Here is a 72,089-nt window from a genome sequence, read left to right on the forward strand (position 1 = left end):
ACGGTTTCATACTGGCCTGTAACACATCCCTAAATATATGCTGGCTCTTCCGAGTGGCGGAGTACTGTGGGAGATGCTGGCCGCACTCTAGATGTTTGATGTTGGACCTAGAAAATGCGTTCAACACGTTAGAATTGGAATACCTATATGCCGTTCACTCCAGGTTTGGAATGGGTGCCTATTTCATTGGCCTAATTAAATTACTTTACGTTCTCCCCACAGCCAGCGTAAAAACAGGGCCTTACATGTCGGACCCAATATCTATTGATCGCACAACCAGAAAAGGATGCCCGCTGTCCCCATTGCTATTCTCCCTAGCCATGGAGCCATTGGTGGAAGCGCTCTGCAGAGGTGAGGACTGGGGAATCCCACTGGGTGATAGCATGCATGCAGTCTCTTTATATGCAGATGATCTATTACTCTATCTGCGAGACATATAAGTTCCTTGTGATAACATAGCGAAAGTACTATCAGACTTTACATCACACTCAGGTCTACGAGTAAATTGGGCTTAGTCATACTTATACCCGTTTGTAGAGACCACTGATAACCCAACATTGGTGGTACACAACACGGACGTACACTGGCAACCATCTATGTTTAGATACTTTGGGGTCAGAGTTTATCACCAGCCAGATGACCTACTGGAAGGTAATCTAATGCGCGATATCACCACAATAAAATCGCAAATGTCCTTCTGGTGCACCCTCCCCCTGACCGTAATGGGTCGAATAGCTCTCCTTAAAATGGTAGTGCTCCCATGTCTCTTATACTATTTCAACAACGTGCCAATTTATGTCAGGCCTCCAATCTTTGGCTTGCTTGAGCATGCCATGCAAGACTTTATTTGGCAGGGAAAGCGCTGCAGAGTTGCGTTATCTAAGCTGTATGTACAAATGGACCGGGGGCTGACGGTGCCCAATATGGAGCATTATTACTTCGCAGCACAGCTCCAATGGGTGGCTAAATGGGCTGGATGAGTGCACCTGACAGACACGGCCATACCACTACCAGGTAACATACAATCGTCCATTATCAACTTGTTCCACCCAGGACAGACTCAATTGCTACTTGGAGTGGCCTACAGGTGTTTCCGCCAGCGTCTACCCATTACGCGACACACTATTTCATATGCACCCTCTTTACCCATTTAATGCACTTCGAAGGAACACAATCGTCACTAAGGGGATCTGGCCGCCTGGGAAGCAGCAGGAGTACAGACAACAGGAGACTTATACCGCGACGGCCAACTGGTGCCCTTCGACACACTGGCTGATGTAGATGGCCTGCCAAGGGGCCACTTCCTACTGTACAATTCACTAATCTTAGGAATGTGAGTGCTGTGCGGAGACATAACACATGAAGCCAAAACACATCTCACCATCCAATACCTCCACGAACTAGGAGCAGGAAGACATCTTACAAAATAGTTCGCAGGCTCACTGAGGACGCACGCAACACAACCACTGACATCTCTTTGACAACATTAGGACACTGATCTACAAAGACCATGAACAGATCAGGAATGGGCCGCCATATAAGAGGGACCTTCGCGAATCCCTAGAAATGCTAGATTCCGCCTTATACAGTACTATACAGTACAGAGGGTGTACCTGATACCAGCCAAAATTCAAAAATACTTCGGGCACTCAGACTTTTGCTGCCGCAGATGTAATCATGCAGACGCAGACCTGCTGCACATGCTGTGGACTTGCAGGGCCCTCACAACCTACTGGGAGGTGGTCACTGACTGCCTGTCAAAGTGCACTGAATGTGAAGGGATCGTGTCCTGGGTGGTGTGTCTCCTGGGCATCTACCATAGATCCAAAAAGCATAAAACAACGTCTAGGTTAATAGATTTAGGGTTAATCACGGCTAAGCACTTGATCACCAAATGCTGGAAAAGCTCAGAACCCCTCACAAGACAGCCTGGTTTCACTCACTCACTACCTGGGCGCAGGCGCAGTGTGTTGCTCTCCATCTGGCAACCATCTATGGGTATTCTATTGGGTGAATACGAATACCATGGGGATTCGTAAGCACCCAATGGCTGATGCATGGGACTCAACCCTCCTAGACTTCTGAACTTGTGGCAGGAAATAGCAGAGCTTCAGGCATCTCTTATAACCGATATGGGCACACCAGCCAACATCAATCAAGAAGCGCACATGTGAGTCAGCACATATCCTATAACAGAACGCAGAACCTTAGCATTACTCACGCATGCCCAATAGACATAACACAAGACTTAAGAAGATAGGGCATGCAACCGATCAGACCACTAATATGCACTATAAGTGTTGGGAGGCAATTGAATAACAAATGTTGGGCGAAAGTTAAAAGTGTTCTCCTCCCGACCCCATATCCTACCTTCCTGACCTTTAAGATCCACCTACACCCTGACCACACAATATACGGCACATGCAAGTGCGCCATTAACAACATCCACAGGGAGTGACAAACATGCTGAATATGTGATGCATTGATACTTGTTGTGCTACACCCGTCAAGTGGCCAAATGATGCAAATACCACCTGTGTTGTTTCCTCTTCTTCCTTTTTTTACAGTCTAATTGGGTGCACAACTGAGATCGAAATATGTAATTTGTCAAAGTAATAATATGCATGTTGCTTCTTTCCCTTCCACTGTTAAAGCTAAAATTAATTAAACAAATTTAAACAAAAAGTCATGTCAGCAATGTGCGGACCTGGATGCTGTTCTTTTTCAATTGCCTTGTTCGCTTGATTCATATCCAGGCAGATGCGTACAGCTCCTTCACTGTCCTTTATGTGTTCTACCACTATGGGAAAAATTCACGGCTTTGGACAAGTAAATGCGCAATGATATCAATGTTTGAGTAAGGATTCACATTCTTTTTCAACAGCTTTCTGTAAATGAACTGCAATTCACCTGAGTATTTGAGCAATGAGATGGACATCCTCAATAATGTGCAATTGAACCTTCATAGGCTTGAGTTTTCCCAACCCATGAAACAACAAAGGGCTGTTTCATGCTTACTATTGCTTACTATTTTGTGATAAGCTGTTGCATCGTAGTTCATTGATATCAGTCCCATATCAGCAACGGTGCTGAAGCTGGGCAAACAGACATTTGATACCGTATTTTGAACTACATGAATGGGTGCCTGCATTGTATCATTAAAGTCACGGTTTCGTTTGTGCACGCCTCTCTGCAAGCACGCGTTATTACATATGAGAGCACTAAAACCACATATTTCTGCTGGGTAGAAGGGGGGGGGAGTAATGAACCCGCCTGTTACTGTCTGTCGGAAGTTCCTTGCACTTCACAGCAGCCCACTCGCACAGCCCACTCGCACAAGCATTTACAATGCAACGGTTTCGCCTTTGCAAAAGTTAGAGCTATTGGCATTGTAAATGACAAAATTTTTATTTATGTGTTGGTTTTGAAAACAGATAAATAAATCATTTACATTGCCAATAGCTTAATCTCTCGCAAATGTGAGACCTATTGTACCCTACTGGACGAGCTCAGCAGACAGCAATTACTACCACACACACCCCCAGAGCCACAGACACCCAGAGCCACACACACACAGCCAACCACACACACCCAGAGACACACACACACACACACCCAGCGCTAAACACACACACACACACCCAAAGCCACACACACACCCACACACCCAGAGCCACACACACACACGCACACCCAGAGCCACACACACACACCCACCCAGAGCCACACACACACACACACACAGAGCCACACACACATACACACACCCAGAGCCACACACACACACACACACACAGAGCCACACACACACACACACACACACAGAGCCACACACACACACACACACCCAGAGCCACACACACACACACCCAGAGCCACACACACTCAAAGCCACGCACACCCACCCAGAGCCACGCACACCCACCCAGAGCCACACACACACCCACCCAGAGCCACACACACACCCAGGAGAGCAAGCACAGCTAGGGGGCAGGGAAGCAAGCACAGCGAGGGGGCAGGGAAGCAGCGCAGCCAGGGGGCAGGGAAGCAAGCGCAGCCAGGGGGCAGGGAAGCAAGCACAGCGAGGGGGCAGGGAAGCAAGCACAGCGAGGGGGCAGGGAAGCAAGCACAGCCAGGGAAGCAAGCACAGCCAGGGGGCAGGGAAGCAAGCACAGCCAGAGGGCAGGGAAGCAAGCACAGCCAGGGGGCAGGGAAGCAAGCATAGCCAGGGGGCAGGGAAGCAAGCACAGGCAGGATGCAGGGGAGCAAGCACAGCCAGGGGCAGGGGAACCAGGGGGCGGGGGAGCAAGCATAGCCAGGGGGCGGGGAAGCAAGCACAGCCAGGGGCAGGGAAGCAAGCACGGGCAGGGAAGCAAGCACAGCCAGGGAAGCAAGCACAACAAGGGGGCAGGGAAGCAAGCACAGCCAGGGGGCAGGGAAGCACGTACAGCCAGGGGGCAGGGAAGCAAGCACGGGCAGGGAAGCAAGCACAGCCAAGGGGCAGGGAAGCACGCACAGCCAGGGGACAGGAAAGCAAGCACACTAGTCACTAGTAGGTTTCAAAAGAGATCATGGGCTGCACAATTTTGAGATCAAGTATTTGTGCAACAGCTGGCCAGAGATTCCTACTGGAATACTGGGAGAGGTCATGAACCCTCTGCCTACTCAGAAATGCAGATAAGGAGCAAGATTGAACTTTCAAGCAGGATGAAACAGAAAGCATGATGATCAACGCATAACGAGTGCTGCTGCCACAGCCAGAGTTAAAAAACCGTAAAGAATGTCGCTACGACGCTTGGACAGAAAACTGACACCTTCTGCAAGTCTGCAACTTTGGATCAACTGGCCTGCAGTGCCAGGGTCTCTCGTGAGCAAAAAGCATACCGGGCTCCTGGTATTTAATATTTAAATCGAGCACCGGGCAGAGAAGAGCTGCGGCAGAGGGAATGGGGAGGAGGGAGGCGAAGCGAGAGCGGGACGGAGAAGAGATGTAGAAGAGCTGTGGGGAGGAGAGCTGCGGGCAGAGGGAAGGGGGACCACGCACGACAACAAACCAAGACCACAGGACACCCTTTGGAGCGCTTGCTGGTGGGGCTTGTAAAAACGCATCTGAGGTGTCTCGTGGTTTGCGCCGAGGTGGCATTATTCGCCTTCCCTTTTCTCTGTCTTTGCAGGTGCAGGTTTAGAGAGCACGTACGCTCACTATATTATTGATGCACTTAAGTGGAGTGTTGCAAAGCATGTAATTACCGCGTAGGCTTATGGCCCTCAAGTAGACGCGGAGAGAGGGGCCGCATATCCGTGATAAATAATAATAATAATAATATAGCATTTTATAAAGCGCGAACAGCTACCTCGCTAGGAGGTGTCCCGGCGCTAGGAGAACACAATTGACCTGGAGGCAAGAAGTAAGAGAGTTAGCGAGGTTGAGTGAAGAGCCAAGTCTTCAGCAGCTTCTTGAAGCAAGGTTCGGACGGGGCCTGCTGGATTGCTTGTGGTAAAGTGTTCCATAGAGAGGTTACATTTGCCGAAAAAGTTTGACCGCCTAGTTCGACCGCCACCGATGTGAAGGACGTTTGGGGATGATTACAGAGCCGGCGGTCTCCTTCCATTCTCGGCCCTTTGTGTTTAGCTGGTTGTCATGGCAAGTAATTGGATAGAATTTAAGCCACTTTCTCACAGGCAGGGAATTCATAATTTTACCCTTCACCTAATTTTGAGCATACTTTGAAAGAATCCTAAAGTTCCCGAAGGAACGGCGCAGCTTTAATAATTAGGTAACCGGGCTGCCTCCCCTTGAAGCTCAGCTCTGCCCTGCGTTGGCCCACAGTCCTTAATTGTCGTCCGTCCCTTCCAGGCTCCCAGCGCGTCATCCCTTGCAGGCCTGGGCCTTGCAACCTGTGTCTGCTGGAAAGGTTACATTTATCGTAACGTGTTGTTCGTAAAGCCCACTCAAATGGTCCTATTGTGAAAGTAGCGGATTCATCCGTTTTTTAAATGTAATCCCTGTCACCCTCCTTAAGTGTGGCACGCTTAGACGTGAGTCACAGGACCTCTCTTAAATAAATAACCTGGTGCCAACCAGAACGGCTGAAATGCCGGTCCCCGGTAGCTTGTTTCCTTACCAGTATAAGAATTGGTTGGAAGTTTGGTCTGCCCTGTTCCCATGATGCACTGGGCCAGGGTCAGACTAATTTGCATATAGCCAAGTTCTGAGCTGGGATGGTGCAGTGAGCTAAAAAACGGTGATGGATCAAGCCCTGATCTTTGGACTGGGTAAGAGTGGTCTGCTTAATTCAGACACTCTGTTCATCACCACCCCCTTTTCTGAATCATTTTTGTCCACCATAAGCGTGGAAGGGTATACTCAGATGTGAGTCCCTAGCTCATTGCACCATCAGGATTCAAGCAAGCCGGGCCGAAGACGGCTGAAATGCCAGAAACCGGTCCCCGGTAGCTTATTTCCTTACCAGTATAAGAATTGGCTTGGTAGTTTGGTCTGCCCTGTTCCCATGATGCACTGGGCCAGGGTCAGACTAATTTGCATATAGCCAAGTTCTGAGCTGGGATGGTGCAGTGAGCTAAAAAACGGTGATGGATCAAGCCCTGATCTTTGGACTGGGTAAGAGTGGTCTGCTTAATTCAGACACTCTGTTCATCACCACCCCCTTTTCTGAATCATTTTTGTCCACCATAAGCGTGGAAGGGTATACTCAGATGTGAGTCCCTAGCTCATTGCACCATCAGGATTCAAGCAAGCCGGGCCGAAGACGGCTGAAATGCCAGAAACCGGTCCCCGGTAGCTTGTTTCCTTACCAGTATAAGAATTGGCTTGGTAGTTTGGTCTGCCCTGTTCCCATGATGCACTGGGCCAGGGTCAGACTAATTTGCATATAGCCAAGTTCTTAGCTGGGATGGTGCAGTGAGCTAAAAAACAGTGATGGATCAAGCCCTGATCTTTGGAACGGGTAAGAGTGGTCTGCTTAATTCAGACACTCTGTTCATCACCACCCCCTTTTCTGAATCATTTTTGTCCACCATAAGCGTGGAAGGGTATACTCAGATGTGAGTCCCTAGCTCATTGCACCATCAGGATTCAAGCAAGCCGGGCCGAAGACGGCTGAAATGCCAGAAACCGGTCCCCGGTAGCTTGTTTCCTTACCAGTATAAGAATTGGCTTGGAAGTTTGGTCTGCCCTGTTCCCATGATGCACTGGGCCAGGGTCAGACTAATTTGCATATAGCCAAGTTCTGAGCTGGGATGGTGCAGTGAGCTAAAAAACGGTGATGGATCAAGCCCTGATCTTTGGACTGGATAAGAGTGGTCTGCTTAATTCAGACACTCTGTTCATCACCACCCCCTTTTCTGAATCATTTTTGTCCACCATAAGCGTGGAAGGGTATACTCAGATGTGAGTCCCTAGCTCATTGCACCATCAGGATTCAAGCAAGCCGGGCACAAGACGGCTGAAATGCCAGAAACCGGTCCCCGGTAGCTTGTTTCCTTACCAGTATAAGAATTGGCTTGGTAGTTTGGTCTGCCCTGTTCCCATGATGCACTGGGCCAGGGTCAGACTAATTTGCATATAGCCAAGTTCTGAGCTGGGATGGTGCAGTGAGCTAAAAAACGGTGATGGATCAAGCCCTGATCTTTGGACTAGGTAAGAGTGGTCTGCTTAATTCAGACACTCTGTTCATCACCACCCCCTTTTCTGAATCATTTTTGTCCACCATAAGCGTGGAAGGGTATACTCAGATGTGAGTCCCTAGCTCATCGCACCATCAGGATTCAAGCAAGCCGGGCCGAAGACGGCTGAAATGCCAGAAACCGGTCCCCGGTAGCTTATTTCCTTACCAGTATAAGAATTGGCTTGGTAGTTTGGTCTGCCCTGTTCCCATGATGCACTGGGCCAGGGTCAGACTAATTTGCATATAGCCAAGTTCTTAGCTGGGATGGTGCAGTGAGCTAAAAAACAGTGATGGATCAAGCCCTGATCTTTGGAACGGGTAAGAGTGGTCTGCTTAATTCAGACACTCTGTTCATCACCACCCCCTTTTCTGAATCATTTTTGTCCACCATAAGCGTGGAAGGGTATACTCAGATGTGAGTCCCTAGCTCATTGCACCATCAGGATTCAAGCAAGCCGGGCCGAAGACGGCTGAAATGCCAGAAACCGGTCCCCGGTAGCTTGTTTCCTTACCAGTATAAGAATTGGCTTGGAAGTTTGGTCTGCCCTGTTCCCATGATGCACTGGGCCAGGGTCAGACTAATTTGCATATAGCCAAGTTCTGAGCTGGGATGGTGCAGTGAGCTAAAAAACGGTGATGGATCAAGCCCTGATCTTTGGACTGGATAAGAGTGGTCTGCTTAATTCAGACACTCTGTTCATCACCACCCCCTTTTCTGAATCATTTTTGTCCACCATAAGCGTGGAAGGGTATACTCAGATGTGAGTCCCTAGCTCATTGCACCATCAGGATTCAAGCAAGCCGGGCACAAGACGGCTGAAATGCCAGAAACCGGTCCCCGGTAGCTTGTTTCCTTACCAGTATAAGAATTGGCTTGGTAGTTTGGTCTGCCCTGTTCCCATGATGCACTGGGCCAGGGTCAGACTAATTTGCATATAGCCAAGTTCTGAGCTGGGATGGTGCAGTGAGCTAAAAAACGGTGATGGATCAAGCCCTGATCTTTGGACTAGGTAAGAGTGGTCTGCTTAATTCAGACACTCTGTTCATCACCACCCCCTTTTCTGAATCATTTTTGTCCACCATAAGCGTGGAAGGGTATACTCAGATGTGAGTCCCTAGCTCATTGCACCATCAGGATTCAAGCAAGCCGGGCCGAAGACGGCTGAAATGCCAGAAACCGGTCCCCGGTAGCTTGTTTCCTTACCAGTATAAGAATTGGCTTGGTAGTTTGGTCTGCCCTGTTCCCATAATGCACTGGGCCAGGGTTAGACTAATTTGCATATAGCCAAGTTCTGAGCTGGGATGGTGCAGTGAGCTAAAAAACGGTGATGGATCAAGCCCTGATCTTTGGACTGGGTAAGCAGACACTCTGTTCATCACCACCCCCTTTTCTGAATCATTTTTGTCCACCATAAGCGTGGAAGGGTATACTCAGATGTGAGTCCCTAGCTCATTGCACCATCAGGATTCAAGCAAGCCGGGCCGAAGACGGCTGAAATGCCAGAAACCGGTCCCCGGTAGCTTGTTTCCTTACCAGTATAAGAATTGGCTTGGTAGTTTGGTCTGCCCTGTTCCCATAATGCACTGGGCCAGGGTCAGACTAATTTGCATATAGCCAAGTTCTGAGCTGGGATGGTGCAGTGAGCTTAAAAACGGTGATGGATCAAGCCCTGATCTTTGGACTGGGTAAGAGTGGTCTGCTTAATTCAGACACTTTGTTCATCACCACCCCCTTTTCTGAATCATTTTTGTCCACCATAACCGTAGAAGGGTATACTCAGATGTGAGTCCCTAGCTCATTGCACCATCAGGATTCAAGCAAGCCGGGCCGAAGACGGCTGAAATGCCAGAAACCGGTCCCCGGTAGCTTGTTTCCTTACCAGTATAAGAATTGGCTTGGTAGTTTGGTCTGCCCTGTTCCCATGATGCACTGGGCTAGGGTCAGACTAATTTGCATATAGCCAAGTTCTGAGCTGGGATGGTGCAGTGAGCTAAAAAACGGCGATGGATCAAGCCCTGATCTTTGGACTGGGTAAGAGTGGTCTGCTTAATTCAGACACTCTGTTCATCACCACCCCCTTTTCTGAATCATTTTTGTCCACCATAAGCGTGGAAGGGTATACTCAGATGTGAGTCCCTAGCTCATCGCACCATCAGGATTCAAGCAAGCCGGGCCGAAGACGGCTGAAATGCCAGAAACCGGTCCCCGGTAGCTTGTTTCCTTACCAGTATAAGAATTGGCTTGGTAGTTTGGTCTGCCCTGTTCCCATGATGCACTGGGCCAGGGTCAGACTAATTTGCATATAGCCAAGTTCTGAGCTGGGATGGTGCAGTGAGCTAAAAAACGGTGATGGATCAAGCCCTGATCTTTGGACTGGGTAAGAGTGGTCTGCTTAATTCGGACACTCTGTTCATCACCACCCCCTTTTCTGAATCATATGGCTGGTCACAGGCATCGTGCCACGACCCCCTGCCGCCAGCACTACATGTGCCTGCAGGGCAGAAACTTGGCCGGACTTAGATCATCCTTCGCTCGTGCACACAGCTGCCCTGGGAAGCAATCCTGTGCCTAGGGCCGCAAGGTCTGAAAACGCACTGCCATTGTGGATGAACATGTGGGTCCAGCTGATGGCCTTTCCGCAGCCCTGGGTTGAACCCCGCCACCCATCCCTCCCCCAGTACTCAATTCAGGCACAGCATCCGGCTCCATATGGCAGCCCTCAATGCTTGCTCATCCCTCCCCCCACCACTGTCTGCCCACACGCCACTGCAGCACCGAAATCACCATAAGCACAGGTGTGCACAATTTTGTAATTTTGTACATAAGATAATTTGGCGCCCATCCAGCCTACACAAAATTCAGCATATTTAGTCATTCAGAGTGATGTACCACGCCAATAGTACAGCGGGAGGGGGGCGGGAACGGGCACACGGACAGCGGGAGGGGGGGAACGGGCACACGGACAGCGGGAGGGGGCGGGTTAACGGGCACACGGATAGAGGGAGGGGGCGGAACGAGCACACGGACAGCGGGAGGGGGCGGAACGGGCACACGGACAGCGGGAAGGGGGGCGGGAACGGGATAAAAAAAAGTAGTACAAAATGCCGCTTACCTGCTAGCAAATCAAGGAAAGTGAAATCGCGCAGCCCATCCTTGCAAAGTACACGTTGAAAATGACCAAAACATGCCGAGACAAAAAAAAAATCATCCGCCCACCGCCGCATGACGTTCTAAAAGGGGCGGGATGAGTAAAAATCTACGGAACGCCCACGAATCTGCTCCGACAATTACGGACAGATCTCTCTTCCAATGGCTAGCCTCCAATTATGTAGCTAGCCAATGGGAGAGAGAGGCGGGACAAAGCCCCATACTGGTAAACATAAGATTTCGCCTGCACGAACACTGCTGCACATTGGACGCCAGGCGAAACCTAAAAAGGGACAGGAAAAGGAAAGTGCAGTGTTGTGTTATATTCTCACTGTTCCTAGGACGCCTAGTTATCAACCTTTTTTTCTTTTCATTCACAAACCAGGGGAAAGCACTTACCCTGGTGATTTTATTTATGGATTCTCTGGGATAAAAGACACAGGTGTACTGATAAAAGTGAAATTAACATGCTAATAGGGCTTGATTCTTACAGCAACCTTCTGTTTTTTCCTGGGGCAGCTGGCAGCAGAATCTACCTTGAGGAACATGTGGGGAATAGAAACAGACAGCCATATTAACTCCTGCGTCCCCACCTGGAAGACCACCCCATTCAGTTGTACCATACTTCTTGAGGAATAACTATCCATGCCCATATTTGCGTGTACATCCTTTCAATAAAAGCCAAAATTGATAAATACAAAAAGCCTCCTATACCGTATTATCACCCATTTCTCCTACATGTGGTGTCAGAAGTGGGAATGGGGAAAATGGAGGCTTTAGTATCCTGCATGGAGGAAGGACATCAGTGTGTAGAAAAAGTAATGGAAAAGTTTCTCTCTGCGTCCACTGATGATAGAGAGGCATTCCAGAAGGTTATGACCAACCAAGCTGAACAGATTGACAAAGTGACGCAGTCACAAGGTGCCACCATTTGTAAACTGGCCGATGTGTTGGTCCAGAAATGGGGCCAGAGCGCTCTGCTTTCCATAGTTCTACAAAAATATGGGTGGGGGAGACCCCGATTTCTTATTTAATAACTTTGAATGCTTGGCCCGGGCGGATGCCTAGCCCAAGAATTGATGGGAACAATATCTGGGGCCCCTGCTTACGGGTGATCTGAAAACCACCCGTCATGGAGCTAATCCCCCAGGATATAGCTCATATGTGGATATTAAAAAGAGCATTCTAGAGCGGTTAAGGGTGGACGATGACACCTACAGAGTTCAGTTGAGACAAATCAAGGAGGGAATCCATAAAACCCCTAGAGCCCTGTATTACATGATCAAAGAAATGTCAGACGGATAGCTTAAACTAGAGAATGCTACCAAGGAAGAGATCCTTGAAAAAATATACCTGGAACAGTTTTTGGCAACCTTCCATCCAACAGTACAGAAATGGGTGATGCAGCACAGCCAAGTATTCCTCGAAAATTCAGTAGAATTCGCCAGTGCCTGAAATCATGCTCAAGAGCTTAGAGGGGGCTGAGAAGACGGAGGTTGGCAGGGTAGATGTTCTGGTCTTGAGAGATTCCGGAAGCCCTTGGAACCCCAGAAACCAGAGGTTGTTCCCCTTCTTCCAGGACATGTTTCGAGACCCGTGCTACCCGGTCCACAGTGTTTCACTTGCAGTCTAACAGACCACATAGCCCGTTATTGTCCCCAAAAGGGGGAACCAATGGACGTCGGAAAGGCTAGAACCCTATACTATTCCAACACGGGAACTCGTCCATCCTATTATTATTATTATTATTATTATTGCATTTATTGAGCGCACAGCTACCCGGAGGTTTCCCGGCGCTTGCCTTGGGAACCCGTCCTGGCTTTTCCCTGTGAGATAGCCCCTACAGGGCATCCCCAAGGTGAAAGCCAGGCATCCCTCCGCAGGGGGGCCGTTGTGGAGATTAAGCAAGCTTAATGCCCAGAGTTGCAGAGTGAGAACCCATGATTAGAGCAGGCACCGAAGCGAGAATTATCGAGTCCGTGGACATTTGAGCTCAAGACCCTGCCGCGTCGGGAATTGAACCCTGGTCCCGGGTCTGACCTCAGCTTCCGGGTCTGCCTGCTCTACACCATGAGCCACACTTCTCCACTTCTCCTATCATTGCCTTATGAAAGTCAATGGGGAGCCTATCCCTGATTTGTTGTACACGGGTTGCCAGCAAAGTGTAAGAAGGCCTCATCTCATCCCCAGAGACCCACCTGAACAAACAGGAGTGGTGAACATTCAGTGTGTTCACGTTGATTGTAAAATGTATCCAGTAGTCAAAGTCAACATACAAGATAATGGAGACCCATTGGCCTCTATAGATGGGGTTGGTTACATTACTGCCTGAAACCCTTATTTTTGGAACTGACGACCCTGAGTTAGAACCCTGGTTAAGGGAACTTGGAGAGAATGGGACTCTTAAAGGGAAAGTGCTTCTTTTTCACAGATGGAGGATGATGAGTAACCCCTTTCCAAACCCAGGAAGAGTAGGAGGCAAAAGAGAACAGAGAGACATGCAAGACAGAGGTCTTGCTGGATTATATCTGGGGATCAGACAGGAATTTCTGAGAAGCACAGAGGGAAGAACCTCTTTTTCGGGAAGCATTGGAGTATGGCTAATGAAAAGGAGGATCTCTAAGCAGGAGGTCCTCAGTTCATCATGCTTAAAGGCCTATTGTACCAGAAAGGGGGGAAAATGCAACCCAGATAGTTACTCATACCTGCCCTGTTCAGAGACAAGTTCCTGTTTTTGGCCCACAGCCATTTATTAAGCGGTCCTTTAGGACCTAAGAAAACAGAGAAGGCTATTATTTAAAAGTTTTACTGGCCCCGTATTTACAGTCAGGTCAGGAAGTATTGTCAAGAATGCCTGGTCTGTCTGAAACGCAGCCGATATCACCCTATGAGAGCTCTCTTCATTCCCCTACCCATGATTGCTGAACCCTTTTTAGGGATAGCTATGTATATCTTAGGGCCCTTACTTCCCCTCCGCAGTGGATACCGATACGTCCTAGTGATGGTGGACTACACTACCCAGTATCCCGAGGCGATCGCTCCTCGCCATCCCAACACTGCTTGGATAGCGAAAGCCATGACAGAGCGCTCCCCAGGTGGGTTTTCCCGAAGAGATATTAACAGACAAGGAACCCCCTTTACTTCCAAACTTATAAAACAGGTATGTGACCATTTTTGCATGCGCAAACAGGTTTGCGAACTCGTATTCTCATGCAAAAACAGCATGGGGAATGTACAAACCCTATTTTGCAAGTTGCAATTTTTTGCGACTCGCAAAATAGGGTTTTGCAAACTCGCTATTAGGAAGGTGAGTTCCCTTCCTAATAGCGGGCGTAAACCTATGTAAGAATGTTTTGCGTCCGCAATTGCGTGCGCAAAACACTCACAAATTATAACCCTCTTCGAGAGGGTGGTAATGCACTCGCAAAAGGGAAGAGGTCCCAAAGGGACCCCTTCCCCTTTGCAAATACAGGGGAAAATATTTTTCAAGGGCAGGCATGTCGGAACTCGCATGTTGGTGAGTGGTAAAATATATGGATGTAAGTAATAGATGATCATGTTTTAAAAACAATTGGGACTGAGGATTTTATCCGGTTTCTGTTTCCATTGTATGCAGGTTGAATGGTCAGATGCCTTGGTCCTGAAGAGACCCTTTAGATCATATGGTTTCGAAACGTTAACACACCCCTCTAAGTTTTCAGATAAAATGATATCAGTAGGGACTCTAGATTGTCTTATCACACTCTAATATTTATACTAATGAACAAAGGCCAAAACCAGGAGAATTGTATAGTGCGTTATTGTATATGTGTTGTAAATATTTGCTCATGTTTGAACACTGCTTCATCTGCTCTTTGTTCACTTACTCACATATTACTGCACATGAATTGTTAATATATATTAGTGACAGAAAACCACTAGCAGTCCAGTGTTATTTCTTCCTTCATTTTGTTTCACCATTTGTTGAATGTAGAAGAAATTTGATGTGACAGTAGCTGTTGGATTCCTCAAAATCATTAAGAGCTCTCCAGGGTTTGAATAAGTCCCATGGGACAGATTTGTATGCTTTATATATTGACCCTGGTCCCTGTGAGCATATGGGGTGTCCTTGTCTTGTGTTATCCTCCTGTTCACCATCATCAACTTCCAAAGGGCAGAACGCTCATGTCAAAACCATCTAAAATAGAACTATAATTTATGGGAGACTATACTAGTCTTTGAGGGCCACACACAAAAGACAACCCCAACACATCACAGCTTCCTCCAACAAATGACACACAAATAGGAAAGTAAATATAAAGAAAAATGCATGACCAAACATTTGTATAATCAAAGAATAATTCTGATTTGTGCTTGTGTACAGCACTGTCTAACATACTGCATGAAACTATCTAAATGAGCATGATCAATTTCGACTTGAGGACTGTGGTGAATGCACTAGATTCTAAGAATTTTTAACACACCTATTCTTCCAATCTTATGTGCCTTGACATCACTCTTCCAAACTAGCCTTTCTTTGGTTGATCACGTCTACTCACACAAAATCCTACCTACATTGTACTTTCACCCAAAGCATCAGGGAAAATCACCCTAACCAACTCATTTGTTTCTGCAGTATGAAACACATGTGCTTATTCATTTTCCAACCATTCAAAATTCCCCATCTTAAAATTTCCAAAGCCTGTACTCTTCCTCGCCTCCTTATATTTAGTCAAGCGAGAGATGATTTATACCCTGGTGTCACTCAGCAATACGAATGGAACATCACCTTTTGACCGTGAAAGGTCCTGCATGCCTACGTTCACCCTTCTTAAACCCGTCACTTGCCTTAATCCTGACCCACTCTACTCAGCCTTTAACACAACTTCCTTCAGTCCTTGTTCGGCTTCATACCAGGATTTATGCGCTGCTTGTGCTTGGTGTATTCTCTTCCTGACCTCTTCTGAGGACCACTCTCATGTCTAGAACCAGACAGCCATTCTAAATTGTCCTTAGTGACTGATATCCTACCATTGTTCAATACAAAGGGGCTGTGCCCTGTAAGTCTTGTAGTCCCAAATCAATGTCATTAGTTCTCTCTCCACTTCAATTTACTATTCGTTGGGAGACAGCCATCACAACGCGGGCTTTACACAGCGCTACCATTACGACGCAGCCATCACAACGCAAGTCGTTACAACGACTTGCGCTGGATGGCGCTATATACTAAGGAAAAGTATAATTTACTATTCCAACACCTTCCCTACTGTTACGTAGGCTGGAGTTGGGATAGTAAATTATACTATTCCTAAATCCAGCGCCTACAGCGCAAGTCGTTGTAACGACTTGCGCTGTGAAGGAGGCGTTTTAATGGTAGAGCGGTGTAAAGCCTACGTTGTTATGACATACATCCCTATTCCTTGCCAGTTATATTATACCGTTCAACATCATATTAAAGCCTGTCACGCTCACATTACCTTGAGGGTGATACACCAATGTGGTCTTTTGCATTGTTCTGTTTCTTTTCAAGTATTCTTGGAATACCTCACAAGTTAATTGCAAACCTTTATCGCTTACTACAAGCTTAGGTAAACCTTGTAAGAACATCTCACCCAACATCCTTGCAATTGGTTCCACTATCCTTTCTCTCTACAATCTTAATTTCTGGCTGTGGGTGCTTATTATTATATTCAATTATTGTGCTTAATTTAGGTTGGCTTACTTTTTTTTTTTTTGGTGTTCAAACTGCTTTATTGCATGTTTTATACAGTACACTGCTTTATGCGCCTATAACCCTGAGGCCGGCAGCGTTGTGTGCGGATCAATAAGGAAGTTGTAATTGGTGTGAAACAGCCTTTTAACCAGCATCCCGGAGGCCCGGTGGCGTATAATAGCATTATTCAATGAGTGTCCTGTATCTAGTGCAAAAATATATACCTGAGAATTCACTGCAGTAGAACAAGTTTTTCATTTTTATCAGTTTCCAACATTAAACAAAACTGTGAGGCCTCGCAGACACACTTGGGAGTGGAGTTCCGGGTCAACAGAGTAGCTTGTGTATCGATGGTCATTCATTGCTATGCATTGGTATATTAGTAGTCAAGGTGGTACGTATTCGTCTGGAGGATAAGAGCTATGTGCAGCACTACGGGGAATCGCCAAGTATGGTGATGAGGGTGTATGGAATAAGCAAGGTGGCAGGAACTACATAGTGAGCGAAGGCCCAGCGGCAATGTCTGTGTATACAGTGTCTATTAAAAGCATGTGGGGGAGTTCTGTGCAAGGTAGTGACCAATAGTGTAACATGTGGGGTAGCGTACCGGAACAGTAAGAAGTGGGTTGTGTATGCGTCGGCAGGCATTGTTTCTTATTTCTAGGTGTTATCAGTTTAACTAATCGCTAGCATGTCCTCCCTCTGGAACATCGCTATCATCTGCCTGGGCAAGCAGATAGCCGACCAACGGGCCCCAAATATCCTTAGGTCGGTTAGGGATCGGTAACAATTCAGTAAAGGTGATGTGTTGTTTCTGACAGTAAGTCATGTCCGCCAACCAGTCTTTGAATTTAGGGTGCTCTGCCTCGGCCCCAGCGACACGCCACTCGTCGCCTCGCCAAGAGCAATGCGGTATCTACAAATTTTTTGCAGGATTTTGGGATGTGTGGCGTGTGCCCGAGTAGCGTGAGTAGCGGCTCCACAGTTATGGTTTCCTTAGTCATCGCAGTGAGAGTGTCGGATACCTGCTGCCAGTATAGATGAACAGGAGGGCACTCCCAAGCTAGGTGGAGGAAGCCAGCGTGCTCGACATGGCAGCGCTCGCATCTGTCGTTGTCAGCCAAACGAAACCTGTGTTTTTTTACCGGGGTATAATACAATCGCTGCAAGAATTTGTAGTGTATTATCTTAAGTCTACTACTGGCTGATATTCAAGCCGTAAGGGCGCAGCAGTATTGCCATTGTTCGTCAGTGAGCTCAGTCGCCAGGTCAGCGCTCCAATGCGCTCAAGCTCCCGCCTCAGGCATCATGACAGCTGACCTGAGCTGGCGATAAAGACCAGAGACCAAGTGCGCCCCTTCTTGTGAGCATAACAGAAAGTGAAGTGGGAGAAGGGTTTCAGGTTCATCAGGGAACTCAGGCAGGATGTCCTTCATCCCTTGGCGTAGGCATAGGTAGTAAAATACATTGAGCGGGGTACGATCCTGGGAGGCAAAGAACAACTCAGTGGATTTGAATTTCCCATTCGCGAATAGATCGCCCCAGCAGGCGACCTGTAGTCGTTCACAAAGCATACGAAAGCCTCGTTCCTGTAGTAGGGCAAGGTTAGGGTGAAACGTCAGTGGTAGTTTAGGAGAGTACGGTAGATAGCAGGACATCCTCTTGGCTATGCGGCGCCATGCATCCAGTGTGCAGGAAATTGAAGTATTCGGCGTCTGTATTAATGATTCCGGGCAATGGAGCAGGCCATTAAGCGGAATGGGATGCACGATCCAGTCTTCCACCACAAGCTGAGGCATGAAGGGCGTGGGTACCAGCCAGTGATATGCATAATGCGCCTGCGCGCATTGGTAATAAGCCTCGAGGTCAGGGACATCGAAGCCTCCTTTATCATAAGGATGGATCAACGTGGACCATTTCAACCGCAGACTTTTACCCCCCCAGAATAAATGATTTTAAGGTTTTAAAGAAAAAAACACCCGCATAGTATGGGATATTGAGAAAGAGGTATAGGAATCGGGGTAGAACCACCATTTTAATAAGGGACGCTCTACCAGCCATGGAGAGCGGCAGGGTGATCCAGCGATCCACTGCAGCTGTGAGTTTCGTGATTGCTACTCCATAATTGGAACAGAGCGTTTCGTCTTTGTCGCGCAAGATCTGTATACCGAGGTATCGGAGATCCGTCCGACACCACTCAAGTGGGTAGTCAAGGGGGAAGTCAGTAACCGCATCAGTAAGGGGGAAGAATTGCGACTTGGACCAATTTATGTGTACCCTCCACATCCTGCCGAAAACTACAAATTCTCTTAATAGGGGATTGAGGTGCAGGTCAGGGTGTTTGACATAGAGCGTAATGTCGTCAGCGTATAAAGACACATCGAATTAATGCTGAAGGATTGCATCGCACCATCTCGATACAGCTGAAGAAGTCTGCAGGCTGGGGCTCGACCGCGATCTCAAACAAGAGGGGGGATAAAGGGCACCCCTGACGCGTACCTCTGGTGATGGCAATGGAGTGCGAAAGGCGACTGTTGATGAGGACCTTCGCCGTCGGTTGTGTGTAGAGCAGCTGGATCCAGGAGATGAAGAGTTTTGGGAATCCCATGTTCGCCAGGACTGAAAATAAGTAAGGCCATTCAACCGAGTCAAATGCCTTGGTGGCATCTAGGAAGACAGCTGCTACTGATAAGTCAGGGTGAACCGTGCGAAGCAGAGAGAACAAGGTGGGTAGGTTATGAGAGGTAGACCGACCCAAAACAAATCCAGATTGATCAGGCAGTACAATCCTGGTCATAAGAAGGGAAAGCCGAGTGGCCAGAACCTTCGCGAGGATCTTGACGTCGCAATTTAAGAGGGAAAGTGGGCGGTAAGAACTACAAGAGCTAGGATCCTTGCCAGGTTTCAAGAGCGAGGTAATGACTACCTCCTGCATGGAGCTAGGGAGGATGCCATCGCCAAGCGACTCCTCATAGACCTCTCGGAGGACAGGGGCCATGATGTCTATGTAAGCTTTATAGAATTTGGCGGGGATGCCATCCAGTCCAGGCACCTTTGCCATTCTTCAGTGATATGATGGCCTCGCGGATCTCATCCAGCTCGAAGGGGGCCGCTAGGAAGGCTCTGTCGCCATCGCTGAGCCAGCAAAGTGCTACATCACCCAGAAAGTCAGTGTAAGGTATATCGGCTGTAGTATCAGTGGTGTAAAGTGTATGGTAATGAGAAGTAAAGGCATCGAGCAGTGCATCTGAGTCCCTGATTGTGTGCCCCTGATCGTCAGTGAGCTCCAGGATGGTGTTGTGGTCACTTGGGGCACGCGTTAGTACCGCAAGCGCCCTCCCCGGTCTGTCTCCCTCGCAATACTTTCTAGCCTGCCAAAGTTTCCCCCGGAATTTCGCTTTTCGCTTCCCTATTAGCCTCCTCCTCATATTTTGACAATTTGTCTCTGAACTCTGCATGTATATCAGGACTGTCGTTTTCCACCATTCGAAGTTACAGAGCTCTCAGTTCCCTGTGCAATGTATGAATAGTGTTCTGTATGTCCTGCAGAACCCCAAAACTTTTAGATATGCAGTACCCTCTTATGGTGACTTTGAAGGCCTCCCAGATATGTTCGATCGAGTCTACTGACCCTTTGTTCCTGGGAAAGAAAGCGGCAATTTCCTCTCCCAGCTCGACTCGGAACAAACTATCTAATAGTGCCGCTGGTTGTAATCTTCATGGTGGCCTAGGGCTATCCCATCCAGGAATACGTGTATGCATCAGGACAGGGCTATGGTCAGAGTATGTTCTTGGCAAATGTGTAACTCCCAGAACCTCCGAAGTGATCTCTTTGGTGATGAGGAAGTAATCCAATCGTGCCCATGTCTGCGAGGTAAAGTGTGTGCCCTCCCTCCCGTTAGGGTGTAGGTATCGCCATATGTCCACCAGTCTGCCCTCAGCGATGACGCCCTCCAATGCCTCTCTAGCCCTGGGTTTGTAGTGGCTCGCTCCGTCCGCTCTATCTAAGTGTGGTATCGATGCCAAATTAAAGTCCCCCCCCAGATAACATGGCGGGATCCTACGTCCATGACTTTGCCCCAGAGTGTAGTAAAGAAAGCGGGCATGTCTAGGTTAGGAGCATAGAAATTAATGAATGTAAATGTGTCGCGGCCCAGTCGCCCCCATAGTAGGGCGTAACGTCCTTCACTGTCTATCAAGTCTCCTCACTTTTGGAACGGCACTGTGCGTCTAAGGAGGATGGTAACTCCCCTCGCGTATGTGGAATAAGAGGAGAATATACGTACTCCAGCCCATTTACTTGCAAAGGTGGCCCGCACTTGCGGTGACAAATGAGTTTACTGTAGCATGACAACATGGACATGGTGTCTGTTGAGATAAGCAATCACATTACGACATTTTTTGGCATTGCTAAGCCCTCTAACATTCCATGACATGCAATTCAGTTGTGCATCAGTTCTTAAGACCGCCATAGGTAGTGAAGCATCGATTTATCCCATCCTGTTATTAGTAATGCAGCAGTTACTGCTCCATCCAGATGATACAGTTTAACATAGCATTTTGTGACTCGATCATCCACTCCGTGTGTAAATCTTCACTCCCCAAACCGGCCCATCCCCCCTACCACTACAGCATCCCAATCATGCCAGCAGCCGCCTTTCCCCCCCTCTTCTCCCCCCCTCCCCCTCCCCTCAACTTCAACATCTTAACATTTAGCATGGGGAGCACCAGTGAGGGAAACAACATCAAGGGCGCACAGCCACTTCTCCCACTGATGGCCTCCCATACTGTGCCGCCCTCGGTGGAGGCCAGGGCAGGGATAGTGGTCCTTGGAGTATATTACCACTGGAGAGATCAGGCAGTTCTGTTCTGCAGCGTGAAGTCTACGCCCCTCGCGTTCCCGAAGCAAGGGCCAGAAATAGTAGTTCAAAGCGACAAAGAGTCTGGTCATGCCAAGTTCATGTGATCAATGTTCATCCGCTGCCGAGGATGGGTCTTCATCTTCTGGGTCCACCTCAGCATTACGGCCGCCCCTCCGAGCCTTGAGAATCGTCTTCAAAAAATCATCAGCTTTTTGGGGGTTTGTGAAAAAGCGATGCTTCCCTTGGTGTGTGACTCGTAGCTTCGCCGGGTAGAGTAGGGCATATTCCAGCTGGGCTTCCCGCAGTTTCTTCTTCACAGGAATGAACTTGCGTCTCTCTTCTTGTACTAGAGGGGTGAAGTCAGGATATATCCATTGTATTGCAGGGTTTGTTGAGTCCGGGCTGCTCTCAGCGCGACATCTCGGTCGCGATAGCTCAATAATTTAGCGATGATCGGCCTAGGCGGTAATCCGGGCTTGGGGACAGGAGCCAAAGATCGGTGCGCCCTCTCGATAATGATTTGAGGCGAAAACGCATCCTCCCCTATCGATCCTTTGAGGAGCTTCTCAACATAGAGTTCCATTTTGCCCGTGTCTGTGGATTCCAGAATGCCCGTGATGCGTATGTTGTTGCGTCGGCTACGGGCTTCCAAGTCCTCGTTCTTAGCTGCTATGAGTCGGAGCAGGTTGTCCATGCGGGCCAATTGTGTGGTGATGGATGAGGTGATATCGTCATTATCTGAGATTCGCTGTTCCGTAGACGTTATCCGTTCTTCGTGACGGTCTACCTTATGAACCAGGGCGTCCAGCCTAGATGTCATCCCGTCCACTTTTTCCACTACGGTGGCAAACCCCTGCCTCATCTCTTGGAATAGGTGGTGCAAGTCAAGTTCCTTGGTGGGTGAAGCAATAGCCGTCGAATTGGTATCACTGGGCCCTGGTTCAGCAGGCACCGATTTCGCACCTTTTTTGGCGCCGTCAAAGCTTATTTTTGTCTGGCGGTTTTCGGGGCGCACCATCTTGGTCCCTGATCGTGTTCTCTCCACCACCTCGTGTTCCACCACTGTGGCCTCACTAGGCTCCAAGTGCGGGTGGTATAGCGATAACAGCAGGCACTTCCCGAGGCAGATGTCCCCTCACCTATGCAGTCAGCGTTGTTTGATGTTGGAAGCGATGCCCACGGCGATCGAGAGCTGCACCATGGGGGGCACGAACCACCAGCCGTCGCTTGCGTTGCTAAAATGTGCAGAGGATGGGCACAGGCGGTTGTTAACAGTGGTTTTTGTCCATAGGTACGCTGTGTGCAGGTGGCTCTGACCAGTAATACTATGTGATAGCACAAGCTACGAGTCCATGGCAATGAAACAGGTCAGCGGTAGGCTCTGCAAACTAGCTGGCACGAAAAATTGTGGTCCGCATACAAATCAGCCCCAATTCCAGAAGGCCGCAGCAGGGGGCCTCGGCAGCAACCGCAGTTTAGGGTGACCGGCGGATCATCAAGTGTCCAAGGGCCCCTGTATATGCGGAGGGTCAGAAAACATGCAGGCCAGGTATCTTGACGAAGTCACTTGCAGCTAGGGTTCCGGGGGATCGCGTCTCCACTCAACCCCCACCGCCTGCCAGTCATCGGGAATAAAGTGGTCGTTACCAGATCCAGGCACACCTCACCTGTTGCAGCGCAGCGGTAGGTGCTGCAGATGTCCGACACCCCCCGGTGTCAACGGGAGCCGTGGCGGCAGTCGCAGCGTTTCCCCCGAGTGCCGTCCCGCCTCCCGGGCCGTGCAGGGATGGAGGCAGCACCTCCCAGGCGTTAAGCCCGCTGACAAAGGGCTGAGTACACGTGACAAGCCCGCGTGAGGAGCAAGCAGTTCTCGGCGATGTCCGCAGCCCGTGCCGGCGAAAGGGACCAGAGCCAGGCACGTCTCGGGCGCCGAGACCAGGGGCGCGGATTGGGCCTGCCGCCTCGTGGCAAGCACCGACCTCGCGTAGTCCTCCGCGGCCGACCTCCACAACGCGAAGCCTCCGAGGGCACCGCCGGCTGATTTTCCAACGCTGTTTCCGCCGGCTCAGATTTCGCCAGCTGCCCAAGCTTCGGGTCGAGCGTAGAGGGCAACCTACTGCATCAGATAGTAGGTAACATTAATGTTTTACTCGCCTGTGGCAGAGGATATTTGCAGGATAATGGGCCAAGGAGCGGGAGCTACTCAATTAGGCAGCCATTCCGCGTGCGCGCCCTCTAGCACCCCCTAGGTTGGCTTACTTAACATGACTAGGCTGCATCATTTAAAAGAGTGTTTATTTATGGGTATGCATGCGCCCTGCATGTCAATGTTTTCATTCTGTTTCAGAAAAACATTTTAATTCAGCTGCAAACTATGGTTTTACTTGCATGTACCAAAATAGTTTTACACTAACTTCCCGAAAAAAGGATGTTTTGATGTTGTAACTTTGCAAGGCCACTGCGCTGAGCCTCTGTTTACATATTGATGGTATTTAGGTGTAAAAGCAGTCATTGTTTTTATCTCATGTTTTGCATTGATATTTCTTCTGAGACAAATTATGTGCACTGTTAGCCAATGCACGTATATGTTATTTTAAAATAATAATCTGAGTGGTGCTGTGCAAATAACATTTCAGAACTGCACATTTAAATAATGTCATGCTATGAAAATGGTAAGCTTCCTTTATTCAAAACATTATAACAAATGTGCTTTTTGGGAAACAATTATTTTTTTTCACAACAAAATTTTGTTGGGGAAAGACACAACAGCCCTGGAGAATCCAGGGTTACCGATAATGCAATAGACATAGTAGTTATAGTATTGTCAACATTTACAGTAGCCAAATATAGCTATTTGGAATGTAGGGATATCTGAGTTAAAACCAAAACAGTAAACACCAGGGCCATAGTCCCCAATATGTAGTCTGACACAGAAGGTTTCCAGCCAACTAGTTGAATACATGCAGAATTATAATCTAATTTGTCGCTCATCATCTGATCATCATGTCTATTCCTCATTAATCAATGCAGGAGGAATGAGCTCTAAATAAAGTCCCCAATAGTCTGCCCGCCTCTTCCATATCTTAGGGTGCTTCTGGGGACACCCCTCACCTTAAAGATTGTTATTTCCAGCCCCATGGAGAAATCAAGACCCCCACAGATGGTGGGGAGGCATATTTTCATTGTGTTGCAATGTCACGCTTCACTAACGTAAGTCCAAGAAATAATAGATGGCGTTTATATCCATTACCCCCTATCCCCTCTGTGATACCTAGCATAGCCAAGTGTGATGATTGCGGAATATCCCATCCCACAACTTCTGAGAGACAGGTTATCACCCCACGCCAAAACCTTGATAGCACCATACATTGCCAGACAGTGTGTATGAGAGTGCCCTTTGTGGCCCCGTAGCGCAGACCGCGAGGTGCGGCTATCAGTCCTGCCTGCCAGAGCCTATGTCGGGTGAAGTAAACCCGGTGGAGATATTTGAATTGTATAAGGCGAGGCGTGCTTCAATGGCTGCGCTGTGCGGGGACTCTAGCGCCTCAACCCAATCATCGTCGTCTATGGTACCAAGATCTTCTTGCCAGGCATCCCGTGTTTTGTTGAGTGTAGTGGGGCTATTGGTCACAAGTGTGCGGTATATTGCTGTAATTTTGTGGTCACCCATTTCCCCCATTAACACTTTGACCTTGATGGGGTTAAAGTCGGGTAGCTTCTTGGTGTGTTCTGTAGGGGGAGAATGCATGTCGAAATTGAAGGTATCTGTAGAATTTCGAACGGGGCATGTCAAATTCAGTTTGGAGCTCCTCAAAGGATTTCAGGGTCTAGCCATGGAGAACCTCCCCAATCGTTGAAATACTAATGGCCTCCCAGCCTGCAAATTCATGCAGCATGGACAGTTGTGGTAATAGGCAGTTGTGCCAAAAAGGGGTCTCTTAAGTCACCCTCCCATCCTATGAAGCATTTGCTGCCATGTCACAAAGACCATTCTAGGTGCGGGCGGTATCGTTTTAAGTATCGGTCCCGAGTATAGGATTGCATGTACTGACTTAGTGTCCATTACCCAGCGCTCGACCGCATAAGCCGGATCTCATCTGTCCCCATACCACCAATCATTTAGAATAAGAAGATGTGAAGAGGCATGGTATGCTTGATCATCTGGAGTCGCAATACCTCCGCAATATGTGGATTGGAAACAGGTTCTTAGAGCCACACATGCGGAACTCCTGCCCCAAAGGAAGTGACCAAGGATTGCATTTAATTGTCTAAACCAGGTGGGTAATATTGGCTAGGGGTGATTTTGAAGTTGATAGAGAAGAGAAGGTAGGGAAACCATCTTAAAAAAGATCTGCCGAACAGGGATAGCGGCAAGTGGGACCAGGAACACACCTGCTCCTTGACCTGTGTCCATAGTGGGGCGAGATTCCAGTCCCATGAAATGGACTGAGAGGCCGACAGGAACACCCTAAGATAATTAAACCGTCTGGGACCACCATCACCTCACGGGCCCATTCGCCCAATTGGTCACTCCCCATTGTGGCCAAAAGAAGGACTTACGGGCATTCACGTAAAGGCCGGAGGTCTCACCAAAGAGTTGCATTATCCTGAGTAGCCGCGGGCCCGATCTATTAGTCTGTGTAAAGAAAAATAGTACATCATCTGCATAAAGCACTATGCGGTCTGAGACTTCCCGCGACCATTCAAAGCCATGAACCTGGGCATCAATTCTTACCCAAGCCGTGAGCGGCTCCATGGCTAATGCGAAAAGATAGGGGGACAGGGGACATCCCTGTCGGGTTCCCTGCCCAATGGGAAAGGACTGCGAGGTCGAGTCTGCGACACGAACAGATGCTGTAATGTCCGTGTAGAGGAGATGGATATATGAGAGGAGCCGGGGCCAATTTTTAGGCGATTTAGGAGTGTAAAGAGGTGGGTCCAACTGAGGGAGTCGAAGGCCTTGTCAATGTCGGCCAGGAGAAGCGCTGCCGGTTCATCCAGCTGGGTCACTGAGGCAATAGTATTATGTGCGCGAGGAATATTATGTTGTGTGGCACGACCAGGCATAAAGCCGGCTTGCTCGGGATGAATTAACTCTGCTATATATGGGACTATGCGGCTAGCAATGACTTTTGCTAGGAGTTTAGCCTTTACGTTAAGCAGGAAAATCAGGTGATATGAGTTATGAAGTTCTGGGGGCCGACCTGGTTTAAAAAAGATAACTCTTTCTGAGTGGAGCCAATCGGGTGGGAGTCATCCCCCATGTACAGCAGCGTTAAGCGCTGCTAGATACGGAGCAATCAATTGAGATTGGTACTTTTTATGGAACTCACAGGGGAAGCTTGTGAGAAGTTGGCCTGATATGCAGTGCTCACTATTCTAGTGATCACTATGCATCAGTCCAAACGACCCTTATGGTGATTGGTTGTAAGTGATGAACTATGACTGTTCGCTGATAAATCCTGTTGCCATGTCTCGGATCCTGTCCTACGAGAGGAGATGAGAGCTCGGTTGGGTGACTCTCTGGCACGCCTGGGGGGGTGGGGGGACCGGAAGGGGGCGGGGGGTGGTCGGGGGGGCTCTGGTCGAGGGGGGCGGGGTAGTTGGGGACGAGGGTGTTACGGGGGAAGGGAGGGGGTTTTGTTAGAGGGGGGTGTACGTTGACTCCTGATTCCACTGGGCTTGAGACATGAGAGAGGGTGTGTTAGGACTAAAAAGCAGCTCTGCCATCTCCCATCCAACTGGTGGCTTTAGATATACACGGATTGTCCCAGCGCAGGTTCTTTTGCCCATGACTTTGCCGCTCGACCTCAGGGGTGTGAGCTGAATGGCTGTGTGATACAGGAGTAAGGGGACGGCGCTTCAACTGAATATCAATGGGAATGGTTTGATTATACTGTATGACTCTCTGATCTTGCTGCAATAAAAAAATATTTACAAAAAAAAAAAAAAATGGTGATTGGTTGTAAGTCAACCTTAGACCAGCTATCCTAGTAGCGTGGATACGAGCAGTCTTCGGGCTAAACTCTAGAGGGCGTGTTAAGCCAGCTGTTATACCATCACATATACCCCTTGAACACCAAGTGAAAGGACACCACACAAGTGTTATGAAAGTAAACAGTGTATTTATTAGAATCACAACAGCCCTGTACTCTTTATGAGGACAGGGTACTAAGCACACAACAAAACTCTTAGGAAAATACTTCAAGTGCACAATCTACACAAATGCCCGAGGGCACGGAAAGTTTAGTGTTCTCGGGCGAACCCGATAAGGTAAGTCGGAAGCGACTGGGGACTCTGGACCCTTAGATAATGAGGCTATGCGGGCACCGAAATGCCGAAGTTACCTAGCCCAGGGGCTGCGGCTGCACAAGTCTTTACAGACGTCGGGAGTCCTCGCTGACGAACCAGGAGCCGGAAGGAAGGAGTTGCTGGCCGGCGACCAGTGGAGATAGTTCGTAGAGATCCAAGCCTGGATCAGAGATGGTTGACACCTGAAAGCAGAGGGGACCAAGTTTGTACTACTAGCCAGTAGTCAGAGGGCACCAGGAGGGCACCGGATGATCGTCACCTCGACTAGGTGAGTGGGCGACGCTAGGCTCTGCAGTCTCACGGACCAGGAGGCGTTGTCGGCGACCAGGATGGAGGTGCGAGCTGTCCCACGAAGGTTGATGCTGTCGGCGTCGCTGGGCCCAGGATTGGGGCAACAAGCCTTGGCAAATTCAGGGCCACGTGGTGGACCTAAAATGGCGTCTTGAGTGGACCGAAGGTCAGGGGGGGCTCCTCTTTCAGAAGGGAGCAAAGGCCAGTCTGGAGCAACCAGACCAGCAGCGTTGGTTGTCGGGCGTCGTCGAAAAGGCCACAAGCCAGCGGGCTAGTAGCCAGACAACGTGATGAGCAGCAAAAAGCAGAAGGGCCCCACGCAGATCGTGGAGATGCTGGGAGGCTGAACTTCGGTGCTGGAGCTGCTCAGGGTCGGGGCTGCTCGGACCCCAGAGCACTCACCAGAGAATCCCTCGGCGGTCGTGCTGGTTTCAGAAGTCGTGCAGGTTTTGATGATGGCCGGTCCCTCGAGGTCTCGTCGCACCCACGGATCTCAGCTGAGCTGACGACGTGGGTAGAGGTCAGAGGTGACAGGGAAGCCGGTTCTCGTCGAGCTGGGCAGTCGGATTCCTGAGGAAGGACGTGCAGCAAACCGCAGAGTTCTTAGATGGTGCCTGCGGATGCAGGGTGACTACTCCTTAGTCACAAGGGAGAAATCTTGAGAAGAGTCTTGAGTTTCCTTTCGTAGAAAGTAGTTCTTGATTCAAAGATGATCTAATTTGGAAGGGTCCCCACTCCTGCCTTTATCCTAAAGAAAGGGGCGGGTATGCGACTAGGTCCTGCCCTAGGGGTGGGACCAGGGAGGGGGTGGTTACACCCCTCTCCCCTGCCGGACTTTCCCCAGGTCAGGGGCTGGGGTGCCCCTGGAACTGGTTCTAGCCGGCAGATGCGTAGTGAGCACCGGGGTGCCACTCCGCAGTCACCTTCCTGTAAAGCCCTGCCTACCCAGGATACACAAAACCCTGTCTGGGATGGTGCTAGCACCGCCCCTGACAGGAAACCCTTTGTCCAAGCTCTCCTCGCTGGAAGGACTCCCAGCAGCAGGAGGTCAGACTCGTGTCTGTGGTGGCAGCATCCATTTGGTGGAGCTGAGGCTTCAGTTAACTTTAACCGGGGTTCACAGTTACGTACATGTCGTGTCCCTCTAGAAGGGTGGAATGCTAACCCCGTCGCCAGCATTGGTGAGGGGTCAGTATCCCGATTCGTATGACACCTTACTCGACATGTTTCGATAACGCGGTACCGAAGTTAGCATTAAGGAGTAGATGGTACGCGTTATCATGGAACAGCCATTGGGACTTGGTTCCGCAAGCTGCAACCGGGCTCGGCTCATGCCAGAGCGCCAATTCACACGATTCCACGCACTCTGCCTTCAGGATTGTCAAGGCCTGCCATAGGAGTGACTGATAGGAATCCGGGTGTCCTTTTTAGGGTTAGATATAGGTATACTATATCTAAAGCAAAGGGTAATTACACCACCTTGCCCCAGCTGTCGTGCAGCCAGTTGTGTCGGATTTAGATGGCCATCCAGGGGTGGCATAATACATGCTTCAGCCCCTGGTAGGCCCTGGGTATACCGATGCCCTGAGTTACAGGGTCTGACAAGGTGGCCTAGTTCCAATTGGGTAATGCACCTAAGGTACACATGTCAATTTAGCGAGAGAACAGCTAGACTGTGGGTCTGATTGGCAGGCCCACAGCCAGAGAAAGTCGTAAACCAGTGAAACAAAAGCAAAAAAATCTGGGTGATCATAGGATTGCAGACCCTACTCTCCTACAAAGCTGTTTGGACCCGCCGCCCTGCCTGAGCGCATGTCGGACAGGGCTCTTTGAATCTCCTTGGTTGTCAACGGGGCATCCAAGTCCTCCCGCACCGAGTCCAGTATAGACTGCGGGGGACAAGTTGGGCAGGAATCGATGAATAGTGTCCTCCGAGAGGGTCTCCCGTGAAATATATAGGGCTGTAAAATATTCGGCAAAGCAAGCCGCAGTCTGTGCCGGGTTGGTGAGTGCCTCCCCAGTGGGGCCAAGCACACCTGGAATAGATATAGGCCAAAGTGTCTGTTGACAGAGGCGGTGAAGCAGAGAGCTGGATTTATCATGCAACTGATATATCTGACTACGGGTAGCGAGCCAAAACGTTTTAGCTTCGTCCAGCAGTTCACTGGCATATGCCTGTTGTGCAACATACAACTGTTGGCGAATTGTGCAACAATCTTCTCTCCTGATCTATGAGTTGAGCCTCGGTCTGTATCAACTTATCACGGCGCTGTTTGCGCCGCGCACTGCAAAACGCAATATCCAGCCCCCTGGGTGTAGGCTTCATAGCTTCCGACAAAGTTTCAGGGGATTTAACCGTACCAGCGTTGTGGGAGAAATAGTCTGAAATATCTGTATGCATCTGCAGGATATACTGCCCATCTTGCAGATACCAGTCTAAAAACAGCCAACGAAGCGGAGAGCGTCTTGGATCTAAACGTACCCGTAGTGACACCGGGGAATGGTCAGATAGGCCCGAGGCAGAATCTCTGCTGTCTCAATTCTGTGGAGATGGGGTGTGGATATGAAAATATAATCAAGGGGAGAGAAGGAAACATGAACTCCGGAGAAGTATGTGGACCCTTGATCTGTTGGATGAAGTTTCGCCCAAGTTTCCACCCATCCCATCCCCTTAGTCAGTAGTTTGGGGGGCATGTACACTGCTGAGAGTAAGGTGTTCACTACAGTATATCTGCCCTGAGGATCTTACAGATCTTGTCATGAATATACAGAACCCTGCAAGAGTGAAGTAGTGTGGCTCACTGGTTAGAGGCGGCAGACCCGAGAGCAGAGGACGGCCCGGGACCAGGGTTCGATTCCCGGCGCGGCAGGTTTCTGGACCAGGGTCAGCGGACTCGATAATTCTCTCGCCTCGGTGCCCACTCTGATCAGTGATCACACTCGGCAACTCTGGGCATTAGCTTGCCTCATCTTCACTAACGGCCCCACCAGACCGCCGGGGATGCCTGGTCTCACCCTGGAGATACCCATTAAGGGACCATCTCTCAGGGAAGCCAGGAAGGGTTTCGCAGCGGTCGAAGCGCCTTGGGACCCTACGGGTAAGTAGTGCGCTATATAAATGCCTATACATTTACATTTACATGAATGATGTCCGCAACACCATGGGATCCCCTAGTAAATCCACAGTGCAAAGTCTGGACATATCCAAACCGTGCGAGGCATGGCGTATTGTTGCCTAATAGGTGGGTTTCTTGTAGGAGCAGGACTTCTGCCTTGTATTGCTTAGCCTTGCGAAGTATGGCTCCACTTTTAATCTTATCTAGGAGGCCACAGACATTCCAGCTAATAATATGCAGTCCCTGCTCCTTGGTCTCTGTCATGACAGACGGCTTGTGTGATAGGGACATGTAGATGTGCGCTGGCACATGGGTGGCAGAGTTCAATTGGAAACTAGGCACGGAGTGAATGACAATGACACTGGAAACCAACAATAACTTCCCATTAACCCCGTCCCTCCCTCCCACCCCAATACCTCCACAACTTTGAAGCATCTATCATGGCATGGTGAGCATCTCGCCCCCAACGGGGGGGTAGGATCAACTACCTACCAATGTATCCCCAATGAACATCCCTTTTTTATCTATACTACTATTATAAAGGAAGAACTTTCAACCTTTGAGGCGAGTAAACTCGGGAACCACAGCGCCAATCCACACACTTGATACATCGTTGTAATCGTCAGGGTGTGCAGATGGACATAGGCTATATAAACGTAATAAATATACGTTATTTAAAAAATTTACAGAAAAAAAAGTAGTCCCTCGGAAGAAGCGCCGGCCGGGACGTGCGTGCCCGACGTGAGGAGCGCGGGGAGGAGCGGCGTCCAGGAGCGCGAGGAGGACCGGCAGATATGGCGCGGGGAGGAGCGGTGAGGAGTGGCGGACAGGCGGAGAGGAGCGGCGGACAGGCGGGGAGGAGCAGTGAGCGGCGGATGAGGTAGGTTATTTATTTATTTATTTATTTAGGTGCAGTGAGCGGCGGAAAAATGAAGCAAAAATTAAAATCATGAGCAAGAGGAAGCAAACGGAGCATTACAAAAGTGAGCCAAACGGTGCATTACAGGAGGAAAAAGTTACGTGTGCAGGTTACAAAAGCGTAGAAAGTAAACATAGAGGTATAGGAGGAAAAAGTGACGTGTGCAGGTAGCAAGAGGAAGCAAACAGAGCATTAAAAAAGTGAGCCAAACGGTGCATTACAGGAGGAAAAAGTTATGTGTGCAGGTTACAAAAGCGTAGAAAGTAAACATAGAGGTATAGGAGGAAAAAGTGAGGTGTGCAGGTAGCAAGAGGAAGCAAACGGAGCATTAAAAAAGTGAGCCAAACGGTGCATTACAGGAGGAAAAAGTTACATGTGCAGGTTACAAAAGCGTACAAAGTAAACATAGAGGTATAATACTGCAATATATGGAGGAAGGTTCTGAGGGACCCACGGACAATGTCGGAGCGGGCTGGGGCCCTGAAGCCTAATTGCTCCCGGACAACGTCGGGACGGGCTGCTAGTTATAGTGTAAAACCACTAGAATGCACATAAACAGGTAGCCCTTATATCTTGCTGTCGAGTTCAGTAAATGTCCTTATACGGCTCTGCCGATGTGAGTTAGGATGCTGTTGATGTCGGTTGACCATCCATTGCGCGCCTGCGGGAGGTACTGCGAGTCTTAGATCATCTCTTGGAGCACATGACCAACGTCATTGCTTTCCACTGGTCTGAATCGGTCCTGGGAGAAGTATAGGGGTTCAGTTTCACAGCTTCATCTGTCCAGTTAAACACCTCTTCTGGTGTTTCGAAGAAGTGTGTCCCTTATTGATAAGACACCCTCATGTGGGCCGGGAAAAGCAAGGACTACTGGATCTTTCAGCCCCGCAGACGGGCTTTAGCCTCGGCAAAAGACTGTCGGCTCTGATTAACCGTTTTAGTGAAGTCCGGAAAAATCATAATGTGGTGGGTGGCATAGGTAAGGGTTCCTTTCAGCCTGGCCTGCTGTACAATGACATCTCTTTCCTTATAGTTAAGGAATCTAGCAATAATTGCCCGAAGACGAGCGCAGAGGGTGGTGGTTTCTGCAATAGAGTCCGGTGCGCATGTTCAATTACAAAACATGGAGACAGTGAGTTAGCTGGGAGGCAATCTGTAAGCCATTTAGAAAGGAAGGAAGTACTACATGCTATTATTCTCACAGCCTTAGGGCAATCCCACAAAACGGAGGTTGTTCCTTCGGGCTCATCCCTCTGCATCCTCCACCCGGGTCACTAGACCCCTCGTAAGTGTCTCCAGACTGGAAATTTTCTTTTGGAGAGTGGTAACCATGTCCTCCACTGTCAAAATCCGAGATTCCGATTCAGTAATCTGCTACACTGCATTTTGGAGGGCCTGCTGGAGCAGCATAACATCCGAGCCGACTGCACCAATCCTAGCCTCCAGCATGTCCCTGGACTGAGTGCTTGCCGCTAGCAGCGCTGCATTGTCAGGTAAAAATGTCGCCAAGTTCCCAGGGTCAGGCCGCACGGCCACAGTGCCCGAGAATTTATCTAATGTGTATTGTTTGGAGGTAGCACCCAGTGGTTTTCCTTTGCCATTTTATTTGGATGTATATGAAGTCGCCACTAGGTGTATCCCCAGGTGTACCCGAGTGCCCCAAGGCTGTTGTGGCACTGATTGTTCCTGCCTGGCCCGCCGACGAGTGACTGAGGTGGCAGCCGGGGTAGGGCACCACACCCACAAGCTGCACACGGACCTAGCTCTGCACCCCCCGCACCTCCCCCCAGCGGGTGTCACCATAAAACTCAGCACCCCAGTCTCACAGAGGATCACCAGCTCTTCTTAAGGTCAGTTTTGGGGCTCTCGCCATGGGCTCCAAGATGGGCCAGCAGTATGTCAGGGCTCTTCTACTGCATCCCCACTGCTATGCTTCTCTGCTGTCTTCGGGCGCCGGTCTGCCGTCTGATCTTCCCAAAGAGATCAGCAGGGGCAGTGCGGGGTCACACAGCATCCACAAGTGCCCTGCCGCCAGAGCCCCAAACAATCCACCCCCACCAGTTGGGAGGTCCTATCACCGGGTCTTGAGCCGCGGTACCACAGAGACCAGAGGGGCCAACCACGGGATGCTTGAAGTCCGGCCTCGCTGGTATCCCGAGGCCACTAAAGGGGTTCGGGCTGCCCTCAAAGGAAAGCTAGAGGGGGGAAGCAGAGGATCAGGAACACTCACCCCCAATCCGCATCAGCACGGTCCCGGGCCAGGCCTCCCCATCCCTTCCAGTTCAGTTTTTGGGGTCTCCCACGCTAGGGACATGCCACAGCAGGTCTAGGCACCCAACCGCTACCTCTCAGCAGCCCGGGATTCAGGACCGGAGGGTGCCGTGGACGGATATGGCTGCCGAAGTTTCACGGGGCGGGGCTCAGCAGCTAAAGTCCAGCCGCCAGCCCCACCAGCCGATCACGGGCTCCGCCAGGCAGTGATCCGGACGCCAGCACAGCTCCCCACAGGGAGACCGCAGCCGGGGAGACATCCCTCTCACTCACCGCCAGCCAGGCCCCGAGTCCACCAGGCCGAGCCCACGCCGTGGCCCGAAATGGTCGCCAAGACCTAGGCCAAGGCGCCAATGGGGACACCGGGTTACCCCCCTCTCTAGGACAGGGAGCAGTTCCGCTCGTCTCTGGGACACACCACAGCTCACTCGGTGGCGCGCTGCTCACTCTGGCATGTTGCGGGCTGTGCAGCAGGCCCCGAAAAGGTGTCTCAGAGGGGTGCCCAGGCGGCCATAGGGTATCTCCGAGAGCCGCAGATGGTGCCAGATGGAAATAGGCAGGGCGATGTGGCAGGATTAATGTAGGCTTTTGCGGGGCTACGGGAACTCCCTTAAGGCGCGTCCACCATGTTGGACCGTCAGGCCACGCCCCTGAACCAGATTTTTTTTTTTTAAGAACAGAATTTTTTTATTGAGAGATTGCAAATAGGACGCAGCACTCCGAACACCGGAGGAGCTGCAAGCAGATAGGCAACATTCACTGAAAGGCAATCTATACAATATTTTAGAGGAGAACAATTGCCCCAACCCTCCCACACCCCTTCCCCCCCACCAACTGCCCCCACCCAGATCCCACCCTAGCCCCCTGCACAATGTCCACACATTCCTAGAAAGAAAAAAAACTTAGTTCATGAAGCATTCGATGTATACTCTCCCTCACCCAGGATCTAAGCACACCTGTCCTGTATCGACATCTTGTTGTACTGGCGGCTCCAGCCACAGTCCTCTGTAATCTGCCCATCTCTTCCATATTTTATAGTGTTTTCTGGGGCAGCCTCGGGCCTCAAACACTGGACGCTCCAACCCCATGCAGAAGTCTAAACCCTTTTTCCATACTCCCACCAAAGGGGCCCTAGGGTCCTTCCAGGCTCGAGCCACATCCCTCTTGGCTACTGTAAGGCCAAGAAGCAGTAAAGGCTGTTTATAGATGTTACCACCCATTTGTTTCATAACGTGGAGAAGGCCCAACTGCGACGTACGGGGAAGCTCCCAACCCAACACTTCAGATAAACAGTCTAGAACAGATTATTTTTAATTGTATTTCTTTCAGGTTAGATGTGTGTGGTCCTTTCTGCATGTAGCATCAAAACACAAATAATCGGGTACTCTGTAACATTGTTCAATGCAGTCTAGTGTTTGGGAGGGCGGAGCTAGAAACAGGAACAGGAGGAGCCGGGACCGGCTAGTGGGCAGTTTGAGTAGGGACAGGGACGTGTGTGGAAGCAGACAATAAAGCTTCTACAAAAGATAATATATTTGTCTGTCATCCTTGAGTCACGACACGACAACTGGCGACGAGGGTGGGATAGGTGAGTCTACCACCCACAGAACCCTGCAGGAGCGTCCTGTCCCGAGCAGGTTCTGAAAAGAGAAGTGCTGCTGTGAAGAGTGAGGCTGCCGCCTGAATTGAGAGGCCAGCAGCAGGTGACACTATTCCCCAGTCAGGCGACTGTGTGGAGTCCAAGAGGAGCCGAGATAACAAGCACCGGGGCGTTTGAGAGAAAAGCGCTCGATCGCACCAAAACGCGACTCACGCCTGATGCGTGCAAGTTGGCACGCGCTGAAAGAGCAGAAGTCGGGAGCTCACTCCGACTCTGCCTGCCACCCCAAGATGTAAAAGATTGTCCCCTGGCAGTGGGTACTGCCCCAAGAAGGCCTGCTGACAAGTGCCATCGAGCGTGGTGGAAGACGGAGCTCGAGCGGCACCCGACATCGGGATCTCACCCCCGATGCGTGAGATTCGGCAAGTTGTCGCCGAGTGAGCGCAAGACCTAATGAAGCAAGGTGGGAGCCCACCCCAACCTTACCTGAACGTGGCAGCTGCAGAAAAGGTCTGGAGATCGGGAGAGTGCTTCCCCTGAGACCGGCTGCCGGTGAGTCCTGAAGAGAGAATGAATGGAGATGAAGTCTCGTGTGAGCTGAGAGGTCAGTAACGCGGGCCATTTTGAAGTCAGGCAGCTATCAGAACATCTCCTATGTGTGAATTGCAAGCGGCCATTTTGAAGTCAGGCAGTGCAAGGAGAGGCACCAAGCACAAATAAAAACAAGAGTGAATAAGGACAAACAAGCACAAGTCAGTGCAAGTGTGAATTGGAAAACAAACACTGAGCAAGGCAAAAGTAGGATAAATGAACAAGCACAAGCAACTACAAGAGTGATGCAACGAGCAGTCCCAATGCAAGTGAAGAAAAGAAACAAGCACAGACACATGCAAGAAATAGATAGAAGCGATAAGTGGACATAAACCATCACGAGTCAATGCAAAGTAGCATAATAAGAAAACAAGCCTAAGCAAATGTAAGAGGTGTGATAAGGAAGCATAAAAAAGCACCAGCAAAGACAAGAGGGCAAAGCAAATGAGCTTTGGCAAATACAAAATAAGCATATAAAAAGGCAAGTAACGCAAGAAAGCAAGTACTGGCTGACGTAAGAAGCGTGAGGAAAAGAGCCTAAGCAAAGGCAAGAGACAAATAAAAACAACGTTGAGTACGCACAGAAGAGTGCAGTCCTGCAGAAGACCCCGAAGAGGGCAGACTTGCTGAAGATCCCGAAGAGGGCAGAATTGCTGAAGACCCCGAAGAGGGCAGAAGTGCAGAAGGCCCAGAAGAGGGCAATCCTGCAGAGGATCCCGAAGAGGGCAAGAGTGCAGAAGGCAGTGCCAGAAGTCAAGAAAATAAATGATCCAGAAGCATGAGGAGATGAATGTCGAGGAAGCCTTTCTCTCATCAAAGAAGTGAGTGGAGGACCGGTACTAGTCCAGAGGAGACGCATGAATGAACAAAGATGTCAAATGTGTAAGGCATCATCACGGAAGAGCCATCAACCAACTGCAGCTAGCATGCAACTCTAAAGAACGGGAGTCACGAGTCACGCACAGTGTAGCTGAGTGGTGGCCAGTCTGAACTCAAGAGATCCAAGCTTAGCTCACTGAAGCATACCAAGACAGTCGCGCTAGGGGCGGACAACATACAATAGTCACCCGGGAGCGGCGAATATTACCAAAATCAAAGGAAAAGACCAAACAAAGACTAGCGGCCGAGGAGGGTCAGCAAAAGAAGACAGGAAGAAGGAAACAGCCCTGAGACATTGTCATACCAGCACATTCCACCATCATGTCGGTGGGAGAAGAAACACATACATGTAGCCCCTGCATTGGAGTGCCACCCCCAGTGACACAGACCGGCAACCAGAGTCTGGGTCCAGAATGGAACCGGTGGCTGGAATCACTGGATGCATTTCTTGACGTTACCGGAGAGCGAAGAGATAGCAAACGTCTACTATTACTACTTCAATTGGTGGGTCACGAAGGCCGACGCCTAATCAGAACCTTTTCAGAAAAGGATACAGGGACATATAGAAAACTCAAAAAGACGTTATGCGCTCATTTCACCACAAAGGAAGATGTCGATCATGAACGCATAGTTTTCAATGCAGCACGGCGGGAACCAGGGGAATCATTATCAAACTTCGTAACGCGGTTACAAAAGTTGGTACGATACTGTCAATTCAATATGTTCACAAATGAGGAAGCGATCCGCCTTAGGGCGATTGAGAGCTGTTCAAAACCGGACGCACAGCGCAAGATACTTCAAAGGCAATTCTCGTTAAAGGAAATCGTCAGGAGGGCTAAAGCTGGAGAGTGAGCCGAAACAAGAGAGTTGTCAAGAGAATTGCATATCAATGCAAGAAGAGAAGATAAGCGAAAGGAGACCTCCCTCATGTCTGGGTCCAGAATGGAACCCGTGGCTGGAATCACTGGATGCATTTCTTGTCGTTACCGGAGAGCGAAAAGATAGCAAACGTCTACTATTACTACTTCAATTGGTGGGTCACGAAGGCCGACGCCTAATCAGAACCTTTTCAGCAAAGGATACAGGGACATATAGAAAACTCAAAAAGACGTTATGCACTCATTTCACCACAAAGGAAGATGCCAATCATGAACGCATAGTTTTCAATGCAGCACGGCGGGAACCAGGGGAATCATTATCAAACTTCGTAACGCGGTTACAAAAGTTGGTACGATACTGTCAATTCAATACGTTCACAAATGAGGAAGCGATCCGCTTTCGGGCGATTGAGAGCTGTTCAAAACCGGACGCACAGAGCAAGATACTTCAAAGGCAATTCTCGTTAAAGGAAATCGTCAGGAGGGCTAAAGCTGGAGAGCGAGTCGAAACAAGAGAGTTGTCAAGAGAATTGCATATCAATGTAAGAAGAGAAGATAAGCGAAAGGAGATCTCCCTCATGTCAGAGCATAAAATTCAAGAGGCAACCGAAACCAGAAAGAGGAAGGGCGAAGGTAGACTAGAAACAAGACAGCGGGAGAGACAAAATGACATGAAAGACTCTGAGTCAACAACGCGAAGACAAAAGACTGGGATGATCCAGGATTATGACAGCCTCACGGACATAACCTTAGGAAATTATTCAACTTCAAGGAGTCACTGAACAAATGGTACCAACTATTCTGAAGAAGAGTCAAGTGGGATAGATCACATGGATGGAACCGATGTCAGCCTACTCAACAAGTATGAAGGAAAGACAAGCTACAGAACACCGGACCAGTCATGTCAACTCTGGGAGCCGATACACAAACACACCCGAGCAACCCGTGGGTCACCAATCTTCACATACAAGTCAGAAGAAACATGCAGCCGTAGAAAACACCACTCCCAGGACACAGACACCAGGGCCCCCAGCAAGCAAGAAGACAAAAGAGATCTCACAAAACCGGGTGATTCACTCCAACACCAGGAAGTGATAGGCAAGTACACTCAGGACACCCGTGAAAATGAGGGAACTGAGTGGAGACCAGTAACATCATACGAGAAGGGCAGCAACGAAAGGCCTTGGGATCGAACAAAATAAATACATGCTTGGTTGTCAGACAATCATTCCACTGAAATAGCATGGAAGACATGTCGAGACACATACCCCAAGAAGTGTCCCAAACACAACTCTAAATCTAAGAGCAGTTTGTCACAGCCTACCAGTTCAAGAAGTGTATCAGTCCAAACACATTTGAAAGAAGGGTCCCGTAGAAAAGCAACAATAGACCTCTCTGATTCAGAAGACATGTCGGTACGATCATTGGGGTCAACAGAATCAAGTTCACGACAACATCCATGGCACCGATCACCTAAACGGGCCTTGGACTCAGAGACTGCTCTACCCATCCAAAACAACATATCTCACGCAGATGTCTCGGAACATTTGATTACCCCGTCGAGCAACTTGTCCTGTCTGCTGCAGTCATATCCGGACCTGAGGAGGGTACCGTCACCCCTGACGGGGTTTGCGAGGCTGACTCCAAGGGTTTTCAGAAGAAAGACAACCATATGGGACACTATACATTGGCGTGGGAAAGGACTGTCTCATCACTCCGTCAAGAAGACAAGGTGTGTTGGCAAAGATGGATCCGCATCACGAAGACAAGAGGGGACGAGAACGGAACGTGCCCATGCCCCAATGCTCAAAGAATTCAACATTTACAAACGCGAGTGGGAGCAGAGAGGACCAATAGAGCCTGCGTATGAGTCCCAAAACCAAACGAGGACACTCAGTGCTCTATTGTCCAACATGCAGGGTCGTGAGCACGAGAGCATTGATGCCCCTGACCGAATGGGTAAAAGAAGTGAACTCACAAGCGGATGCTTAGAAAAACAAGTGCCACAGTGGAGAACAGACCGCCACTGCGGTAGTCACACAGCAAAAAGAAACCGTGACAACTGTGGAATCTGAGAACAAGCAGTTCACGCACGATGTCTCACATCTTCAAGAAGGCGCTCCCGTGGTCAAAGATGTTTGTGTTGAGACAACAGCAAGATCGACCAAAGACAGGCCCCTCACTGATTCGACCTTACTGATGCTTGAAGACCGGACTGAATCTGAACTCATGCATGGGGACACCTTCCTGTGGCCCAAACAGACTGTCTGCCGACTCTTGAGGTTGAGTGGATAGGTGCGAACTTGGTAGAAGTCAATTTCATTTTGTTAAGAAAGGGGGAGATGTAACATTGTTCAATGCAGTCTAGTGTTTGGGAGGGCGGAGCTAGAAACAGGAACAGGAGGAGCCGGGACCGGCTAGTGGGCAGTTAGAGTAGGGACAGGGACGTGTGTGGAAGCAGACAATAAAGCTCCTACAAAAGATAATATATTTGTCTGTCATCCTTGAGTCACGACACAACATACTCTATCTGCGGTAGGGAACCAGAGGCTATGGGGCCTCAGGGGTGCGCTGGTCTCCGGTCACAAATGTTTTAAATACAATTGAGCCACTTGAGAATTTATTTCATTCAGTGCTACACCAAACAGCAGTCTATTTCTGAACATACACAAAAATGTAATGGGATGTCCTCCTTCATCATTGGACTCCCAACGCGCTTCAAAAACTCGGTTTGATGCAGAGCGGACCTACACCTGAAGGTCAGAGAAGTACTTCTAACTAGGAATGGACCTGCGACATAGATAAATTAACAACCAATGTGATATACCAGACTGACTTTTATATTTAGATGGAATACCACTTGGTATTAAAAACCAATGTGGTGAAAAGGGGAACTACCCCATCACTACTCACACCATCTACGTGTTTCTGCCTGATGGCTCATGTGAGTCTGTGGCATTATTCAGGATGGAAACACTGGATCCCTGCATGGCACACACCCCACAGCATGCCACTATCAGTGTAGGGCTGACGTTTGTCAACCCTCTCTTATCTTAGGACCCTAGGTACCTCGATTTATGGTCATCTGGACCCCATGGAGGAAGGGCTCAGGAACCACTGTAGTCACACATTTGTCAAGATGATTTCCTCTCTGTAAACCTGCTGGCATCTGTGCCTTCCCCCCGGTGCACGTATGTAAGCCTATTTATTATTTTTTATTATTAATATAATTGATTGCCACCGTACATCTGTGTATGTGCTCCTTTAATTTCTTAACGACACATGGAATTTGTATTTATTATGATTTTGGGTTTATGCTAATTCTCTTGGTTGATTAACTAACCTTTTTCCCTTCTGTAATGATTATTTAGCTATTTGAATAAACTGCCAGAACTGAGATGTGTGTCTCCGACTTTTTCCTGAATGCTGTTAGCCAAATATAGGATACCAGGATTTCTTCCTTTGCAGCGACTTGACCCCCATAAAATTAGATATGTTTTGGAATCAACGACGCTCAATGAGGTCCAGAACACTCCGTGATTCCTCTACAATGTACTAGGATTCCCTGGAGATTAATTGATTGTTGGCCTATCTATCATCTTTGTATATAATTATTTTTATTCATTTTCACTGTATGTATACCTTAGCACTTGAGCACTTCTTTCACCTACTGTCACTGAACCGTATCTATGTTTGATGGTCCTCCTTTGTACTGATTGTTTTGTTACTGAAAGAAGTAATTCAGCGCAAACAACATTGATTTCTAAATATAAATGCCTATGAATTCAATACCAGGCTATATCATTTATTTGTTTTTTCTGCTTGATCATTGATTTCTCAGTTGCATATGTGTATCAGAGAGTTCTTCTTTTTTGTTTCATTTGCATGTATTAGCATTTTCCAAAGCAATTTGTCCTACCCAACAGAACCATTTGTTTGTTTAACCCCTTGGAATCAACACAGCCATTTGAAGAAACGATCGATCATCACACTAATGTACTTAACCTCACTAGTCTTACTCTTATATGATACTGTAGGAAACTGAGTTACTGGTTGAGAGGGAGTGAAACTCTATTTAGGCAGCAACCACAATTTCTGTTAGGGTAAAGTCACAAGCAACCCTAAATTACCTGTGCTCACACCTCTGACAGCTTGGCACTGTCAAGATTGCTGTTGCGCACTAGCAAGAGACGCGGTGCCGGCTCCCTGTTTCAATACGAATAAAAACTACTAAAATGGCAGACACACGCACGAACGCATGCACGGGAGTCAAAAGGCAAAGAAAGATGCTCCAATCTCGGACACTGACGCTTCGCGTTCCAGCATCGAGACTGAGTAGAGCAGTTCCGGGTCTCTTACCTTCTCTTCCGGGCCATCGCCAGCTCCGTCGGATTTTCTTTCGGTTCGGCGTCTCCTTCGAGGATCCCGTCTTCGATCTTCTGCACTCCAGCACTTGAGTATTTTGTCTTCGTTCCCTCTGCAATCCTGATGTCTGGTGATGCTCCGTTTTTGCCCGCCTACTAATCCTGGTCACAGGCATATTGTCTTCGTTCCTCGGGTCAGTACAGCCATTACCAGAACCTAAGAGAAAATAAATAAAGCGGCATTACTGTTGTTGCAGCTTCAGCATTGTTTCGTGGTCCTCTATAGAAACTATTTCACGAGTCCTTATACTTATCTAATTTAGTTCCAGGTCATGTAGATCGGCTCTTTCTTTTGTATTGTTTTTTGTCCAAGCCTGCAGTTAAGAAAACACTTTTATTTAATGGATACTAAGGTGGATTACACTACATTGAGAAGAATATTCTATGCACTAGCTGTAGATATTTAGGTGAGTTGTTTATATTACATTTACTGATATACTTAAGCATTTCTAGTAGTATACAACATTTACCTGACTGTTTTCTCTTTAGATGTCCATGTACTCTTTTATCACAGCCCAGTGGTCATTATAAATGGAAGAAGGGAATTAACCAGGTAGATACACATACAAATAGAAAAATATGTTATAGAAACAGAGAGACAATACACATACTTACCGTTTCTTCTATTACTTCCTTCAACAGACTTTCGCTTTTGTCCAACTAATCCTGCTTCAGACTGGAGTGCAAAGTGGGACCTTCTCTCCTCCTTGTGTTCTTTCCCTTATTCCCCATGTTGCTATTGATACTTTGACTCTGTTAGGTGAAATATGCATGCCGGGGAAGTAGAGAATTTTTCTTCATTTTGTGGCGTTCCTGCAGAAATGTGAGTAAATGAATGTTACTTAATTTCCCGACAGGCACAAAGCAGTCAGGCTTCACTTAGAGGCAATGTGTAAAGTATTTATGCAGCATTTCAAACATTAATAAGTAAAAACACAACACAAGAAAAAGCCCACACAATATAGCAAAATAGAGCAAATGTAATACATTTACACCAAAACAATACAAATCAAATCACTAGAATGGGAGCTAAGCAATTTTGAAGATTCAAGGTAAGTATAACACCTAAAAGCACAAAGCGCTACTTGTGGTTATATGGTCGTGTGTGACCGTTTGAAAGTCATAAGTTCAGGCCGACCGTGACGGGAAGTGGGCTGGATACAGGGACCAGGTTAGTCCTGCTGAAATGGTTACCTTGCACAAAGAGTACAGTTTGAGGTGGAAGTGGCCGCGAGGAGCAGGGAGAGCATCCCGGATGGTCATTGCTCTAGCGCGAAGAGCAGGCCGGATGTTGCAGACAGTATTTTTTTTTTAAATACACTTTATTGCCTTTTTTTTATAATGCTTACATCGATCACCTTTAAGGTAGCAGTATACATTGGTCTTAATCAGGCAATACAACCCGGTGGCCTGCTGATGCTGTCGATGTCCTCACTGTGCCCCATCTGTACATGACAACTTGGAAGTTCACAGAATTCCCCTTAGCTATGTACTATGCACATTGGATATACCCCCCTCTGCCCGGCTCCCGACAATAAGGCCTTAACAACAACGACCTCCACCCCACCTCCCCGCACTTCTGTCTCCCCTAGAGTATTGTGCAGATCGAATAGTATGCTCCCTGGTATTCCAGGCGTGGATAGTCATGGTGCGCCAGAGCCTTCCGCTGTGACCCCCTTCTATACCAGTGAGTGTCGATGCTAGGAATCGCTCCCATTCTCGCTTTTCTATTGGGATATCCCACCTTGATCTGGTCCCTGGGGCTGCTCTACGTGTTGGATTCTCTCTGGTGTGAAAGCCTCTGAGTCCCTGCCCAGTCTCATTAAGTCCACCACCAACCCTTCCCATGCCTGGGCTCTCTCCAGCTTGCCCACTCCCCGCTGTGCATTCCGAAGCAGGGCCCTGCTCTCGCAACCCGCCCACTTCTCCATCTCACGTCTCCATCTGAGGACATCAGGCCCCCCCCCATTTTTTTCCAGCTACTAGTGATTTCCCGCTTCGGCAAAATAAATGCCAAGTCCTGGAACCGGGATGTGGTTTTGGTTTTAGCAGAGTGTGGAAATAAATGGAGCAGTACGTGGGCCGGTGTACAGGGGACCACCCTTTCCGTCACCCTCGCTGTCACTTGTGTCACTTCTTGCCAGTATTAGGTTAAGGAGGCACAGCTCCAAATCATATGTATAAATGTCGCTCCCTGTTCCTAACACCTCGGGCATCTAGCATCTGTGGCAACAAAATATCGGTTAATACGTTCTGGGGTTGAATAGGCTTTGTGGATATGTAAAAGCTGAACAGGCTAAACTGGGCATTTCGAGATACTTTGGCAGATCGCTCTAAAACATTGTCCCAGTCCTTATCCTCCAGTGGCCTGCCAATGTCATCCTCCCATTTGTGTCGTAATCTGTCTAGTGGTTGCATGGAGTCCCGTCCTATGGCTCTGTATAGGCAGGCCACCGCCTTGATGGTTCCACCCATCAAGCTCATATATTCGCATGTGTAGTGCTGCGGAGGTTCCACCGTCCCCGCACCCCAGTGACGCCGTATTGTTCCCATGACCGCCCCATGTAGGAGGAAGTGCCCTGGTGGTATGTCCCAGTCCGCTCTGAAGTCCTCGAAGGAGATGAGCTCCCCGTCCGGGAACAGATCCCCGACCTTTGTTGCCCCTGCTTCACTCCATTCGTTCAGGCCTTGCCACTGTCCTCCTTGGGGAAGGGCTTCCAGTAGCTGCAGCGCCATCTCTGGGGAGTATGGGCGCTTTGTTTTAGTTTTCTGCAGGCATCTGCCCCAGCTACGATGTATCACCCTATGTTCATTACTGCTGTTCTGTTGGGGCTTAATTGTCCTCAGCAGGGTTCAGAACACCGCGGACCCCTCTGGGGCGAATGGAGGCATCCCCCTGTCTGGGTCCCTGCCTCCCACAATCCATTGTGTAAACCTCTGCAGTTGTCCTGCCAAATAGTAAACCACCCCATACAAAGGCCGACATGCAGGAGTTCAGCTCCCGGAACCAGGCCGCTGATATCCAAATTGGCAATGTGACAAAAAAGTAGAACAGCCGGGGTAATGCCACCATTTTAAGTAGTGAGATGCGACTCATCACCGAAAGAGGGCGCTTCCCCCAGATGGTCATGGTGTCCTTAAGCGAGCGGAGCACCCTCCCTATGTTGCCCTCCTTCACGTCTTCCATATTGTGGAATATGTGGACCCCTAGGTAACGGAAGCAGCGGGGCTCCCATCTCAGATTTCCCAGATTCAGAGGGGGATTTGGTCCCTCACCAGGGGGAACACTTTGGACTTCAGCCAGTTCACTCGTAACCCCGATAAGGAACCAAAGCGCTCCATCATCGCCTTAGACCCCGGCAGGTCACCCTCTGCATCATTTAAGAATAGTAGGTCATCTGTGCATAACGCCACTTGTTGTCGCATCTCTCCCACCTGGATCCCCCGATACGCCCTTCCGGACCTTGCTATACAGGCCAATGGCTGCACTGCCAAGGCGAATAGCAGCGGGGACAGGGGACATCCCTGGTGTGTCCCGCTCTCCACCCGATATTGTGCAGATATTGTGCGACTGGTGCGGACCCTCGTCAATGGATCAGCATATAGTAACCGTACCCAGCTTATAAAGCCCATTCCTAGGCCCATTTTGGTCAATACTGCGTATAAGAACCCCCATTCGAGGCTATCAAATGCCTTTTTCATGACGATGGCAAACACGCCCCTCTCTGCTCCACCGTTGTTCCTAATTCGATCATGGACAATAGCCTACGAACATTTAGGGTTGTGTTCCGACAAGGTATGAAACCTGCCTGGTCCTGATGTACCAGAGGCACCATGTAGGGGAGTAATCGCTTTGCCAGTATTTTACTTAGAATTTTAAAGTCGAGATTGAGCATCGACAATGGGCAATATGATTTGCACTTCAGGGTAGACTTGTCCGGCTTTAGAAGCCGGACTACCACCGCCTCCCTAGTCATGCCCGGCAAATGGCCCCTCTCCCTGGCCTCCGCATACATCTCAACCAATCTGGGGGTCAGTACGTCTAGGTATGCAGCATAGAACTCCTTAGGGAGCCCATCAGTGCCCGGCGTTTTCCCTCTCGCCAGTGCCTGAATAGCTACTCGGATTTCGCTGTCTGAGCTCCACCTCTTCGTCCGTCAGGGTGTGCATCGGAAAGTCCGCCAGGTACTCCTCCATGTCCCCCTCCCCACAGGGCCCAGCGCTCATATACAGGTGCTCATAGTACCCTCGGAAACTGTCCTTAATATCGTCCTTCCTATACAGATGTCGCCCTCCTGGTCCCGTCAGTTCTAGTATTGCGTGCTCCTTGCGGGTAGGGGTAGCGAGCCACGCCAGCAATCTGCCCGCCTTATCTCTCTCCTTCTCTTCTGTCCATATAAACCTGGTAATCGAAGCACCTCAGTCACTCCTCCTGTACTGCCACTTATTCTTTCGCTTCGAGCTTTTCCTGCCGTAGGTCCGGATTATTCGGACGTCTGCACTCCAATTCCCTCAACACCCGAACTGCCCGTTCCACGTCCGCCAGTAGTGTACGACGCACCCCTATGGATAATGCCATGCAATGCCCCCTAATCACTGCCTTAAAGGCCTACCATTCGGTCACCCTGGAGTCCATAGTGTGTGCATTGTCCATGAAGTATGTGATGATTTGCTCCTTAATCTCATGGTGGAACACTTTGTCCTCAAGTGCCTCCGGCTTGAGGCGCCAGCTGGGGATGGGCTGACTTTTATGCCCCCATTGTAGTCGGGCTAACAGAGGATTGTGGTCGGACACCGTTCGGGTGAGGTATTCCATCTTATGAAGTCGGTGTGCATATCTGGTGAACATAGGAAGGTATCTAAGCGGACGTGTAAGTCATGTACGTGGGAGAGGTGGGAGTACTCCCTGTCCCCTGGGTGCCTTAGTCGCCACGTGTCTAACAGTCCACAACGGAATTGCCATTCCCTAAACATCCTAGCTATCCTATGTACTGGGGCGTCATGAAGTGGTGGGTGTGAGCGATCCAGGACTGGGTCTACTATACAGTTAAAGTCGCCACCTATAATAACTGCCCACCGTCATATATGGAGCCAGTGCCCCTGATAAGTGCTCAAAGAACACCCCCTGATCCGTATTCCGGCCATAGACATTGATGAGTGGGATGTCCTGACCGTCGAGGCGTCCATTGACCACCACATATCGGCCCTTTGGGTCTACCTTGTGAGCAGTGTGTTAGAAGGGGACGCCCGCCCTGATCCAAATCAAGAAGCCCCTGGCAAATGCGGAGTACGTGGTGTAATACACCTGGCCTCTACACCTATGATGTAATGCCTCCCCTTCTGATGCTAGTGTATGTCTCTTGCAGCTTTGCTATGTGGACCCCCAGTCTAGTCAGCTGTGAGAAGATCTTGTAACGTTTAAGCATGGAGTGCATCCCCCGAATATTCCAGGAAAGAAGATTATATTCAGTCTGCCTGTGCATTGTAAATTAGCCTCTCCACCTCTGTCTGGCCTCCCTCTGCCCTGCCCTGTATCCGGCGCCCAATATCGTAGAATGCGAGCCTTCACGTAATACTCCTTGGTACCCCATTGGGGAAGACAACAGTGCCCCCAACTAGAACTAAGAAAACCATCCCAACTCCCCCTCCCCAGGACAAGTGAGAACGTCTCCCCATCCAAACCTTGCACACTAGTGCCTGAACAGTCAGAGTTCGGAAGTGGTGGCTAGGCCAATGTCCGCCTGGAGGACAACCGACCTCTTCGCCCCCCCATGGTCCTCCCCCCAGCATAAAGGTCTCGGGTAGTTACCGTGGAACCCCTCCTGACAATGTGTAGGGCTATACTATACTAACACCATGCCCCACCTCCTCTCAATATAGTCCTGACTGTACTTGCTTGCGCGATCCACTTAACATCAGGTCATCTGCCGATCTGGGAGTTACATGCGGCAAGGCCTGGCTGTCATCCCCCACCGAGCTCGAGCTGGTTTCAGAGTCCGAGTACCTCTACTCTTCCCCAGAGTGCAACAGTGGGTCCCCGGTGCCCGCCGCGCTCAACGAGGCCACTGCTGCAATTGCACTGGCTCTGGCCCGGTTCACCTCGTCCGTCGTCAGGTGGTTCTTTGAGGTCGTCCCTCTGTCAGGAGAGCGTGTCAAGTCCTTTTCAACTGGGTTCTTGTCTTCTCGCTGCGGGCCTCGGGGATCCTGCTGCTCAATCCAGTCCCAAACATCCTGCGGGGTAGTGAAGAATGTAGTGCCCCCGGAGCGCACTATTTAGAGTTTAGCTGGGAAGGCCATAGAATAGGACATCCCCATCTGGCGCAGTTTCCTTTTGACCGTGAGAAAGGACGCTCTCTGTTGTTGCACCTCCCGAGAGAAATCTGGGAAGATCCTTACAATGCTGTTGTCCACCTTAAGTTGCCCTTTGAGGCGCGGCTGGCTTAGAACAAGGTCTCTATCTTTGTAGAGTGGGGTTTGGGCAACCACCAGCCACGGTGGCCTGCCAGGTTGCGGTGCTCGGGCGGGAACTCTGTGTGCCCATTCCAAGGCGTAGAATGTTGATAAACCCTCTTCTGCCTCAGCTGTGCGCAGCCAGCCCTCAAGGTATGTCACCATGTCATTCCCCTCGACTTTTTCGGGTAGGCCCGTGACCCTAATGTTGTTTCGGCGGGCCCTGTTTTCCGCATCCTCTGCACGTTGTTCCAGGAACAGGATTCTTTTTTCTATGTCTGTGACTGCGTGCAGTAACAGCTACCAGTGGCTTCATGCTTTCTATCTCCTCTTCTGCAACCGTGACCCAATCAGCCAGCTTCCTGTGGTCTGCTCGTAGGAGGCCCAGGTCCTCCCCGATTGTGTTGATCTTGGTCTCCACGGCCATCCGCGATCTTTCTATGGCCTGTAGGATGTCGTGGAGTGATAGCTCCTCTTGGGGTGTCGCCCCTTCCTTCCTGGTCTCCGAGCATGAGCTTGATTCCCCGTTTTCATCGCTCGGCACCTCTTGCTGCTCAGTATCCCGTCTCAATCAGGACATGTAATAGTTAAAAGCTTTTTTCCAGCTTTTTAAATACACTGCACTATGACTTATGTGCTGTTTAGGGCCTAACCTATGTATTAAAAAGGAAGGTTTAGGCCTGGCACAAGGTTTATTTTTCCAGGTCAAAGTGGCAGTTAACAGCTGCACACACAAGCTGAAATGGAAGGCCTGAGACATGTTTAAAAGGGTTTAAGTGGGTGGCACAATCAGTGCTTTAGGGCCACTAGTAGCATTTAATTTACAGGTCCTGGGAACAAGTAATACTACATTACTAGGAACATACAAGTAAATTGAATGTGCCAATTGGGTGTAAGCCAATATTTACCATGTTTTAGGATGCGGGCACACAAGCTTTAGCACTGGTCAGCAGTGGTAAAGTGTGCAGTCGTATAAGTCAACAAAAACAAAATCAGAAAAAATAAAGCCGTAAGGCAAAAAGTTTGGGGGAAGACCACCCTAAGGCTGACAGGTCTAACAGGGACCCATTAGATCAATGTTATGCTTTAACAGTATATACTGAGACATTTAAAAAGGCACAACAGTGGTGTAAATGTAAATTGTGTTTTGTCCGAATCATAACACTCTCTGATCTATCTTTCTATGAGTCTGTCTAAACCAGGTCAACAATTCATGCTCTTTAATCTGCACTTTGTTTTCATTGCTCCTAAATGCCACTCATGGCAAATTTCCAAAAGCCTTGCAATTTCTCTGGTGGAATTACTCAACAATTCTTTAGCAGCACTCCATCCTCAGATGTTAATTAATTGTGAACCTCCCTGGAGGTATGCAATTCCTTTTTCACACCCTTTTTAGTGGCCACCCTTCTATTATCTACCTAAGCACCTTACTCAGTCCTTCATCTTCTGCAGAGCTCTCACTCAACTCTTGTTCTCCAGTGTCACAGTCTTCCTTAGCCCAACCCAGTTGTCGCTTTTAAGCAAATACCCTATAGCTCCTCCCCAGCCTGGGTACCAGTTAATGACTATGCTACACATGGAGATTAGTATAATATGCCTTTATTCTTGTGCGTGTATCCGCGAGCTCAACATTGTAAACCTGCATTCACTTTGCTATGCTCTAATGCTCGCGTCACAGTTCTACAGAGTCCATCAGGAGCAGTAAGATTTCTGTCATTGCTAACTCATCCAACACTCCATCTCCCCTTCTGTTAAATAAAAAAAAGTAAAAAAATGTTACGACTATAAACATAATCATAACTCTTCCATGAGTCTTTGTGGTGCTTTGATCACATGTCCCAACTGTGTTTCCGGAAACTGGGGACAGGCAGTAGATTTGTCCATGACCTGCATTAGCAATGTATGTTGGAACAACAGCAGTCAGAGGGTTTTTATTTTTCCTTTCAGACCCAGTCTCAGCATTGATGTCAGTGCCTGACAAGCGATAAGCCACATGTCAAAAATGCGAGGAATCTTGTATAATGGACTTCCCAGGACATTAACTAGTGACAACATAGAAGGGCTCAGCATCGAAGGAAGCATCAGACTTCTGTTTTCTAGATTGACAGACAAGCACTCAATCTCCTCTAGTGAAAATAATGTCTTTTGCATGTCAGCTCTTCTCTGCATAGGCCTTCATTTTCCTTTTATGACACAAGTCTCTTGCACAGATTTCTTCCTCAGTACTTGACCTTTTAGTGGTCCAATGAGGTAACTTGGTCATTGTGGCTCTCCCGAGCATCAGGGTTGCATGGCTTTTACCAGTGATCGAGTGAGGGGTCGAACGGTAAGCTCGAAGAGTAGAATTCAAGTCAGTTTTAAGGTTGAGCTTTTCCTGTACAGCATGTTGTTCAGCTTTCTTTAGAGAACTCATGAAACGTTCGACAAGGCCATTGGCGTGGTGCCAAAGAGGTTTGCTCTTCAGATGCATCACATTAAGATGATTGAGAATGTCTCCAAATTCTCGACTGTTCAAAGATAGGCTGTTGTCAGATTTTAAGATTGCAGGAACACCCCATCCTACAAAAATGCTGTCCAATCTCTCAATTACTCTTTCTTGAGTGATGGTTGAGAGATCTTCTATCAATGGAAAACGGGTTTGTCATCAACAATCACCATCAGGGTGATGTCCATTGTCAAGAGGACCGAAGAAGTCAATGGCAATTCTTTCCCAAGCATGCTTTGGCAACTCTGACATGTTTAAGGTGTGTTGAGTGGTTTTTGATGAAAGGCAGTTGCATGGATGACAGACCTTCAATTCTCTTTCAACTCTCTCATCAAGATGAGGAAACCAGACTTGGCCTCGGAGAGCTCTATTTGTGGCAACGATTCCACAATGTCTTTCACGGGCCACTTCAATTATCTGTTGTCGCAGACTCTCCGCACTAACAATTCTCGAACCTCTTAGAATAATACCTTCTTGAGTAACGGACCATTCATCTTTGACATTTTTAAACTTCTGGTACTCACTGGTAAGAGGTTGAGTGTACTGGTTCCAATACTGATGTGCAATAATGTCTTTCAGTTTTAACATGTCACTATCTTGACTTGTGGCAGTGACAATTTTTTCGAACGAAATGGCATCTGGTGTTTGGATTTCACAATTAAATGTATGTAGGCTTTGACTGTCTTCGAAGGGGTACCATGGCACTTGTGAGAAGTTGTCGGCAGGGTTTTGATATTTTCTTGGACTGTGCACAATTATGTAATTGTATTCTTGTAACAGTAAACCTCATCATTCAATGCGAGGAGGCATCTTGGCCTATGGATTGCCAAAGATGGTAAACAATGCTTGTTGATCTATCACAAACGTGAAAGGCTTTTCATATAAGAATAAATGAAAATGGCTATAAGCCCACACCACTGCTAAACTTTCTTCCTCAGGTTGTGAATGAGCATGTTCAGTTTGGGACAAACTTCTGCTTGCATATGCCACAATATGCCTTTGAGTGCCCGATGTGCTGTGCGAAGAATGTGCCTATTCCAACTGGGATACCGTCAACAACAACCTCAGTATGAAGCTTTGGATCAAAATATGCCATTTCAGTAGCATTCTCAATAGTATTAATTGATCTTCTTGAAGCTTTGCTCGCATTCATATGACCAATAAAACAAAATATTATTTTTTGTCAAGTCTCTCAATAGGGCATTTATGGTGGCAACATCTTGTATATAGCTAGAGCAGTAGCTGGTCATGCCAAAGAATGAACTTAACATATTTTGTGGGGACTGGCAGTTGACAACGCTTACACTTTAGCTGAATCGTGTTTCATGCCTCCATCAGAAAAGATATGGCCAAAGAATTTTAGCTTAGTCTTATGGAACTCACATTTGTCAGCATTCAAAGTCACACCTGCATCTGCAAGTAAATGACACACTTTCATGAGAGCTTTATCATGCTCCTTCTGTGTATCTCTGAAAAACAATAAATCATCACTATGATTAAATGCATTCATGACAGGCTGTATGATATGTCGAATTGCCTCTCCATACAGCTAAATGGCTGATGACACACCAAAACATAGGGCCACATGTATCATGCATTTTACAGGTCGTAAACATTGGTATGTATGAATTCCAATTTGCGATTCAGCAACATGTTACCGAATCACAATTTGGAATTGCGAATACATACCAATTCGTTATTAGGTAGGGGTGTCTTTAGGGCCTCCCTTAGTAATACTAAATCACAGTGGTATGTAGGAATCAATCATAGGTTTCAATCAATCAATCATAGATTTGTTAAGCGCACCTACTCACCCAAGAGGGTCTCAATGCGCGGGGCAGGGCAGGTCCCAGATGTTCATGGCACTCCGTCGAGGAGCCAGGTCTTGAGGTCCTTAGTGAACTTGGAGAGAGTTGGTGTCTGTCTAAGGTGTAGTTGGAGGGTGTTCCAAGCCTTGGCCGCGAAGAAGGAGAAGGAGCGACCTTGTGTTCTGGTCTTCTTGACGCAAGGCACCGTAGCAAGGGAAATCTGGGCTGAGCGGAGGGAACTTTGGGGTGGGTGGAAAGAGATGCAGTAGTTCAAGTATGCAGGTCCGTTGTGGAGGGCTTTGTGGGTGAGGGTGATTAGCTTGAAGGTGCTTCTCTTGTAGTGTCCGCAGGTGTTGGGTGATGTTGCCATGGCACGGTAGGTTGAGGGCTAATCTGGCGGAGGTGTTCTGGATGTTCTGGAGTTTACGGGTGAGGTTCTTGTTGATTCCATTGTAGAGAGCGTTGCCGTAGTCAAATCTGCTGCTGATGAGGGCGTGGGTGACAGTTTTTCTGTGTTCGAGGGGGATCAATTTGAAGATCTTTCGTAAGAGTTGGAGTGTGTGGACACAGGAGGATGAGACACCGTTGATTTTGCAGTCCATTGTGAGTTCGGAGTCCAGGATGATTCCGAGGTTTTGTGCGTGGTCATGTGGGAGGGCGGGTTCCCGAGGGCCTGGGGCTACCAGGTGTTGTTCCAGGCGTCAGGGTGTGTCGGCCCATGATGAGTACTTCGAGTTTGTCCGTGTTGAGATGTAGGCAGCTGATTTTCATCCACCTGGCGACTGCTTTCATTCCTTCTTGAAAGTTGTGTTTGGAGATGTTGGGTTTGTTGGATAGGGAGAGGATGAGTGGGGTGTTGTCTGCGTAGGATACAATGTTGAGTCCATAGGATCTGACAATGGGGGCGATGTAGACGTTGAACATGGTGGGGCTGATGGAGGATCCATTGGGAACTCTGCAGGTGGTCGGGTGGAATCGAGAGGAAGGGTGGAAGTCTGAAACGCTGCATTCTGCCAGAGAGGAATGAGCGGGTACAGACTAGGGCCTTGTTCCGGATCCCTGCATCGTGGAGTCTGCGGGCTAGTGTGCAATGAGACACTGTGTCAAAGGCTCCAGAGAGGTCCACGAGGATAAGGGCCAGAGTCTCCCCGCTGTCGAGAAGGGTGCGGATATCACCTGTTGCGGCGAGTAGGGTGGTTTTGGTGCTGTGGTTTTTCCTGAAACCATATTGGGATGTGTTGAGCATATTGTTTTCTTCAATGAAGTAGGCGAGCTGGCTGTTAACGGCTTTTTCCATTACTCTCACCGGAAACAGGAGTAAGAAGATGGGTCTGAAGTTTTTGAGGGCGATGGGGTCCGCCAAGGGTTTTTTCAGGAGAGGGTTGATCTCGGCGTGTTTCCAGTCATCGGTGAAGGAAGCAGTCTTGAAGGAATGGTTGATAACTTGTCACGAAGCTTGGGCTATGATGTTGGTGGCTCTGTGGTAGATGTAATGGGGCAGGGGTCCGTGGGGGCCCTGGAGTGGATAGACTTCATAGTCTTCCCTGTGGCTTCGGTGGTGAGAACGGCCCAGCTGTCAAGTGTTGGCTGCGTTTGTATTGGGATTGGGAAGTGTAGGTTCCTCATGTTGGTTATCGTCGTCGAAGCTGTCGTAGATGGTCTTGATTTTGTGGTGGAAGAAGGAGCCTAGTTTGTTGCAGAGGTTCTGGGAGGAGGGGATGTCTGTACTTTCACTGTTGGGTTGGGCAAACTCTTTGATGATGCTAAAGAGCTCCTTGCTGTTGCGTGCGTGGGTGGAGATTCTGTCCTGGAGTGCTTTCTTTCTTGTGTTTCTGATGAGCTTGTGGTGGGCGGTGGTGGCTGCTTTGAAGTTGTCATGGTCTGCTGTTGTTTTGGAGTTCCTCCAGATCTTTTTAAGGCATCTGAATGTTTGTCTGGATTCTAGGAGTTCGATGGAGAACCAGCTGGCTCTCTTGGAGTGTGTGTTTGTAGTTTTCTTGAGGGGGGGCGATGTTGTTGGCACATTCGGTGATCCATTTGTGCGGGGTTCAGGCTGTGGTCGTTGGGTCATCATCCGTGGTGGTTGGAGTGGAGCTGCTGAGGAAGGCGGTGAGCTGGTCATTGGAGCTCTTGTTCCATTTTCTGCGTGAGAGCAGGTGTGGAGGTTTGCGGGTAATGCTAGTATTCAAGGTGAAACGTATGCAATGAAGGTCCATCCATGGGAGTTTGGAGGTGCGGCTGAAGGTGATGGAGTCGCCCGCTGTGAAGATGGTGTCGAGGATATATCCTGCTGAGTGCGTGCGTTCTGGTATGATCTGTTCGAGTCTAATGTTGCAGAGGTTGTCCCGGAGGGAGGTAGAGTTGGGGTCTTTGGGGTTGTCGAGATGGAAGTTGAGGTCTCCCAGTAAGGTGTAATTGGTGGAGGTGATGTCTGGCGGGATGATGATATCGGTGATGGAGTCGGAGAAGGGTGCATGGGATCCGGGGGGTCTGTAGACGAGGGTGCCCCGGCGTATGGTGGTCGGGTCGGTCTGTATCTTGAAGTGTAGGTGTTCCATCAAGTCTGTGGGCCCGTCGGTGTGGTTGCTCAGTGGGAGGTTGGATTTGTGGGGGACGCCTCCTCTGGGTCGATTTGGGCGGTCCTTCCGGGAGATCTTGTTTCCTTTAGGGATGGTGAATGACTCATGGAGTTTCATACATTCAAATAGCGATTACCTAATTGCAATTCACAGAGAATCACAATTAGGTAATCGCTATTTGAAATAATCATACATGTGGCCTTTAGTCTTTTGTATCGGAGCACACCAATATGTGTAGAAAAGGTTGTACTGTACCTGCAACTCTCCTTGAGTTCCAACTGATAATATCCTTTATTCAAATCAAGGCGAGAGAAGACCTTCAGACCATTCAATTGGGTTATCATGTCAGCAGTGTGTGAACCTGGATGTCGTTCTTGTTCATTTGCCTTGTTCACTTGACGAATGTCAACGCAGATGAATACAGCTGCTTCACTGTCCTTTTTGGGCACTACCACAATGGGAGAACCCCAGGGCCTTGGACTACTGGAAAGGTCAGTGATATGTTTTAGCAATGATTCAAGTTCTTTTTCAACAACTTCCTGTAAATGAAATGCAGTTTGTGTGTTTTTGAGCAATAGGATGAATGTTGTCATTAACATGTAATTGTACTTTTATAGTCATCCTAACCCAGGAAACAACATTGGAAATTGGCTTACTATTTTGTGATAAGCATCCATGTTATACTTCATTGATATCATTCCCATATCAACATCTGTGCTGAAAAAACAGGTACTTGACACCATCCCTTGAAGTACATAAGTGGGTGCTTGTATTTACGTTTTCTTTTGTTTCCTCGTTGCTTCAAATAAACCATGACTTTTTAATGGTCTCAAGGCAGCCCATGTATACATTTTAGTTTTAAGGGTTTAAGTCGCGGCAATGGATATAGTTAATTGTATTTCTCCTCAGGCATTATGCTTATCAACGCGCCACTGTCTATAATAAAAGGTATTGAGCAATTGTTTACCTTTAGTGTAATCTTTGGACAAAGTTAGAATAACTTTGGTGCCTTTTCATGTGGACTTTTCTTCGAACTGTATTTTTATTCACAAGCTGCTAGTCCAAAATTCTCACATGTATGTAAACATCGACATCGAATTTGCCTTAATTGGTGTGGTCACTTGGCCTTGTGAGCATGCGTAGAGCATCTCTTCTGAAGCGTTCGGGCAGCCATTTTGACTTTGCGCTGTGTTGCACTCATTTTTCCTTTGCCATGCAAACTGTTACAAAATGGTTCTCTTTCCACAGCTTTTGCAAACCTGTCCAAAAGCGGGACATTTACCATCTTGTGGGAATGAAAATCCACACCTGAAGCACAATTTGTTCTTCCTTGGAGACATTACTCTGTGTCCCACAGCCTTGTGCTTTGGCTTACTTTTTATGTTAATGACTGACTCCCTCTGGGCACCTCCAGCCTCAATGTTAGCAGTTTGTCAATTGGCACTTTCTTTAACTCTAGCAGCCATGAGAACTCGCTCCAAACTGAGGTGCTTATTATGAGTATGGCAGTCCTCGGGCTGCTGTAAGCGCCTACAGGACCACACATCCACTGGGATCCAGGATCCCGCGGAGGTGGAAATGTGGAAAGTGGTAGGAATAGGCTGGCAGTGCCAATGCAGGCACAGCCGAGCATATTCCGAGTTGCATTTCCACCACCCATTTCATGACGGTGACCCTGCCGTAAAAAGGGTGGCGGACATGCATGGAAGGGGGCCCGAACAGGCCCCCTAAATGGATTTGCACATGTTGTGCCCCCCTGTATGTTCACCTTTATTCCTGCACTGTGTGGCATGCATGACATGGTGCATGACACACCATACAAGAATGTACTCTAGGCACTGCTTGTTAGGCTGTCCTATAAGCCTAACAGATCATTGCAGTGACACCAGCTCCACATCGCCTGCCCGCCTTGGATTCAACTCGGAATCCAGCGGCCGGGTGCACTCCAGGCTTGGCGGTCCTCCTGGAAGTGCAGCGGCAGCAGTCCTACAGGAGGACCGCCAAACTCATAATGAGGCCCTAAGAGTTTCTTTCAGCATTCATCATCTGAATGAATCTTTCAGGCATCCGTCAATAACTCTGAGGTATATAGCTTCGTCATCATTGAATTAAATGAACTTACAGTGTTTGATGAGTGTATCGACTCTCTCCAAAACGCAGTCGATGGTTTCACCATCTTTCTGTCGCTCTTGACGGAAAATTTACTTTTCATGATTTACATTCGGCATTGGATTGGACTTGAGATTCAACACTTCTTTGACTTGATGGTATGACATTTCGTCAACTTGCAGCATTTTCTTCATGACTTCTTTTACACCTTCACCAGCTAGATTCTTAAAGTATTTGATAATATTCTTGTTATCTGTTTCTTCTAGTGCATCAACAAAATCATCAAATGTCTCTATCCAAGCAGTCCATCTGTCACCAATATTCAGCTTTTTGGCGGTATGGAATGGTGGTGGTAGTTACAGGAAGGCAGCAACATTATAACCATTTGAGTTATTGACTGACACAGAGTGGAGGTCTCTCCGACATTGTCTGCTGTCCACTAGGACCTGCTTCATTCATACCATCTCTATGGCCCTGTGCTGTTTTGGCCACTGGGTAATCTTGGCCAGTCAGTGGATTTGTGACCTCTCACTTGGTCTCCATGGTCGCCCTTCACTTTTCTGGAGACCTTTGGAGTTGTTCTGAACCGTAATCCAGCAGTTTTGATGGCGTGCCGCTTTTGGTATGTACAGCTCCATAAACACAACCGCCGGCACTTCTGGGGCTACTAGACCCAGATATGTGGTATAAAGACTCTCTTTACTTAGTTCTATTAAGCAGATGACTGTTTCTTGTATTTGAATTGCTTTGCCTATAAGCAGTTTTTTATACTGCCTGACACCTGGTTGATCTCTGACTCAGCATTTCTGATCGCAGCGTTATCTTGCAATCGGGTGTTGCCGTTTGCTGCTCTTTTCAAAACCTAGTTGTATCCGCCTTTAGCATTATCACTCTGCATGATGTAAAGCTTTAGGTTGAGTAGTAACATCTTTTTAAAGGAATCCCAGCAGCTCTTGGCCAACGATGTGCAGACTTCTCAGTGAAGCTTTTATCTTCAGATGCTTTACACAGGCTAATTGTGCTTTGACTCCACATACGCCAAACGTCGATTCGGCACTTTGACTGAGCCCCACATGGCACAAACTAGCAGTTTGTTGGACCATGGCAAACTCTCTGGGAGAGCACTGCTGCTCTTTGGGTTACTGGTTCGCTATCTCATTGCCAGTTGTAGCGTCCTCCTCAGCCTGAGTACCTGCTAATTCATATGCCACACAGAGCTTAGTATAACATGTCTTTATTCTTCTGCGTGTAACTGCAAACTCAACATTCTAAACCTACTGTCAGGTCGCACCGGAGAAGGTCCCGGAGCCAGGAGTAAACACTGACACACAGAAGAGTCAGAACTATGACTCCCGTCATGCGGTGTATTCAGGAAATGCTGCGCACGCATTTTCACACTCTCGCAGCCACCCTGATAAATCAGTTCTGGGTCATTAGACATGGGCGATTATTCGTAGGATTCTGTCACACTGTTTGGGAAGGGGTCCCGGTCCGGTAAGGGTGCATATTGCATCGCGTACTTTGTGGAGCCATTTGCTCATTGTTCTGGGGAAATAAACTGCGCGGTTGCGGTAGTACATAGTGTAACATTTGCCAGTTGCTCATTCTTTTCCGTTGGCGAGTTTCTTCTGAAACTCATGCGAAAAGAAAGGCAAGAGTTGCGCTGTTCCTGCCTGGGCTTTTTCTTCGATTCCTTATTTTGTGAGGATGCGTATTTGGGAGCTGGTGTAGGGATTTCCCTCAGGTCTGGGACGCTTTACGGACTGGGATATCAGTTCCTGAACACCAGCGTTGCTAGTTGGTATCAAGGTATCTGGGAGTGCTGTAACTTCTCTTACACCATGGTAACTGGAGTGAACCCATTAATCAGAAGTTTCCATGTCTTGATTATACGATGAACTTTTCCCTCTTATTCTTTGGGTGCTACACAAGTGGAAGGAATGTTCACCTGTGTTTGGATGTTTGTTATGTACAAGTGTGAGATGCTATGATTTGAACAGCACATTTATTTTGTGTATTGCTTATTCTGTTTGTGCATAACAGGGGCTTGGTGTCAGAACCTAGGAAGGATATTTCTCACTTCCCCTGTGATTCTTGACTGTACAGATAATAGGGTATGCAAGAAGCCTTGAACTAAAAGCTAATAGAACCGTATGAGATTGAATGGTTATATTGAATGGTTTATTTTCCCTTCCCATAGTGGTTCATACCAACACAACATTTAAGGCCAACAAAAAACCGTATGATCATCTGTAAGTAAGTGAAATGTATTTGTTGATTACTTAAAATCATTACAAACAGCAAAGTGCATATCCAAAATGAAATCAGATTAAAAATATACAGATACAGTGAGTTTTTATATCCAAGATGAGATCAACAGCTGAGCCCTAACATGGTTTGTTTGACTACAAATAAACGGTTTACTAATAAACAATTAGCAGCAAAAATTAAAGTGCCTTGTGCTAGCAGAAAAATTTTGCAAGTAAACTTTTTTAAGTTGGTAAGGGTACATGATATACAACACACCAATAGGCAGCAAAAATTAAGGTGCCTTGTGCTAGCAACTTAGAATTATCAGGTAAATATTTAAATTTAAAAAGTGTACATGAAATACCATCCACCATTATGGAGTTGCATTAAAAATACTACGATACATAAAATACACCCCATCGATTAGCAGCAGAAATTAAAGTGCCTTGTGCTAGCAGCAAACATTTTAGGTAAACCTTTTAAAGTGGTACAGGTACATGATATACAACACACCAATTAGCAGCAAAAATTAAAGTGCCTTGTGCTAGCAACTTAGAATCATCAGGTAAACTTTTAAGTTAAAAAAGTGTACATGAAATACCATTATGGAGTTGCATCAAAAACATTACGATACATGTAATACACCCCATCGAGTAGCAGCAGAAATTAAAGTGTCTTGTGCTAATGGCTAGAATTATCAAGAAAACTTTCAAATTAAAAAGTATACATAAAATACGATCCACTGTTATGGAGTAGCATTAGATACAGTATGGTACATTTATAATAATACATTTTAAACAAGCTTAAAATAGCCCACAATCTCCCTAAAAGCATTTAAAACCAATATATCATTGCCACTTTTTAGATAGATGTCATAGCAGAAATGGCTTCACTTAAAATATCTATGTTACAAAGTTTCTTTTCAGCTATAAAAATAAACTAAACAAATTGGTAAATGAGACGAATGGTAGCACCACTTAGACATATAAAAATTGCAGTCCTGCAAGTTCTTACTCCCAATTCATTAAAAATGGACTTTAAAACGTTCTTCTGCTCTTTTTGGACACAGGGTTACTATATGCAGTAGGGTTTCCTCACACAACCTACATAACCTACAAAGGTTGGACGGCCACTTTTTCTCCCATTTTGGAATTCCGTCTTTATCAAAGTTACGTAAAACACTCATTTAAATAGGTTTGCCAACTTTTCGCATATTTACTTTTGTTATCTCATGCCAACACCGATTTGCTAGAGAACCCTCTTCAGCTCGAGACAGTGTCAATAAGGACTTTAAAAATGTAGATTGTCTGACCAAAATCTGTTTCTTTAGACCAAATTCTAGTCTTATATTGGCATGACTAGTATATCAGGGAATTCTAAAAACTGATTTATATGTCCATAATTCAATATCATAAAGTATTTTCACATCTTTACCACGGAAGATAATGGAACCATAGTCCAAAGATGGAATTAGCTTTGCTTTCATAACCTTCAGCAAGTGATCATAATTTGGGCATAATAGCTTATCTCTCAATTTTCTAAAAGCAAATGCGAGCGATGTGCCCTTAGCTTTAAGGTTATTAAAATGCTGCCTAAATGACATGCTATCATCAAATGTGATTCCCAAATATTTATACGATTTTACACATTCAATAACCAAACCGTTGATATTCCATTCTTTTAATCCTAATTTGCCTCTTCCCACGGTCATTATTTTTGGGGTTTTTTTGTATTTATTTTTAGATCGTTTTGTGTAACATATAGGTTAAAAGAGTCTATTAATCTTTTTAGTCCTATGACAGTTTGGCATAGTAAAATGGTATCGTCGGCATACTGTAAGTATTTAATCTCTTTACCCAACACAGCAGGAGAGTGGGCATTAACATCATTAAAATGGGCTGGGAGATTCAAGGCGACGAGTAGTGTGTCTTCCGTCGCCTACTTTGATCTCTACCCATGTATCGGAATATAATAATTTGATCATTTTTAAAAGGGTGTTAGATATACCCCAATTGATTAACTTCGACCAAAGTACATTTCGGGGCACAGAATCAAAGTTGGCTTTTAGGTCAATGAAACAAATATACAATTTTTGTTTCCTATATTTGGATCTTTCGCCTAATAATGTTAATAAAATCAAGTTAGTATAAGTCGATTCTCCCTTTCTAAAACCGGTTTGTAAATTTGGGATCAAATCCTCTCTCATGGCCCATGATTCCAGTTCTTCCAGAAGACAACTAGCAAATATTTTTGCTTCTACATCTGTCAATGCTATTAAGCGATAATTTGCGGGGTTGTCCTTGGGGCCACTTTTATAAATTGGTTGGATAATGCTTCCCTGCCATGACTCCGGAATCAAGGCTGTTTTAAGCACATCATTTAACAGGAGCGTTCTCTGGCCAATCTTTTAGGTTTACTTTAAAAATGGCGTTCGGAATTCCATTCGGGCCAGGTGCTCCGTTTGATCTAATCTTATTTATTACTTTTTTGACTTTATCAACTGACCATGGCTCATTATCAATGCAACTTGATGGTTCATAAACACTTAGGTCTGACCCGCCATTTTCTAATATCTCTAGTTGGCCATGATGAGTAGGATTAATTTTACCATCATCGCACTGTGGGCCCGGGGGGACAGTTTTAAGATTATTAAAAAAGTTTACCCAACTTAGTTCATCAATGTTGGCACTATTACTTCTATGATTACCATTTTCAAGGTTGTTAACAATTCTCCAAAATATATATGTACAAGACCTATCACACCAACAGAAATTATTCAACAATAAAGTTTGGTACAGTATATCATTTCACACAAATCATAGAAGTCAGGTAGAAATTGTAATTCATTTAATCTTTGAGGCTTTCCCCAAGTCCAGCCAACACGTGTTTCGTCGATTGGGCAGGAACCCACGACTTCATCAGGGCTGATATTCGACGTTTATAAACTTTTATGACTTCTGGCTGGTTTTAATTCCGACCCAGCCTTATGTGGCATGTCTTTCAAAATACGGAAGTACGCGCCGCACACAAAGCAGAATACGTTGCTTCAGGACTCCGAAATATTGGGAGCGGGGACAATTTTTCCTTCGATAACATTACTGGAGGAACGATTAGACGACTACCTTTAATTACTGGATCGGGACAATATTCTCAGATCACTACGGGGATTCAAATATTTACCTATTTTAAGAGGCGCCAAAGATACTAAGACCAAGACTCGATAAGATTTCTTCACCCATGCCACATAAGGCTGGGTCGGAATTAAAACCAGCCAGAAGGCATAAAAGTTTATAAACGTCGAATATCAGCCCTGATGAAGTCGTGGGTTCCTGCCCAATCGACAAAACACGTGTTGGCTGGACTTGGGGAAAGCCTCAAAGATTAAATGAATTACAATTTCTACCTGACTTCTATGATTTGTGTGAAATGATATACTGTACCAAACTTTATTGTTGAATAATTTCTGTTGGTGTGATAGGTCTTGTACATATATACTGAAATCTGTGGATTACTGGTGGGTAAGGATGACAACCCATGCCTAGGCACCCAACAACATATATAACCACTAGCATAGGTAATCAGCCTATATACTGTCAAGCTCCATAACCATCGAGATCAGTCATCCTTCTTATCTTCACAATTCTCCAAAATAACCGTGAATCTTCAGATTTACAAGCAAAATGTAATTTAGACCAAGTTTCTTTGTAATATGCTTGTTTAGCTTTCCAAATTTCGTTCCTGTATCCCTTTTTCAATTCTCTAATTTGTTAGAATATCGCAAAATTAGATGTTCCTTTTGCCTTCCTATACAATGCTCTTATTATTTATTGAGACTTATTTTAAGGTATAACAAACGATGGGAAAACCACCCTGGATTCTTTGGATTCAAAGTTATACCTTGAGAGGGTTTTAAATTAGAAACATTAGCCAAAAGAGCGGAACATAAACAAGGACAAAGAGCAACCATAGATTTCCCTTCAGCAGTAGCATCTTGGACATCTAAAATTAAACGGGAAAGGACTTCTAAAATATCTTTTTCAGTTCTCTCATTCCATATTAACCTTTTAAGGTTAAAAGGAGTAGAAACAGCTTTGATTATTCTAGTTTCTGGTAAATAATCAAAAGAGAAAGCGAGAAAAATAACTTATGGATTATGATCGCTCTCAATCCTTGGAACTACCTGATAACTTTGTACTAGGTTAAAAAGTTTCTTAGAGATTATGGAGTAATCAATTATAGAAGGGCTACACGTTTTATTAAACGTCGGTGTGTTATCTTCATCTTGCATAATCTTTAGGTTGCATTTTATAAACTCACAATTAATCCATTGGAATAATATTTTTGAGTGTGTATTCAGCTTTTTATACGAAAAAAGATGCATGTTAAAATCCCCAGAGATGAAGATCATTGAATCTAGATGGTCGTAGTATAACACTTTCACCATTTCCCATGGACATGTAAGTTGCGTGGATCAAACCTTTTTTTTCGAACTCAAATAAACATTTAAGAAAATATTTGATTGTTTGGAGATTATTTTGATACATGTATCCATTTTGCCTGAAGGTCCGTCTCAAAATGCTTAACATCTAGATTCAAAGAAACATATATAGAAAGGCCGCCACTAGGACGGCCAGTAGAGGCCTCACGAATAGCCCCATTCAAATATTCAAAATAACCAATAACGGGTTCACTAAACATATTCCAAGTTTCTTGTAGCATTAATATATCGAAAGTTTTTAAAAAACGTATTACATTCAAATCCTCAAGAAGTGATTTAAAACCATTTGTGTTCCAAGAACAGATTTTGAAAGGTTTTAGTACTTTTTCAAGAGAAGACCGGCATCAGTCTTTCTTCACAGAATTTCCATTTGTTAATATCGACGGAAGCCAACTCCAATCCTCAAACGGATTGGGTACTTTCTTAACTCTTCACATGTTCGTAGACCTGGTTGACAACTCATGATCTTAATACCACATGACAAATTCAACTCTGTTGATGGGCCTGAGGCACCTTTCAGCACTCTAACATGTGATATCGGGCCTATTTTTTGTTCACACTTCTTTAAGACCGGGCTGCAAGGTGACTTACTAGGAATCAACAGAGTTGGATATTGTGACCCATAAATTCTCCAAACTTTGATGCCCCACTTCTCAAATTGATTAGTGTTGGCAATTATTTTACTAACAATTTCATCACTTTGCCAAGTTGTAACAGTTATTTCACTATAAAAATTATTACAATCTTTCTTAAACTCCACAGATTCCAAATCATCTGATGTTACATCCTTCAGATCTATAATTGCATTTAATAATTTCAAGATATTTCCACGGTTCAAAATATCATAGGGGCCTCTTGTAGAATACTGAGGACAGAAGACTACTTTCTTCATTTCGTACCAAAGATCAGAGGTCTCTATTTCCTCCTCATTTTTAGAGCCGACTGAAACCCTCTTCCCAATACTAGGAGCCGAGACAGGTGCTGTTGTGGTAAATAAAATTACCGGACTATTTTTCTATACATTAAATGACAATAAAGGATAGCTCAATAAATGAGAGGCAGAGTCCGTGGTATCTGAGTCATACGGGCTTTAATTAAGGTTCTCGAGAACCGGGACATCGAGTTCCATCACCACTAAGGTTCAGGAAGGGACATTCAACATTTTATTAACATCACACATTATATATAGTAAAACAGTATAATTGAAATGAATACAGTAGGCGTAACAAGTGAAAAGAGAGAGATAAGAACACATGTGCGTAACAGGAGGCGTGTAAGAGGGCGTACACGTAGGCGTGTGTTGGAAACGTCACAGAAGTGTCATAAGTGGGTGGATGCATAGAGAAATTCTGCAGGGTCAGCAGAAACCTTTGGCATGGGTGCGTGCGCAACTGAGCATGACGTGGTATAGACGTGTAACTGGGGAGAGCTGGGGGCTTGACTTTAGCTCTAGTAGAGGAGTCTGGTGTCTGGGATGTCAGAACGACCTGTACCTATAGCATATCTGGTATCTTATGTTTGGAGGATGTATTGTCTGAAGTAAAAGGTCTCTCGAGCAGAGGCCGTTCAATACTGAATGCTAGGGCGTGCATACGTGTCTTGGTGCAATGCGCGGGGCCATGGGCCTACCATGGTAACGGGTTCTGTAAATCACTTGCAAGGAGGACAGGAAGGCCGGGCCCTTTGCTCTGCAGCCGGGAATATGTTTACCTATTTCACTAGACTGGAATGTGTTTTCGAGGAGGCTGAGCAGATAACTGTAGGCAAAATACTGTCTTGGCAGGCAGGCCAGGCTGAGCCGGGCACCGCTTCGCTGGGCAGGAAGTAAGGTAGAGGTCAGGGATGCATACCTAAACTGCAGTTTCAGAGACAGAAGAGACTCGGAGCCTCAATTAAGGGCCTGGCTCGACTGAGCCAGAAAACGTGGAAAACGTGTGCTTCGCGTTATTTAAAAGTGTACCATGTAAAGACGTTGGCACCATAGGCCTAAAAGCCAAATTAACGGGGTTTTCATGGAGGACTGGATAACTGACATGTTAACGTTGGACGCAAATGCATATGCGTCTTCGTGGCATGCACGGAAAAGGAATTACACGACATACATGGAACATGGGTGCACGGATAGGGTGCGAGTGGGGGACACATTGATTACCTAAAAATTTCTATTTCCTCATTCCCTCCTTGGCCCCTACTACACCCTTTAGGATATGTCTATCTTCATGAGACTATCTATCTGTTCGTATAGCATCATTTGTTCATCTTTTTTTATTCGGGAACGGGAACGTGCACTTGGACGGGGAATACAAGCTGTGGCGCACAAGCCGCAAATCGCTGGCCCACATTGCAAACAGAGACAACAACCGAATACTATGAGCAGTATTATTCCTAGGAATGACAATATTTTCCATCCCCAGGCGGATATCACACTCCAAAGCCAACCGGACCAAGTCCAGGTGCCAGGATTCTGGTGTATCAGGTGAGCTATCTCATGAAGCCTTGTTATGGCTTTATATACTGATGGTGCGTTATTAGGAATGAAAATACAACAACTGGATCCGATGACTCTACAAGCCCCGCCCCTATCGGCCAGGATGACGTCAAGGACAAGGCGGTTTTGAAGAACAACAAGTCTCATAGCAGACTGCTCTTCGGTCAGGTTACCTAAAGCAGAAGTAGTCTCAATCACTACTGCTTCCAAACTTCTGGTTAATTTGCGTATCAGTTTACTGTTTTGGACAGGACCTACAAAGAAAAGAATCCTTTATTGAAATCTGTATATTGCTCCGATGTTGTTTCAGTCTGGTCGACAATCGGGGTCTTGATCTCCCTTCTATGTCTTACATGCACAAGATGTGGATTTCGATGATAATCAGGTGGGGCTAGGAAAACAGGTGGCAATAGGAATGCGATATAACACGTTCCATCCCAATCTAATGGCAGACGTACATAAGCTGTCTGACCACATATAAAATAAGAATGGCGGGAAGCTTTGAAAGTAGACTTTCCTTTATCACTGAATTCGACCACAGTATTACAATCACTGTGTCCTAGATGTACTGAACCATTCTTTCTGACGCATAATTCGCCTTTCACTGGCAAAACTGTAATAAACGGCAAGTCCGAATTAGTCTCGGATTGAACGTTCAGAATCATGAGGTTAAGTGTAAAATTACCTAGTCCATATACTTCATTTTCTAGATCGGTCCCTGTCCTCTGGGGAAGACCTTCCTTGTCTGGGAAACATATTTTATTCATAACTGTATTAAGGTTCCCCCATATCCAATTGCCTTGGGAAACTGTGGACTTACTGTCTAGGGATGACATTAAAGTAAACCATGCACCGCACGACCCATTATGTGTAAACGGATAAGGAAAGAGGGGCAGAGCTCCCTTGTATTTCTGATAGGGAGGGAGTCGGCCACATACCCAGCAATTTGTGGCATTGCTGGTCTGGTGAGAATGGTGTAACATACGGATAAAAGTATTGTTGCGCATTGCTAATCGATAAGACAGCTCGTGAGGGGGCAGGTCACTGAAAGTGTGCTCTACAGTGTCATTAGAGGAAGTATGTACATGTGAACCAAGAGGAAAGAAAACATGTAGCATTAAACTTATGCATATGATCGTAAGACTCAGAAGAAACATAAAAATTAAAGTAATGACGCATCTGCTGTGCAAGTTTTTGCAATATTTTTCTCTCTTTTCGATTCGCCTATCTCTCTGACTACTTGGGTCTATCTTATACATGTCAGAAACCTGTCTAACCGCTTCACCCGAGGGGGACTTAAACAATTAAACGCTGTCTGACTTACTAGACCTCAACTTAGTTCGGTACTCCTGTTGTGGAGTTTTCTCTAACAGGGGGAGTTTAGAGTCTGTAGCGGGGCAGTCCTTGGGAACAGTCTTTGGACACAGTCCATAAAATCTTTTAACGTGGCTGGAGTGTAGCCACCCCTACCTGCCTTCGATCTTCACAGCGGTCCTTCTGGTCATCAACACCAGTTTGGGTTCCTTCCACCTGGGCTCCAGAGGGCTTGATCGGTCAAAGTTGCGGACCAACACCAGGTCTTCTGGAACGATTTCATGCGGTTTCACCTGGGTGTTGTCCGGGAAGGCAGCCGCGACCTGTGAACGACAAGATAGTAGTGCAGACATCAAGGAAGCCAGGTAATCTGTCAGCATAGTACTTTCAACATCTGTGATTTTGCGAGGCATAGGCGTACCCCACATATTTGGGGGACATCCGAAGACTATTTCATACGGGGACAGTCCGGTTCTGGAATGGGCTACCATACGCATGTAAAAGAGGGCAACCGGCAAGGCTACCATCCAATCTACTCCTTTTTCTGCACAGACCTTCGCTAACCGTGTTTCAGGGTTTGATTATGTCTCTCAGCGAGACCGGCGGCTTCGGGGTGTCGTACGCAGTGGAATTTCCACTGGTATCCTAACAGGAGTGATACCTGTTTCATGAGCTCGGACGAGAATGGCTGTCCATTATCAGAGTACACGACACGGGGCAAGCCGTATCGCGGGAAAAATTCACGGACCAGCTGTTTGGCAGTGGTTACAGCAGTGTAATCTGGGACTGGGTATGCTTCTGTCCATCGGGAAAGGGCACATACAACTACGAGGACATACTTGAATCCTCGGCATCTGTCCATCTGGATATAATCCATCTGGAGGACTTCAAAAGGATGGTCAGGAGGATGAAATCCACCTTGCTCCACGGGGATACCTTTGCCTGGATTGAACTGACAACAGATCATGCAGGTACGCACTTTCTGTTTTGCTGCTGCACGTAAATGCTTGTTGAACCAAAGATTCTGAATGCTGTCTAACATGGCTTTCTCTCCTAAGTGTGCTGGACTATGTGCTGTATTAATGATAACTTGAACCATAGAGTCGGGGAGGAACCATGTGGCTCTTCCCTTCGTCATCCATCCCTGATCTGTCTGGATCCCTCCTTGTTCAGTCCATTTCTTGATTTCATCTGGGGTTGCATGTGTCTGTATGTCGAGTACATCTAGTGTGGGATCCTTAACCGTCATACAATGTGTCAGTGAAGTCACTTCAGTCTTTGTCGTATCAGTCGGAATGTCTGTTTGAGTTTGAGCTGTGAGTTTAGCTGTTCGATCTGCCAGGTCGTTACCCTGGGAAATAGTGTCAGTGACTTTAGTATGTGCTTTGCACTTCATGATGGCTATGGCTGTAGGCAAATGTATTGCTTCTAACAGGGCTTGAATGAGGGGACCGTGTTGTATCTTGGCACCGTGAGAAGTTAAAAAACCTCTTTCTTGCCAGAGAACACCGAAGTCGTGAACGACTCCGAATGCGTACTGTGAATTTGTGTATATGTTTACTTTCTTGTTCTTGGCTCGTATACAGGCTTGGGTCAGAGCGATGAGCTCTGCTGCTTGAGCAGACAGTGTGTCAATACAATGTGTTTCTATGACTTCAGTTTCAGTGGTCACTGCATATGCGGCTACTAACTCTCCTGTACTTGTTCTCATACATGAACCATCCACATAAAGTGTCAGGTCTGGGTCGGGCAATGCAATGTCTGTCAAGTCTTGTCTGGGCTTTGTCACGGTATTAATGACTTCCACGCAGTCATGTGGTGCTGGATCTGCTATAATCGAGGGTAACAGTGTGGCAGGGTTTAGTATGTTGCAACGTCTGATTTCTATGTGTGGTTGGAACAGTGTCAGTTCATAACCTGTCAGTCGTGCTATGGTCAAGTGCTGAGTCTGGGTTCGGTTTAGGAGAACTTCCACGGAGTGTGGAACTTGTACTGTCAGAGGATGTCCTAACACTATTGAGTCGCTTTGTCTGATAGCTAGAGATGTTGCTGCAACTGATTTCAGGCACGCAGGCAGAGCCTGGGCTACTGGATCCAATGTACTAGAAAAATAAGCGCAAGGCTTGTGTTTTCCTGCTTGATCCTGTGTGAGAACAGATAATGCTGTGCCATCGCGTTCTGTGACAAAAAGTGTAAAAGGTTTACTGTAACATGGTGTCGCTAAAACTGGTGCTTGACAGAAAGCTTTCTTCAATTCATCAAAAGCTAGTGTATGTTCCTGAGTCCAAGGGAGGACAGTCGAAGTCGCTGCCTCCTGTGTTGTCAACTGTATGAGTGGCTTGGCTAGATATGCATACTGGGGAATCCATTGTCTGCAGTACGAAGGGAGGCCAATGAAGGCCCGTACTTCCTTTTGTGTCTTGGGTTGTGGCAGATGTGCAATTAACTGGATATGATCAGGTGTCAACTGTCTACCCCTCTTGGACAGCAAGTGTCCAAGGTATACCACTTGCTGGGCACAGAATTGTAGCTTCGAAGGGGACACTTTATGCCCCTTTTCGGCCAAAAAATACAAGACTGTCAGTGATGCGCGTTCGCAGTCACGTTCGGTCCGTGCTGTGATAAACAGATCGTCAACATATTGGAGTAGGGCAGTGTCAGTAGGCATGTGAATACAGTCTAGTTGTCGTTTTAATGCTTGGCTGTAAATACTAGGACTTTCTGTGAACCCTTGAGGTGCACGTGCAAATTTGAAGCTTCGGCCATTTAAACAGAATCCGAAAAGGTACTGGCTTTCCGGATGAATGGGGACACTAAAGAAGGCGTTCTTAAGATCGATAACAGTGAAGAACGCTGCTTCGGAATCAATGGCAGTCAATAGGGAGGAAATATCTGGGACCACTGGGTACTGGGGTATTATGCATTTATTTAACTCTCGAAGGTCGATCACCAATCTGTAGACTGGTGGTGCATTCGGGTCAGTTCGTTTAAGAATCGGGATGATTGGAGAATTACATACATTGGAGTCAGTTTCTACAACCACTGCTTGTGCAATGAGCAATGAGCTCGTCAATAATTTTCAGTAAGGCTGCTACAGCCTCAGGTGGCAACTTGTATTGTCGGATTCGGGGCAGTACAACACCTTGTTTGAGAGTGACACGGTATGGTGTAATGTGCATACAACCTACATCAGTAGGACCTTGTGCCCATAAATGCTGTGGTACATTCTGCAATCTTGGATCAAAATCTCTCAACACATAATGTCCTTTAAAATCACGTAAAAACAATCTCACTCCTTCCGGAGAACAACATATCACTGCTCCTAGTGCTTTCAACGTTTTTATACCAAGCAAGTTTTCAGGACATGATTTCGTAAGTAACAAGTCTGTAGTACGAGACAATGGACCAACTTCTAGGGAAACTGGCTTTGACACTTC

At 47.3% G+C, this 72,089-nt stretch overlaps 1 long non-coding RNA gene across 1 annotated transcript; it reads left to right on the top strand.

The window, feature by feature from the left end:
* The first annotated feature begins 43,155 nt into the window (after window positions 1-43,155).
* LOC147702664 (uncharacterized) lies at window positions 43,156-56,478 on the top strand. The gene is made up of 3 exons (XR_015297240.1): window positions 43,156-43,224; window positions 43,314-43,494; window positions 56,299-56,478. It is a non-coding gene; the product is annotated as an uncharacterized LOC147702664 (long non-coding RNA).
* The last annotated feature ends 15,611 nt before the right edge of the window (window positions 56,479-72,089 follow it).

This window comes from Lissotriton vulgaris, chromosome 7 (genome assembly GCF_964263255.1).
Source record: "Lissotriton vulgaris chromosome 7, aLisVul1.2, whole genome shotgun sequence".
NCBI lineage: Eukaryota > Metazoa > Chordata > Amphibia > Caudata > Salamandridae > Lissotriton > Lissotriton vulgaris.